We start from the raw sequence: 70,188 nt of genomic DNA on the forward strand, positions 1-70,188 counted from the left end.
GGAGATTTCCCAGAATTACAATTAAGGTTGCCGGGTCTGTGTTGGAAAATACCTGGAGATTTCGGGGGTGGATCCAGGAGAGGGCAGGGTTTGTGGAGGGGAGGGGCCTCAGCATGGTCCAATGCCCTCGAGTCCACCCTCCAAAGCAGCCACTTTCTCCAAAGGAGCTGATCTCTACCAGCCAGAGATCAGTTGTAAAAGCAGGAGATCTCCAGGCCCCACCCGGAGGCTGGCAACCCTACACCCCAGGGCCTCCTTGTGTGGCTCAGGAGCGCATGGCCAAACAACGGTCTGCAGTTGGTATCTGGACTGCAACTCAACACTACATAAGAGAAGCCATGTTGGATCAGACCAGTGGCCCATCCAATCCAACACTCTGTGTCACAGAAGAACATAAGAGAAGCCATGTTGGGTCAGGCCAGTGGCCCATCCAGTCCAACACTCTGTGTCACATAAGAACATAAGAGAAGCCATGTTGGATCAGGCCAGTGGCCCATCCAGTCCAACACTCTGTGTCACATAAGAACATAAGAGAAGCCATGTTGGATCAGGCCAGTGGCCCATCCAGTCCAACACTCTGTGTCACATAAGAACATAAGAGAAGCCATGTTGGATCAGGCCAGTGGCCCCTCCAGTCCAACACTCTGTGTCACATAAGAACATAAGAGAAGCCATGTTGGATCAGACCAGTGGCCCATCCAATCCAACACTCTGTGTTACATAAGAACATAAGAGAAGCCATGTTGGATCAGACCAGTGGCCCATCCAATCCAACACTCTGTGTTACACAGTGGCCAAAAAACCAGGTGCCATCAGGAGGTCCACCAGAGGGGCCAGAACTCCAGAAGCCCTCCCACTGTGTCCACCTCGCCCCCAAGCACCAAGAATACAGAGCATCACTTGCCCCAGACAGAGAGTTCCAACAATATGCTGTGGCTAATAGCCATTGATGGACCTCTGCTCCAGATGTTCATCCAATGCCCTCTTGAAGCTGGCTATGCTTGCAGCCGCCGCCACCTCCTGTGGCAGTGAATTCCACGTGTTAATCACCCTTTGGGTGAAGAAGGACTTCCTTTGATCCGTTCTAACCCGACTGCTCAGCAATTTCACGGCGTGCCCGCGAGTTCTCGTATTGTGAGAAAAGAAGAAAGGGACTTCTTTCTCTGCCTTCTAGACCTTCCACAATATCAATCACAATGCGTTAAAAAAAAAAAAAAAGACACAACCCACAAGAGTAGCCCCATTGATTTTGCTCCTTGTCTTTTTGTGCAAGGAGTTTGGCTTTTTCAAACAGCTTTTTACCCGTGCTACATTAGCCTCAGCCAACAGCTCCTTGGAGGTTTTGGCCACAGGGATAGCCTCTCTCCAAGAGACAGTTACCCTTAGAAACCAAAGCCAGGCGTCTTCATCCGGGCAATGGCTGTGTTGGTGGGGTTACCATACCAACCTGGCCAGGAACTACACCTGAGCAGAGGCTGGTGGAGCCGCTCCTCCTTTGGTTCCCCAGGAGCTTGCCTTCTTGCTGCCGCAGTCGTCTTTCTGAAGACGGGTCCCCCCCTGCAAACATGAATCTCATCCTCTCCAGGTAAAAGGGGAGGCTTTACTGGCTCACTTCCAGGTGACGATTTTTCATTTTTACAGGAGGGATTGAAGCCCAGCCATTGAGTAGGGTTGCCAAACTCCAGGTGGGGGCAGGAGATCCCCTGGTTTGGAGGCCCTCCCCCCGCTTCAGGGTCATCAGAAACTGGGGGGGAGGGAGGGAAATGTCTGCTGGGCACTCCATTATTCGCTATGGAGACTGATTCCCATAGAGTATAATGGAGAATTGATACACAGGTATCTGGGGCTGGGGGGGGGGGCTGTTTTTTTTTTAGGTAAGAGGCACCAAAGTTTCAGCATAGCATCCAGCGCCTCTCCTCAAAACATCCTCCAAGTTTCAAAAAGGTTGGACGAGGGGCTCCAATTCTATGAGTCCCCAAAAGAAGGTGCCCCTATTCATTATTTCCAAGGGAAGGCATTTAAAAGAAGTGCGGTCCCTTGAAATGTGATGGCCAGAACTCCCTTTGGAGTTCAATGATGCTTGTCACAACCTTGCTTCTGGTTCCACCGCAATGTCTCCTGGCTCCACCCCCAAAGTCTCCTGGCTCCACCCCCAAAGTCCCCAGGTATTTCTTGAATTTGACCCGGCAACCCTACCCTTGAGAGATATTTCCATTCAGGAATGTGGCAGGGAGAGGAGGAACAAGTAACGATAAAAACATTTAAAACCATAACTATAGATAAACAAACAGTGTCTAGTATCAGTATTGGATAGATCCGGGGGGGCGTCCATGTTGGTCTGAAGCAAGAGAACAAAACGAGTCCAGTGGCACCGTTAAGACCAACAAAGTTTTATTCAAAGTGTGAACTTCCGTGTGCCGAACACATTTCCTCAGAATTGTATCAGCAGCTGAAACACTGTGTCACGAGCTGGGGCCAGGCCAGGCGAAGTCCAGAGGCAGTCCAAGGTCTGTAACCGGTGAGCAAGAGTGTCCAAGGTGCCAAAGCCAAATCGTTGTCCAGGTATCGTAGGTCAGAGGTTCAGAAGCCGTAGTCAGGGGGTCCAGAAGTCAAGCCAAGGTCAGGAGGTCCAAAGTCAAAAGCCGAAGTGGATGCTAGGACGTCAGGTAGATGACTAGTTGCTTCCACAAAGCCTCCTCCCAAAGCCTACAGCTATATAGCCCTCTGCTGGCTGTTGCCCGTTTGGGCTAATTGCTGGCTCAGAGAGGCAGCCAGGATCCTGTTGCAACTCAAGCATCCTTGCTCTTAAAAGGGCCAGAATCCTCTCAAAACTCAGGGCTCAGGGAGCGTCTTGCTTGTGAGCGTGCCGCCCTCCTCCGATCCCTGAGGTCCTGACGGAGGCGGTCACGCACACGCGCCACCCGAGAGGGCGAGGCAGGGGGGCTGGGATCTTCTCCAGCAGGAGGCAGGGGCACTGGTGCAGGTGGCAGGGGCACAGTTTCTGCTGCAGGCTCAACTTCCTCTACAGGGTCCCCAGCACCCATGACACTATCCCCCCCCCCAGGGCCCCCCTCCGTCGAGGGGCCTGGGAGGTCGGGGTGGTCGTTGTGGAACCGTTGCACCAAGTCTGGGGCATGAAGATTGTCCACGGGCTCCCAAGACTGGTCTTCTGGGCCGTATCCCTCCCAGTCCACAAGGTACTGGAGGCCTCCACGATGGTACCGGGAGTCCAGGATCTGCCGCACCTCGTATTCTTCTTCATCATCCACCAACACTGGTGGTGGTGGCGGTGGAGAAGGAGGCCGAGCTGGGTCAGGGCGTGCAGCTGGAACAAGGAGGGAGCGATGGAACACGGGGTGAATGCGGAGGTGGGGTGGCAACTGGAGCCTGAAGGCGACGGGGTTTATTTGTTCTAAGACAGGGTAGGGTCCAATGAACCGCGCATCCAGCTTGTGAGACCGACCAGGCCGGCGCAGGTAGCGAGTTGAGAGCCACACCTGATCCCCCGGCTGGATTGGGGGGCCTTCCTGCCTCTTCCGGTCCGCAGCTAGTTTATAGGCTTCCTTGGCCCGCTGTAGCTGCTCTCGGAGCAAGTCTTGGCTGGCGCGGAGTTCTTGCAGGTAGGCCTCAACGGCGGGGACATTCGTGGGTGGCAGGATCGCCGGGAAGAACCGAGGGTGGTACCCGTAGGTTGCAGCAAACGGGGTCATTTGGGTGGAGGAATGGACCGCGTTGTTGTATGCAAATTCCGCTAGAGGCAACAGAGTGGTCCAGTCGTCCTGCTGGTAGCAGGTGTAACAGCGGAGATATTGCTCTAGCGTGGCATTGGTGCGCTCTGTCTGACCATCTGTCTGTGGGTGGTAAGCTGAGGACAGGTGCACTCGAGTCCCCAGGCTGGAATGGAGGGCTTGCCAGAACCGAGAGGAGAACTGGGGGCCCCGGTCTGAGATCAGGTGGGCTGGGAGTCCGTGCAGACGAAAGATGTGTTGCAGGTAGAGCTGGGCTGTCTCCTGAGCTGTGGGAAGTTTCGGGCACGGAATGAAGTGGGCCATCTTGGTAAATAGGTCGACGACCACCAAGATGCACGTCTGCCCCTTGGATCGTGGAAGTTCCGTGATGAAGTCCATCGAGATGGTATCCCAGGGTCCTGAGGGTGTGGGCAAGGGCTGTAACAACCCCGAGGGTTTGGCTGGGACGTCTTTGGCCCGTCGGCAGACGTCACAGGAGCTGACATAACGGGCAACATCGGAGCGAACTCGTGGCCACCAGAATTCCCGTGTCAGCAAGTGGGTGGTCTTATGTTGTCCAAAGTGCCCAGCGGGTAACGCGTCGTGGGTCATGCGTAGTACTTCTGCCCGCAAGGGCCCGGGCGGCACATAGAGGCGTTCGTGGTGTAGCAAGAGGCCGCCTCGAGTCGTGAACTCGCCTGTTGAGCCATCTTGGAGTGCCTGGAGGTGTTGCTGGACCCAGGGATCATTGGCCTGGCTAGCACGAATGTCCTCCACGAGTGCTGGTGAAGTGGAGGTGGCTGCAAACACTGAGGGTGGCAGGATGGGAGCAGCAGGCACGGTCTCAGTCGAAACAGGAGCGTATTCCGGTTTCCGCGAGAGCGCATCGGCTTTCCGGTTCTGGGTATGGGGGATGTAGGTGATCTTGAAGTCAAAGCGGGAGAAGAATAGGGACCACCGGATCTGGCGCTGGTTGAGACGGCGGGTGGTCTGGAGATGCTCCAAGTTCCGGTGGTCGGTGAGCACTTGGACAGGGTGGCGAGCCCCTTCAAGGTAATGTCTCCAAACCTCAAAAGCCACCTTGATCGCGAGCAACTCCCTCTCCCAGATGGTGTAGTTCCTCTCTGCCGCAGTGAGCTGGCGTGAGTAATAGGCGCAGGGCTGGAGTGGCTGGGACGGCTCCTCGCGCTGGGACAGCACTGCTCCCAGGGCCACGTTGGAGGCATCAGCTTCCACCGTAAAGGGAAGCTGGGGGTCGGGGTATCTCAGGAGTGGCCCGGTGGCGAAGCGGGTCTTCAGGGTGGAGAAAGCGTTATCGGCCTCTGGGGACCAGTGGAAAGGTTCTTTGGGGCGGAGTAGTTGAGTCAGGGGTGTTGTCAGAGATGCATAGGCTGGGATGAATTGCCGATAGTAGTTGGCAAAACCAAGGAACCGCTGCAGGTCTTTGCGATTCTGAGGGGCCTGCCAGGTCAGGACCGCTTCCACCTTTTTCGGGTCCATGAGGACTCCCTGTGGTGACACAATGTGACCAAGGAACTCGACGGAGCGCAGGTCAAAGTCGCACTTCTCCAGCTTGGCGTAGAGGCCATGGGCTCGTAGGCGCTGTAGGACCTGGCGGACGTGCTCGGCATGCTGGGCAGGATTGCGGGAGTAAATTAGAATGTCATCCAGGTATATGATCGCGAAGCGGTCGAGCAGGTCCCGGAATACATCATTCATGAACCTCTGGAAGACAGCGGGGGCGTTGGTCAATCCGAAGGGCATCACCAGGTGCTCGTACTGCCCGTATCGGGTCCCAAATGCGGTCTTCCATTCGTCTCCGGGCCGTATGCGCACCAAATTGTACGCTCCGCGGAGGTCCAGCTTGGTGTAGATTTGGGCCCCCTTTAAACGATCCAAGAGTTCAGGGATCAGTGGTAGAGGGTACCGGTCGCGGATGGTGATCTTGTTCAGGGCCCGGTAGTCATTGCACAGCCGGAGCTCCCCGCTTTTCTTCTTCACGAAGAGGACTGGAGCAGACAGGGGAGAAGTTGAGGGTCGGATGAATCCGCGCTTCAGGTTCTTGTCCAGGTAGTCTCGCAAAGCTGCCAACTCAGGCTCCGACATTGGGTACAGACGCCCCACCGGGAGTTGTGCCCCAGGTACCAAATCAATGGCACAGTCATAGGGTCGGTGAGGGGGAAGCTGATCTGCTCCTGTCTCTTCAAAGACATCGGCGAAATCTGCATACTTCTGAGGGAGCTGAGGACCACCACTCGGGATGCCGGCTGCTAGAGTGGTGGGAGGAGTCAGATGGGGGCATGGGTCTCGGAAGCGTAGTTCTTGCTGAGCCCAGTCCACGATGGGGTTGTGCAGCTTCAGCCAGGAAAGGCCTAGAATCAGCGGGAAGCGAGGCATGCGGGCGACATCAAACTGCAGCTGTTCTTGGTGCTGCTGGACGTGGAAGGTGATGGGACAGGTCTCCTGGGTGACGGGGCCAGAACGGAGGAGGCGCCCGTCAATAGCCTCCACCAGCGTCGGAATCTCTTTTGGCTGCACTGGGATCTGGTGCTGCTTTACAAAGGCGGCATCTACGAAACAGTGGGCCGCTCCCGAGTCCAGCATGGCATACACGAACAGCCAGCGTCCATCGGGCAGATGGAGTTTGACTGGTAGCAGGAACGGGCCCGGGGTATCAGCCTGTTGTTCGGAGGACCCAGCTAGTCGCCCCAGGCTGGAGGGTCCACTTACGCCTGGGGCTGGCCTTTTGGCGGCGGTGGCAATGTAGGTCTGGGTATTCGATGTTTAGCAGGGCAGCCAGAGGCATAGTGGCCTGCCGTGCCGCAGTAGAGGCACAGGTTCTGCGTGCGGCGTCTGGCCTTTTCTTCTGGAGTCAGGCGGGGTCGAGCAGCTCCAAGCTGCATAGGCACACCCTCGTCTCTGGTACTAGCTGGGGATGGGAGAGGAGCCAAGTGGCATGGCGCAGGGAGCTGGCGCCCTCGGGTCTTGGCTTGGCGGCGACTTTCCAGGCGGCCATCGATGCGGAGGCAGAGGGTGATAATTTCCTGGAGCGTGGGGGGCCGCTCCACCCTGGCCAGTTCGTCCAGGACTTCCTCTGCCAACCCCTCGGTAAACTGGTCCATCTGCGCAGCCTCATTCCACGCCAAGTCTTGGGCCAGGAGCTTGAATTCGGTGGCATACTGAGCCACCGAGGACTGGCCTTGTTTCAGGGCCCTGATTTTCCGGTTGGCTGTGGCTGCTTGGACTGGGTTGGAGAAGGCAGCAGACAGGTGGGCCTCAAACCCCTGGTAATCAGTCAGTAGGGGAGAGGACCCAACCAGTAGGGGTGTGGCCCACTTGGCCGCCTGCCCCTTTAACAGACTAATGATAAAACACACCTTCGTCTTGTCATTGGGGAAGTCCCGTGCTCTTAGTTCAAAGTACAGCTGACACTGTGCCAGGAACGCAGGAAATTCTTCCACAGCACCCCCAAATCTGTCAGGTGGGGGAACTGGGCACTTGGCTGGAGCACTGGCTGCAGGCTGTTGCTGCAAGTGCACTACTGCCTGTGTCAGCTGCTGTACCTGGGCTTGGAGGGCAGCCAGTAGTCCTGCGGTTCCACTTGCTTCAGCATCCATCCTGTGGAATGGGTGTTTGTGTGGGTGGAAGCAATCTGTCACGAGCTGGGGCCAGGCCAGGCGAAGTCCAGAGGCATTCCAAGGTCTGTAACCGGTGAGCAAGAGTGTCCAAGGTGCCAAAGCCAAATCGTTTTCCAGGTATCGTAGGTCAGAGGTTCAGAAGCCGTAGTCAGGGGGTCCAGAAGTCAAGCCAAGGTCAGGAGGTCCAAAGTCAAAAGCCGAAGTGGATGCTAGGACGTCAGGTAGATGACTAGTTGCTTCCACAAAGCCTCCTCCCAAAGCCTACAGCTATATAGCCCTCTGCTGGCTGTTGCCCATTTGGGCTAATTGCTGGCTCAGAGAGGCAGCCAGGATCCTGTTGCAACTCAAGCATCCTTGCTCTTAGAAGGGCCAGAATCCTCTCAAAACTCAGGGCTCAGGGAGCGTCTTGCTTGTGAGCGTGCCGCCCTCCTCCGATCCCTGAGGTCCTGACGGAGGCGGTCACGCACACGCGCCACCCGAGAGGGCGAGGCAGGGGGGCTGGGATCTTCTCCAGCAGGAGGCAGGGGCACTGGTGCAGGTGGCAGGGGCACAGTTTCTGCTGCAGGCTCAACTTCCTCTACAGGGTCCCCAGCACCCATGACACACTGGAACGGGTTAATACACCTCCCCCAGAAGGTGTATTAAGAAACTAATGCCCTCATTTTAAACCCAGAGCTAATATTACAAAAGACTCCTATTTATGGCACTTCACACCTAATGACATAGACATCGATCTGCCATTCTGACTTATATTGCCCCCTCGTTGGTGCAGCCCAGTTAACATAAACTAACAATCACCAGACCCCAAATTGTGCTTCTTTTCATCTGCTAACAAACATCTCCACGATTTTGCATACTAATTCACTGCCAGCTTTCTCTGCATTTAGGGCTGCTTGCCATTTCACCCTGTTGTCTGATGGAAGGGTGCTTCTAGCACACGAAAGCTTCCGTTCTGAATAAAACGTTGTTGGTCTTAAAGGCGCAACTTGACGCCAACTTTGTTTCCCAAGAAGGGGTTTTGCATCCAGTGCAGCAGTAGATGTTAAAAATGACACAGAGGGGTGGGATGAACGGGCAAGGACTTGCAATCTTTTCGAAAAAAGGGTGTCCCAAAGTAGGTTTCGGAAAGTTCACAGCAAAGCAGGGGAAAGGCAAAGTGGTGCAGGAGTGAACAGTGATGCTGGATAGACGCTGGGGGGTGGGGCGGGGGAAGCCTGTCCGTTTTGGGAGCCATGGAGAAGCGTCCCGTAGGGGTGAAAGCAGTGCACAATAGCTTCAGCAAAGCCGCTGTATGTATTTATTTATTTTATTCGATTTATATCCCGCCCTACCCCACCGAGGTGGGCTCAGGGCGGCTTACAACACTAAAAGCTAACAAGGATCAGTTTAAAATACGTTAATAATTATACAATAAAATACGTTAATAATTATACAATAAAATACATAAAATACATAAAAATACATAAAACTCACATCAATATGCACTATGCTACCTTTCCCTTAATCAATCCTTCAAAAAATTTTCCAGTATTCAATAATCTGATGTTCGAGATTTAATATTCAGGCATTCCGATCACAATTAATTATATGCCAACCGGAAGAGGGCTGTTTTACAGGCCCTGCGGAACTGTTCAAGGTTCCGCAGGGCCCTCACCTCCTCCGGGAGCTGGTTCCACCAACAGGGGGCTGCAATCGAAAAGGCCCTGTCTCTGGTTGCTTTCAGACGGGCCTCCTTTGGCCCAGGGATTGTAAGGAGGTTCTGAGATCTGTAGAATCTTGCTTTCGGGCAACCATAGCCCAAGACGGCAATCTAGTAGAAGCAACAAAAGATAAAGAGTCCCTGCCCCGAGGAGTTTACAGTCTCAGACTCGACACAGAGGCTTTGCTGGGAGGGGAACTCAAAGGCTGCCGAGAAAGGGAGAGACTGAAGAAGGAATTCGAAGGGAGAGGGAGAGGTGAGCATCAAAGAAGAACAGCATTTCTTGCCAGGAGATGCTGAAGATAAAGTGCTGCCCTCTGCACCCCACCCCCCTTGGGATTCTTTGCAGCTTTGATTCATTATTTCCTGTACGAGGGTGTGTGGAGGCAACCGAAAGGGCTGGAGATCACAGGGAGAGAGAGAGAACCGGGATTGTTTGCAAAGCTTCACACAGTGGAGGGAGGGACTGTGGCAGAGCAACTGCTCGGTAAGCAGAAGGTCCCAGGTTCAATCCTCGGCATCTCCAACTAAAACGGCTCCAGGTAAGCAGGTTCCTCCGTTCCTGAGGACTGGAAGGTAGCAAATGTCACCCCCATCTTTAAAAAGGGTTCCAGAGGAGATCCGGGAAATTACAGGCCAGTCAGTCTGACTTCAATACCGGGAAAGTTGGTAGAAACCATTATCAAGGACAGAATGAGTAGGCACATTGATGAACACGGGTTATTGAGGAAGACTCAGCATGGGTTCTGCAAGGGAAGATCTTGCCTCACTAACCTGTTACATTTCTTTGAGGGGGTGAACAAACATGTGGACAAAGGAGACCCGATAGATGTTGTTTACCTTGACTTCCAGAAAGCTTTTGATAAAGTTCCTCATCAAAGGCTCCTTAGAAAGCTTGAGAGTCATGGAGTAAAAGGACAGGTCCTCTTGTGGATCAAAAACTGGCTGAGTAATAGGAAGCAGAGAGTGAGTATAAATGGGCAGTCTTCGCAGTGGAGGACGGTAAGCAGTGGGGTGCCGCAGGGCTCGGTACTGGGTCCCATCCTCTTTAACTTGTTCATAAATGATTTAGAATTGGGAGTGAGCAGTGAAGTGGCCAAATTTGCGGATGACACTAAATTGTTCAGGGTGGTGAGAACCAGAGAGGATTGTGAGGAACTCCAAAGGGATCTGTTGAGGCTGGGTGAGTGGGCGTCAACGTGGCAGATGCGGTTCAATGTGGCCAAGTGCAAAGTAATGCACATTGGGGCCAAGAATCCCAGCTACAAATACAAGTTGATGGGGTGTGAACTGGCAGAGACAGACCAAGAGAGAGATCTTGGGGTCATGGTAGATAATTCACTGAAAATGTCAAGACAGTGTGCGTTTGCAATAAAAAAGGCCAACGCCATGCTGGGAATTATTAGGAAGGGAATTGATAACAAATCAGCCAGTATCATAATGCCTCTGTATAAATCGATGGTGCGGTCTCATTTGGAGTACTGTGTGCAGTTCTGGTCGCCGCACCTCAAAAAGGATATTATAGCATTGGAGAAAGTTCAGAAAAGGGCAACTAAAATGATTAAAGGGCTGGAACACCTTCCCTATGAAGAAAGGTTGAAACACTTAGAGCTCTTTAGCTTGGAGAAACGTCGACTGAGGGGTGACATGATAGAAGTTTACAAGATAATGCATGGGATGGAGAAAGTAGAGAAAGAAGTACTTTTCTCCCTTTCTCACAATACAAGAACTCGTGGGCATTCGATGAAATTGCTGAGCAGACAGGTTAAAACGGATAAAAGGAAGTACTTCTTCACCCAAAGGGTGATTAACATGTGGAATTCACTGCCACAGGAGGTGGTGGCGTCCACAAGCATAGCCACCTTCAAGAAGGGGTTAGATAAAAATATGGAGCAGAGGTCCATCAGTGGCTATTAGCCACAGTGTGTGTGTGTGTGTGTGTGTGTGTGTGTGTATATATATATATATATATATATATATATATATATATATATATAGCCGCTGTGTGACACAGAATGTTGGACTGGATGGGCCATTGGCCTGATCTAACATGGCTTCTCTTATGTTCTTATGTTCTTATGTGTGAAAAACCTCAGCTTAAGACCCTGGAGAGCCACTGCCAGTCTGAGTAGCAGGCCTCAGATTCAGCAGGAGCTCACAGGAGCACAGCTCCTGGACCTTTCTGCGGGTTCCCCCTCTTCCTCCCCACCTACCTTGTCCGTTGAATAGTAGGTGCAGCTGCACAACAATCCCTGGATTAGGAGAGCGGGCAGCCAGCCAGCCACCAGGAGCTTTGCCACACCCCCAGTAGCCCTTCTTAACCCCTGGAGAAGCCCCTGCCACCCTTTCTCCACTTCTTATGTGATTTTGGGTGGCCTGCTGGCCTTTTGACGGGGCGGGGGTGGCCAAGGAGAGCCCCAGGCGAGCGAGGCCTGCTTGGGCTGGTTGGATCTTTAGCCAGTCCAAGCAGGCCTACTTCACCCAGGGCTCTCTTTTCTTGCATCAGGTTGGCTTTGGGCTGGCGGGGCAGCGGCATATGCTAATGAGTTATGCTAATGAGCTCCCCCACCTATTTTTCTACAAAACGACCCCTGCTGAGTAGACAATACTGACTTTGATGGACCCAGGGTCTGATTCAGTATAAGGCAGCTTCATATGTTCATATGTCGGAAGTACAGGCATGTTTAGGAAAGGGCGGTGAGAACTGCAGGCCTGAATGGCCGCAAAGTGTCCCAGAATACCAGGAAAATATTTCGCCGAAAGCCCTTGGCAGCCTTCTAACGGCGCTAGAACAGATAGATCCAAGCGGGCAGCCGTGTTGGTTTGAAGCAGTTGAACAAAGCAGGAGTCAAGTTTCACCTTTAAGACCAACCAAGTTTTATTCAGAACGTAAGCTTTCGTGTGCTCTCTAAGCGCACTTCATCAGATTAGGGGATCGGGTAGTGTGGGCTGAAACGCATGCTGTTTGTTGATTAAGAGGGCAAACTGACTGTGATCACATGGTAAAACAGTGTGGCTTGGCCATTTGGTCTGGATAGCCATAAAAGGTAATAAAGTCCTCTGGCAATGGGCGTTTCTGTAAATCTAGGTGAATCACAAAAGGACGTGCATTTCTTAGTTGTAGTCCACCTAATTTACTTATCAACATCAATCTATACATTATAAGCAGTACAGTACAGTGCAGGCACTCAAACAGTACAGGAGTTCTAGAAAACAACACTTTCGGTCCTCTTACTCCTCCTGGCAAAGTTGCGAGCCAGCAAGGAGAGCGTGACGCCTCTCTCGTCTGAAGAGGAAATACCCCAGAGAGAGCCAAGTAACATCCTCCCAGGTACTCACTCCCCACACATGTCCGAAGCAGCAAAGGCCGCTTTGGGAAACTCAGCAGCTGCTGGAGACATTTACACCCATGACGGCCATCCAGAGAGGTAGATCAAATCCAGATGTGCAACCAGCTGTTTTTTGTTCCTCCTGCGGCAGCCAGAACGCAAGACGGTGAAGCTTTCCCTGTCACTCTATTGAAGGAAAAGCTTCGCTTTCTGGACTGGAAGGGCGGCTTGGCCTTGCAGGGGGAAAGCTTCATGCCGTGTCCATCGTCTGTTGTGTGCCACCCAGGTTTATTTCGAAAGGACGGGAGGAGTCAGGAAGGAGTCGTCTAGAAGTTGGAGTTCAATAGGAGGAAATCCGTCAAAAGAAGACACTGTCGGACAGAGGACAGTGGGGCCAGAGTAAACCCGAGATATGGCAAAAGCCAACCTTCGCTTGGGCGAGATTATTCATTTAACTAAACCATTTATTAGGTGGCTTTCTTCCTTATGTAACTCAAGGTAGCTTAGAACATCAGTAAAGCACACAAAATAAGAAACATGCAAAACATAAAAACTAAACTCAAAAGTCACAACTCAGAACTCCGAGAAAACCTAACCAAATGTATAAATAAATAAATGCATAACCTTTAAAAAAACCATCCTGAAAATCAATGGTTAGGAGGCCAGGAACACCTCCCTGGGCAGGTTGTTCCAAAATCGTGGGACTACCACTGAAAAGGCCCTGTCTCCTATACTCACCACATGAGCCCTTCCCTGCAGTCTTCATTCCCAGGCAGGAACTTGTGGGAGAAGACAGTCCCACTGTCTTCTCACCAATCTCATCTTACTTTTGGGTTGCTATATTTCGGGGTGGCCAGACTGTGGCTCTTTCACACATACTGTGTGGCTTTTGAAGCCCCCACCAACCCAGCAGCCGGCTTGGAGAAGGTACTTCTCTCTTTAAATCACTTACCCAAGCCAAGCTAGCCAGCAGCTTGGAAAATGCATTTAAAGTTGCTTTCTTTCCACCTCTTCCCCCCCATCTATTTTCCTTCCTTCCTGTCTTGCGGCTCTCAAACATCTGACGTTCATGTCTTGCGGCTCTCAAACATCTGACATTTATTCTATGTGGCTCTTATGTTAAGCAAGTTTGGCCACCCCTGGTATTTATTGACACACAGGTTCTCTTAGTGGAATGGAAGCCATATGGTCCTATACCATCTGAAGGGCTGCAAAAGCATTCTGCTGGTTTCTACCTCCTGATCTTGGCCACAAGGATCACATGATGTGGCCCTCTTGGTGAAGCTGAGAGAGCTACTTTGGTGTAGTGGTTAAGTGCGCGGACTCTAATCCGGCAGAACTGAGTTTGATTCCCCACTTCTCCTCCACATGCAGCCAGCTGGGTGGAACAGGCTTCCTCCCTGGGAGGTGGTGGGCTCTCCTTCCTTGGAGGTTCTGAAACAGAGGCTAGATGGCCATCTGACAGCAATGAAGATCCTGTGAATTTAGGGGGAGGCGTTTGTGAGTTTCCTGCACTATGCAGGGGGTTGGACTAGATGGCCTTGGAGGTCCCTTCCAACTCTAGGATTCTATGATTTTAGGTCAGGGCTCAGAATCTGCCACTCTCAACCACCACACCACAATATCTCTCTGAGAAAAGCTGCTGGCCCCAGCAGTTGTGTAAGACTTGTTTTCGCCACAGATGACCATAAAAGTTTCCAGGAAGGGGAGAGACAATTCCTCAAAATTAAAACAAAGCTTACTCTCCCCCGCTGCAGGGACGGCCAGGTGAAGATGATGGAGAACGTGGTCACCAACGCCGAGGCGTACTTCGGCAAGTTCTGCACGCTGATGGCCTCTTACACCCGCAAGTCGGCCAAGTTGCGGGACAAGTCCGACCAGCTGGTCAAGCAGCTGATCGACTACAGCAACACGGAGAACCCCGAGCTGCGGACGGCGGTGAGGAACTTTGCCGAAGAGCTGGCCAAAGTCCAGGACTACAGGCAAGCGGAGGTAAACAGCCCAGCTCGAGCGACCCACGATCGGCACCGGCCCGAGGGCGCACGGAGCCCTAGGCGACAGGGCCGTAGCCAGGATTTTAAAAGTCAGGGGACCTTTTCCATCCGTTGCGGGGCTTGCCGCTTCTCGGGGTAGGGGCGAAAGCTGGAGGCTGTGAAAGTGGTCACGTCGAGGCAGTCGACCCTAAAACTTTGGAGTCAAGAAAGGCCTGCACTTTGCGTGAAAAAAGGGGGCGTTCCATCCACCTCCCTCTCCCATACCTGGGCACTTTGCAGCCAGCAGCTCCATCTGTCCCCCCCTCCCCTGCCCGTCCCACGTGGCTTCCTCCACTTCCCACTACTCCACCTCTGTCCTCTCCACTTGCTGCTTTTGCTGCTCAGCTTCCCCGGCTCCGGCTGCCGCTACTGACACTTTAGCAGCTCAGCCATGGCGAGAGAGGCAGAGAGCGCGAGAGAAAAGCAGGGTGCTCCCTGGAGGTCAGGGTGCCTTGTCTGGAAGTTAGGGGGCAGTGCCCCCTAGGCAGACTGATGGCCTACCAGCCCCCTCCACAGCGCCCCCTGCGCCTCCTTCCCCCTGCGCCTCCTCCTCCCTCCCTTCCCCAACCCAGGTCTATTTCAACGTCCGGAAGGGTGATCAAACGCCGCTCCGGGCTGTGGAAAGGTGGTCCCCCTGTGTAGGGATTAGCAAGCCGGCAACACTTCAGTAATTATAGAGTTAAGCTAGTTATTGTTAGTCAACTGGAAGTGACATGTGTTTACCGTAACCTCTCTGTTAGCTAGAGAGAAAGCCCCGGAAAGTCTGTAGGAGGTCTTAGTTAAATAACCAGTAATTGAGTGCTGTGATTGGAAATCAATGTATTGCCTATTCTGCATTTTATGGCATCTCTTCCTCCCTTTGTCTAAGTTTGGAGAAGAGAAGCCATTCCTAGCTTTGTACTCAAGAAGTAAACATGTAGGACTTAGCATTTGTTATTTTACTCCCAGTTTACCCTCCCTTGTAGTTTTAAGTAAAGCAATCGTATTCTTTTAAACACACAAACGATCTCTGCGTATTCTCTGCTTACTCATGCCTAACTCTACTAAACAATATTTTTCTCTAAGTATACCCAATACCCCTGCCAGTCAGCTGATCGACAGGTAAAACCATGCTACTTGCTCACTCAGCGCCCGGGCAGGCAAGCAAGAGCTCGAACGAACCGCATCCGGAAAGGGCGCCGTGGCTGCTCCCCACTTCCTGGAAGGGGAGGAAGTGGGGAGAAGAAGACTGCAGATTTATACCCCGCCCTTCTTTCTGAATCAGAGATTCAGAGCGGCTCACAATCTCCTTTCCCTTCCTCCCCCACAACAGAAACCCTGTGAGGTAGATGAAGATATTGGATTTATATCCCGCCCTCCACTCCCAAGAGTCTCAGAGTGGCTCACAATCTCCTTTCCCTTCCTCCCCCATAACAGACACCCTGTGAGGTGGGCGGGGCTGGAGAGGGCTCTCACAGCAGCTGCCCTTTCAAGGACAACCTCTGCCAGAGCTATGGCTGACCCAAGGCCATTCCAGCAGCTGCAAGTGGAGGAGTGGGGAATCAAACCCGGTTCTCCCAGATAAGAGTCCGCACACTTAACCACTACACCAAACTGGCTCTCCGCACTCTTATAGAGCCTGACGGTCATTGTAGTTCCCTCCCTCTCCAACAGACCTATCCTTGCTGCTTGGCAGGCAAATCTATACGTAAACAGTGAACAAATGGATCAGCCGGTGATTATCATAGAATCATAGAGTTGGAAGGGACCTCCAGGGTCATCTAGTCCAACACCTTGCACAATGCAGGAAACTCACAAATACCTCTCCCACACCCACATAAGGAATAAGAAGATAGAAGATATTGGATTTATACCCGGTCCTCCACTATGAATATCAGAGTTTCAGAGTGGCCTAAAATCTCCTTTACCTTCCTCCCCTACAACAGACACCCTGTGAAGTGGGTGGGTCTGAGAGAGCTCTCACAGAAGCTGCCCTTTCAAGGACAACCTCTGCCAGAGCTCTGGCTGACCCAAGGTCGTTCCAACAGGTGCAAGTGGAGGAGTGGGGAATCAAACCCGGTTCTCCCAGATAAGAGTCTGCACACTTAACCACTACACCAAACTCCCTCAGGAGAAGGGAGCAGTCGTGGCGGCCTTTCGGGAACCAGTTTGTTCGAGCTGCCGCTGGCCTGCCTGGACGCTGAGTGAGCTCACAGCGCTGTTTTACCCGCCTGGCGCCCTAGACAACCACCTAGTGGGTGAGCCGGTCCTGCCGACAATGAAAAGAAGAACAGCCCTATGAGAAGTAGAAGGTTTACTGGTCAGGCCTGGCCGTGCTACGCTCAGAGGTGGCTTTTATCTCATTTGGAGGGGAGAAGCCCAGCAGTTTAAGAGCAAAACTTTCTCTAGCATGACAATTTCCATGATACGATCTAGACATACAGTTTCATCCCAGTGCTAGGGCTGCCACCTCCAGCTTGGGAAATTCCTGGAGCGGGGTGCCAGGAGAGGGCGGATTTGGGAGACAGATGGGAACTCAGCACAGATGTGATGTCGTGGAGCCCACCCTCTGAAGCCTCCATTTCCTCCGGGGAAACTGATCTCTGTAGTCTTGAGGTCTGCTGCAAATAGCGTAGGCATTTGGGCAAATCCTCACCAGTGCTCAGTCGAGAGGACTGGGGTGGCGGGAGAGGACAATGCAGCACAACACAGCGACATGACTTCCTTTCAAAGCCCTGGAAGTGAGATCACGGCGTTGAGCAACTCTCTAGGAGTTCTCCACTCGATATGGTCTTTACCACAGAGATCTGGAAAATTCCTAGAATGCCATGTGACAGCGTGAGGTCCCAGGAGTCGCCTGGAAATGATGTTCCCATGTTGTGTGACATTTCTCCCTCCCCGTGACCCGCCCCTCTATTGTCAGGGAAGGCTTGTTAACCCTGGTTTTTAATTCTGGGAGAACTCTTCCCCTTAAAGCATGGTTTCCCCGTTCCTTTTTCTCTCACAATTAATTAAATTGTTGAATTGTATTCTACTGTTAAATATTGTATAATGTAAATTATTGACTTGTGTTGTTAGCCGCCCTGAGCCTGCCTCGGCAGGGAAGGCGGGATACAAATAAAAATTGATTGACAACAGCCTTGAAAGGAAACTTAGGCTGAGAGAGAGCAACTGCCCTAAGATCACTCAGAGGACTTCATGATCAAGTGGGGATTCGAATCCAAGTCTCCCAAATCCTAGGGTGGCACCCTGACCACCATGGAGGGACAGTGGCTCAGTGGTAGAGCATCTGCTTGGGAAGCAGAAGGTCCCAGGTTCAATCCCTGGCATCTCCAAAAAAAGGGTCCAGGCAAATAGTTGTGAAACACCTCAGCTTGAGACCCTGGAGAGCCGTTGCCAGTCTGAGAAGACAATACTGACTTTGATGGACCAAAGGTCTGATTCAGTATAAGGCAGCTTCATATGTTCATATGTTCATGCACACTGCCACTCAGTGGGGGAGACTGTTCCCTTATCCCCTGTTACACTTTTGTTAATGCGTGTGAACCCTGACAGATCTAAGATGGCAAGCCAATGTAGACACTTTTACTGTCCTTCACCCCATACGCCAGGTGATCCTTCAGGGAGCCGCGCAGATACCTGCTGCCATCTTCTCTGGAAGGAGGTCTCTGCACCATGTCTGCCCACATAGCTTAGCACAGGGGTGGTCAAACTTCGTTAATGTAAGAGCCACCTAGATTGTTTGGGGCTGATGGGAGTTGTAGGCAAAAAACATCTGGAGAGTTTCTGTTGGCCACCCCTGACTTAGAATAAACATCAGATGTTTGAGAGCCACAAGACATGAACATCAGATGTTTGAGAGTCACAAGATGGCAGGAAGGAAGGAAGGAAGGAAGGAAGGAAGGAAGGAAGGAAGGAAGGAAGGAAGGAAGGAAGGAAGGAAGGAAGGAAGGAAGGAAGGAAGGAAGGAAGATGGGGAGGGAGGGAGGGAGAGGTGGAAAACAGCAACTTTAAATGCATTCTCCAAGCAGCTGGCTGTCTTGGAGAAATGATTTAAAGAGAGAAATGCCTTCTCCAAGTCAGCTGAATGGGTGAGGGGTAGGATTTTGAGGACCACACCATATGTGTGAAAGAGCCACGTGCGGTTCCCCAGCCGCAATTTAGCTACCCCTGGCTTAGCACATCTCTTTTTACAGCACTCAACACGCTTTCTGCTTTAGGTGGAGAGGCTGGAAATGAAAGTCGTTCAACCCCTGAAGGTGTACGGCCCTCTCATCAAACAAACCCGGGTGAGTGAGGAATTTAAAAGCCAGTCCCCCACCAGGTTCCCCACATTTTTATCCTGTCCTTCCCTAAAGGAGGTTGTTTCCCCTTCTCCACACAACCCCCCAGTGAAGTAGAGGGAGTTAAAAGTGACTTGCCAGAGATCACAGTGAGTTTTATGGTGGAGTTTGAACCTGAGTCTTTTCAGCCTGGTCCAACATTCTTAACAACCATACAGCACCTTGAATTCTGTACCCAGCATATATTTTCTGGATTCTCATGGGGCAATGGTCCTGCACCCCACTAGGGTTAGAATCCTAGAATTCCAGAGTTGGAAGGGGCCGTAGAGGCCATCTAGTCCAACCCCCTGCCCAATGCAGGATCAACCTAAAGCATCCCTGACAAATGCCCTTCCAGCCACTGCTTAAAGACTGTCAGTAATTGGGAGCTCGCCACCTTCCTCAGTAGCCCATTCCACAGTTGAACTACTCTTATGGCATCTCTTAAGCCTTCCCACCCTTTATGTAGACCCTTTAGTGGGAGTCCTCTCCTCTGCCGCCAACAAGAACAGCTCCCTGCCCTCCTCTAAGGGACAGCCCATCACATACTTCAAGGGGAGGGACGGTGGCTCAGTGGCAGAGCATCTGTTTGGTAAGCAGAAGGTCCCAGGTTCAATCCCTGGCATCTCCAAAAAAGGGTCCAGGCAAATAGGTGTGAAAAGCCTCTGCTTGAGGTCCTGGAGAGCCGCTGCCAATCAGGGGAGGGACGGTGGCTCAGTGGCAGAGCATCTGCTTGGTAAGCAGAAGGTCCCAGGTTCAATCCCCGGCATCTCCAACTAAAAAGGGTCCAGGCAAATAGGTGTGAAAAACCTCAGCTTGAGACCCTGGAGAGCCGCTGCCAGTCTGAGTAGACAATACTGACTTTGATGGACCGAGGGTCTGATTCAGTAGAAGGCAGCTTCATATGTTCAAGAGTAGGGCTGCAAAGGCCCCAGTCTGGGCGGGGGTTCCCCAACCCACCAGCCCACATTGGGCCAGCGGGGGAACCTCCTCCGACATCACCGGCACGATGACATCACCCAGAAGTGACATCATCGTGGCATCGGCGGCATGCAGCAGCAGCCACTCTAGGCGTTTCTGGGAAAGCTCTATGGTTTTCCCGGACGCTCTAGCCACTTGGGAAGGGAAACTCTACGGTACCATAGAGCTTTCCCCTCCCAAATGGCTAGAGCGTCCAGGAAAACCATAGAGTTTTCCCGGAAATGCCTAGAGTGGCCGCCGTGCGACATCACCAGTGTGATGACGTCACTCCTGGGCGACATCATCACGCCACTGTTCCAATTGAAGACAGTCCCCCACTGGAGGCTGCAAGGGACTTGGCAACCCTATTCAAGAGAGCGATCCCGTCGCCCCTCAGGCTCCTCTTCAACAGACTGAACCTTCCCAATTCCTTAGCCTTTGCTCGCAGGGCCTGGGCTTGGTTGCCAGCTCTGAGTGGGGAAATAGCTGGAGGTTTTGGGGGTGGAGCCTGGAGAAGGCGGGGTTTGGGGAGGGGAGAAGCTCAGCAGGAATCATTGCTATAAGCAGCCATTTTCTCTGGGTGAATCGACCTCTGTCGTCGGGAGATCAACTCTAATACCGGAAGATCCCCAGGCCCCGCCTGCAGCTTGAGAACCCTAACCCCAACGATTTAAACTTCTCAAATTCTACCATGCAAGACTGGGACGATGGAGAATGAGCAGGGAGACAAGCATTTTGTTCCTGGCCTGTTCCCACCTTTTTTGAGTCCAGCCGCACTTTTAAGACTAACAAAAGTTGGTCCTAAAGGTGCCACTGGACTCAAAATCTGTCCCGCTGCTCCAGACCAACACAGCTGCCCACCTGGATCTGTCCACCTTTTTCGGTTAGCAAATTCTGTACAAAACAGAAGAGTGCCGGATTAAACCCTGCGGAGGCCCTCAGGCAGTCGAAATCTTGGGGGTCCCCTCGCAAATTAGCTCAGAGTCGGAGCGCCCGCCCCACCGCCCCCACTGCAGCCTGCAGGCCCCTTCTCAAAAGCCCCTTTGACGAAGCTGCGGAGGAGAGGCAGAGAGTGGCAAACTTGGCGACAGCACCAGCAGCAGCCGCACCAGGCAAGTCGGGCAAAGAGCAGCTCAGTTGCTGGCTGCACGGGCAGGCTGGGAGGGCTGCAAGCAGGGGGGAAACTGTGTGTGGGGGGGAGCTGGCCTGGGGCCCCTAAAGGCATGGGGACCCATAGGGCAAGTGCCTACTTGGCCTAATTGTTAATCTGGCTCTGAAGCAGAATGCTTTTGTTCCAATTGACAGGCGGAGATCAAGAAGTTCAACAGCGCCCAAAACAATGAGATAAAACAACTGGAGAAGCTCGAAAAACTCCGGCAGAAGTCACCGTCCGACCGACACATGATTGTATCCTTTCCAGGGGGCCTTCATGTCGCTTCTAACTCTTCCCTACCGCAAAGGCACTCCGGCAACGATTTCTCACTAGCCGTACTTCCGTCGGATTTCACACTATCTGTCCCAGAGCTGTGACCTGCTCCGCCTCTTTTGCGCAGCAAACAAGATCCTCTAAAACCCAGTTTCTGTCTGCTGCGCGGAAGACGCAGAGCGAGTTACAGCCCTGGGGCAGAGAGAGTGAAATCCGATGGAAGGCGGAGGAGAGTGAGATTGGCATAAGGCTAGAGGGAAATCAGTCTGCGTTTCCCAGGATTGCAGACCGAGCTCTGCTTTCCAGAAGGCTGTCCGCTTGGGAAGGCAGAATTATTGAGCCCTCTGCCAAGGGAGGTTTGTGTTTCAAACGAGGCTTCCTCTGGAGCTTCCTGCAGAGCTGTGGAATCCAAGGAAGCCTACTGGAAACAGGCATGCTCAGGGAAAACTGTCTTCTTGCATCAACAAGGAAAGGTAAACAGATCCTTGCAGGCCGGCAGCTCGCCACTTGTGAGCTAGCAGGGGCTCAGAGAAATGGGATGAAAACCATATGAATGTGACAAGTTTAAAATAAGAACATAAGAGAAGCCATGTTGGATCAGGCCAATGCCCCATCCAGTCCAACACTCTGTCACATAAGAACATAAGAGAAGCCCTGTTGGATCAGGCCAATGGCCCATCCAGTCCAACACTCTGTGTCACACAGTGGCCAAAAAAAAAAAATTACACACACACACGCACACACTGTGGCTAATAGCCATGATGGACCTCTGCTCCATATTTTTATTTAACACCCTCTTGAAGCTGTCTATGCTTGTAGCCGCCGCCACCTCCTGTGGCAGTGAATTCCACATGTTAATCACCCTTTGGGTGAAGAAGTACTTCCTTTTATCCGTTTTAACCTGACTGCTCAGCAATTTCATCGAATGTCCGTGAGTTCTTGTTTTGTGAGAAAGGGAGAAAAGTACTTTCTCTACTTTCTCCATCCCATGCATTATCTTGTAAACCTCTATAGGGTTTACTAAGCTGCAGGGGAGAGGCAGAGAGTGGCAAACTTGGCAACAGCACCAGCTTGTAAACCTCTATAGGGTTGCCAAGTCCAATTCAAGAAATATCTGGGGACTTTGGGGGTGGAGCCAGGAGACACTGAGGGTGGAGCCAGGAGCACAATTGAATTCCAAGGGGAGTTCTGGCCATCACATTTGAAGGGAACACACACCTCTATTGGAAATAATGGACAGGGGCACCTTCTTTGGGGGCTAATGGAATTGGACCCCCAGTCCACTCCTTTTGAAACTTAGGGAGAGTCATTGGATGCTAAACTACAAATTTGGTGCCACTACCTCAAAAAACAGGGCCCCCCGCAGAGCCCCAGATACCCGCGGATCAATTCTCCATTACACCCTATGGGAATCAGTCTCCATAGGGAATAATGGAGTGCCCAGCAGACATGTCCCTCCCCTCCCATGCTTTCTGATGACCCTGAAGCAGGAAGACGGCTTCCAAACCGGGGGATCCCCTGCCCCCGCCTGGGGATTGGCAACCCTAGTTTAAAAGGAAAACCCTCAGACTATATTCTCCTTTCAGGAAGTACAAAAGTGAACAGGCAGATTAGAAAACCCACCCTGGAGGCATTTTAACCCAGGAATTGCCAGCAGGGTGCCTGTAGGTTCCATAGTGCCCACCAAGTGGTTTTAGAAACTGGATGGGGTCAGGGGGAGTTTTTGCCCTTAAAGCTTCTGATGTAGGGTTGCCACCCTCCAGGTGGGGCCTGGAGATCTCCCTCTTTTACCACTGATCTCCAGCAGGCAGAGATCAGCGCCCCCCCCCCCCCCCCGGAGAAAATGGCAGATTTGAAGGGGCGACTCTATGGCACTGGACCATGCTGAGGACCCTCCCCTCCCCAGACCCCACCCTCTCCTGGCTCCACCCCCAAAACCTCTAGATATTGTCCAACCCAGACATGGCAACCCTACTGATTGGCCATCGGAGATCCGATTGGCAGTGCAGGCTTTTAAGAAATGTTGCTTTACCTGCAGCTGCCCTCATAGCACAAGGATCTTCACTAGATGAGGGGCAGTAAGCTGCAGCAGCCATTGCATGGTTGACTCCACCTCCTGGGGCAGCCATTAAGAACATAAGAGAAGCCATGTTGGATCAAGGCCAGTGGCCCATCCAGTCCAACACTCTGTGTCACAGAAGAACATAAGAGAAGCCATGTTGGGTCAGGCCAGTGGCCCATCCAGTCCAACACTCTGTGTCACATAAGAACATAAGAGAAGCCATGTTGGATCAGGCCAATGGCCCATCCAGTCCAACACTCTGTGTCACAGAAGAACATAAGAGAAGCCATGTTGGGTCAGGCCAGTGGCCCATCCAGTCCAACACTCTGTGTCACATAAGAACGTAAGAGAAGCCATGTAGGATCAGGCCAATGGCCCATCCAGTCCAACACTCTGTGTCACAGAAGAACATAAGAGAAGCCATGTTGGATCAGGCCAATGGCCCATCCAGTCCAACACTCTGGCGTTTTCGCACACGGCTTACCCCGGAGTGACGTCCCTCTTCACTGCGCAGCATCTGCGCGGATTTCGCACCAACTGCTCCGCAGAACCCGGAAGAGCCGCAAAGAGCCGCGGCTTTTGCGTTGCAAATGTAAAGTTGTTTTTTGGCGGTTTACATTTGCGACGCAAAAGCCGCGGCACTACGCGGCTCTTCCGGGTTCTGCGGAGCAGTTGGTGTGAAATCCACGCAGACACTGCGCAGTGAAGAGGGACGTCGCTTCGGGGTAAGCCCTGTGCGAAAACGCCCATCTGTGTCACACAGTGGCCAAAAAACCCAGGTGCCATCAGGAGGTCCATCAGTGGGGCCAGGACACTAGAAGCCCTCCCACTGTGCCCCCCCCAAGCACCAAGAATACAGAGCATCACTGCCTCAGACATAAGAACATAAGAGAAGCCATGTTGGATCAGGCCAAGGGCCCATCCAGTCCAACACTGTGTCACTCAGTGGCCAAAAAACCCAGGTGCCATCAGGAGGTCCACCAGTGGGGCCAGGACACTAGAAGCCTCCCATTGTTACCCCCCTCCCCAGCACTATTCTGTGGTTTCTTCTGCCCCACTGTGTCAGAAGGCAAAGGCTCAAAAAAGGTAGGGGACCTTTCATTTAGCCAAACATGCCAGAGGCACAACCTATCTGCTATTCCAAGTCTCAGCGCAGGCATTGAATTTAAGAAGACAAGAGTGCCACTGTACATGTGCAGAATACTTCTCACCATTGAGTCTAGGCAGGGCAGGGCTGGCCAAACATGCTTAATGTAGGAGCCACATCAAATAACATCAGATGTTTGAGAGCCACAAGAAAGGAAGGAAGGGAGGGAGATGGGGAGGGAGGGAGAGGTGGAAAGAAAGCAGCTTTAGCTTTAAATACATTTTCCCAGCCACCAACTAGCTTGGCTTGGATAAGTGATTAAAGAGAGAAATGCCTTCTCCAAGATGCTGAGGTGGTGCTGGGGGCTTCAAGAGCCACACCATGTGTGTGAAAAAGCCACAGTTTGGCCACCCCTGGCTTAGGGGCATGGCTCCCAGAAACCCTTCATCCTCCTCCTTTTGTTTTAGAAATGTAACATTACCTCAAAACCAACCCCAAAGCTGCATCCAAAATATCCCTGTGCCGAGCTAACATGCACGAACTGCATTCTTTGCAGACGAGAGAAACCAAGAAAGTGGCGATTCCAGCCCAGCTTTGTGCAGATGTCTCCCAAAACAGCAGCCTAGCTTAGAAGCAAAAAAAGCAGCTCAAACTACACCAAGCATGCATTTGCCATTCGTTTCCTTCGGGTCCCAGGTTCTACATTTCCCCATAGCTTCCTGGTACCCGCAAGTTTAAAATATCCTAAAGAAGCAGGGGCTCTTTCCCTTCACAAGACGTTTATCCTAATTGGGGGGGGGGGGGGGAGATACCTGTTGGGAAACGAGGCACTGCAGGGTAATCCAGAAGGCTCAGCTAAGATTTCCGTCTCCCCCCCACCCCACCCCACCCCGCAAAAGATATTTTAATCAGAAGTTCCTTCCGAACTAAACCCTTTTTCCAAAGGGAGATGCTTGCAGCGGAAAAATCTCCAGGCGAGATTCTCGAGGGGGAGAGAGGTGCTTTGACAGTCTCTTAATCTCTCCAGTACGCAGCTCCTCGGCTGCTGAGAGATCAGCAGAAAGGCAGGAAGCGGCCCAAGGCAGCAGCCGTGAGACCTTCCAGGAGATGAATTCTGCCCCCCCCCCCCGGCCCCAGGTACACAGGGGGCCTTCATTTCTCCTTCAGCTGCAGCCAAAACCATTCATCTCCTTGGAAAGTACTAGGTTTGAAGCATGAGGATGCTCAGGAGATGGTGAATTCAGCTCTTTATTCAGTGATTACAGCCGGCGCAATCCCAAGGGCGCATGGCGGCCAAGGCAGGCGCCCCCCTCGCCGTGCTCCACTTGCACCCCCATTTACACCCCCCCGCCCCCGCTTGCCACAAGGACGCTGAGCCATACCTGCTTCCTGGAAAGGAGAGGAAGAAACTTTCTCCAGAAGTCTCTTCAAAACACATGCAGATGCCGAAGCTGGTATGGCTCGGGGTCCTCGTGGCTGGGGGGGAGCTGGCTGCGGTGATGGCGGCAGGGTGAGCTTCGGGGTGTGGGGGGGTGGGAGCTGGCGGCAGGAGGGTGAGCTTCAGGGGGGTGGGATGGAGCTGGCTGCGTCGGCGGCAGGGCGAGCTTCTGGGGGGGCTGGCAGGAGCGCAGCAGTGGGGAGGGAGCTGGCAGCAGAGGGGGGCAGGGAGGCAAACTAGGCGGTTGTCTTGGCCACCAGGGGGGAAGCCCAATTCGGCGACCCTCCCTCCCAGCACCCTAGGCAACCACCTAGTTTGCCTAGTGGGCGAGCCGGGCCTGATTACAGCACAGTGATAGGAAGACTGAACTGGCTCGCAGGGCTAAAGATCCTGCTTATAAGCATGCAAATAACCCATCACACACAACTACAGGTGCAGTGTGACTGGCCTACAGACCCCTAATTGGCCCCCTCCCAAGCTCTGCCAAGTCTCTGATTGGCCCTAAGGCCAAGGTCCAGTTTTAAGACATACCACCCCTGCATTTAAAACAGTTTTAGAATGCAGCCCTCTAGGTCGGCTGTAGAAGAAGAAGAAGAGTTGGTTTTATACCCCCCTCTTCACTATCCGAAGGAATCTCAGAGCGGCTTAACAATCGCCTTCCGTTCCTCTCCCCACAACAGACACCCAGGGCCGGCGTGTGGGAGTAGGTGAGGTAGGTGGCTGCCCAGGGCGCCACCTCGCCGCAGGGGCTCAAAGCAAAGTTTGCTCGGAGCGAAGAAAGCCCCTACCCACCTCCCTCTGAAGCAGGAGAGGGGACTAGGCAAGGGGCAGGGCTGCGTGTTCTTTCAGGGCTGAGAAAGAACACTTGCACAAAGCGCGTTGTTGCGATGACGTCCCTTCTGGGTGACGTCATCGTGCCCCGCGTGCTTTGCATGCGCAATTAGAGTCCTGGGGAGGCGGGGTTCTGCCTGGAGTGGCAGAACACCTAGCACTGGGGCTGCAGACACCCTACGAGGCAGGTGAGGCTAAGAGAGCTCTGAGAAAGCTGGGACTGGCCCAGGACTTGTGTCTCAAAGCGCCGAATAACCATCGTCCCTCCCTCCCCCCACAGCAGACACCCTGCGAGGTAGGTGGGGCTGAGAGAGCTCTGAGAAAACTGGGACTGGCCCAAAGTCACCCAGCTGGCTGCACATGGAGGAGGAGTGGGGAATCAAACCCAGTTGCTGCTCTTAACCACTACCCCGCTTTTCTCTACCTTAAGGAGTCCCCAAGCGGCTTATGGCTGCCTTCCCTTCCTCTCCCCACGACAGACACCCTGTAATTGAGGCTGAGAGAACTCTGACTGGCCCAAGGTCTCCCCAGCAGGCCTCAGTTGTCCAGATTAGAGTTCACGGCTCTTAACCTCTATACCACACTGGCTCTAGAGCAGTTAGGTTTGAGACTGTTGACACCTTAGAGACTGACAGATTTAAAATGACACATGCACACCGTTGAAAAACAACCACCACCAATGGTCCACTCTTGCAAGAATGAATCACGGCCCCTTAACCGAACATTTTAGACAACCTTGCTAGACCGTTTGCAAGATCCTGAACCATGCAGACTTTTGGCCTAGAACCATTCGAATGCCCACGAGTTCTTGTATTGCGAGAAAGGGAGAAAAGGACTCCTTTCTCTACTTTCAAGAACTCGTGGGCATTCGATGAAATTGCTGAGCAGTCGGGTTAGAACGGATAAAAGGAAGTCCTTCTTCACCCAAAGGGTGATTCACGTGTGGGATTCACTGCCACAGGAGGTGGTGGCGGCTGCAAGCATAGCCAGCTTCAAGAGGGGATTGGATAAAAATATGGAGCAGAGGACCATCAGTGGCTATTAGCCACAGTGTGTATATATATGTGTGTGTACATAATTCTTTTGGCCACTGTGTGACACAGAGTGTTGGACTGGATGGGCATTGGCCTGATCCAACATGGCTTCTCTTACATTCTTATCCCAATCTTAAGAGATGGGAGAAAATAGCCCTCATAAACAATGTTCCCTCTAGGTGGTATCCTATTTTAGTATTGTATATTTATTTCACCTTTTATTGGTTATGAATTGGACTTTTATGAATTGTTTGCTGGCCTATGACTGTTATAAATACATTCATTCATTCCCTCTAAGCTGCAGAGTCTTGTGGGCAAAAGTTCTACTTTGTGAGCTCCTGGCATTCAAAGTTGTGAGCTACTGAATCAGTTGTTATGCTCTAGGGCAGAGGTGGCCAAACTGAGGCTCATATTGTGCGGCTCTTGAAGCCCCCACCACCCCACCGGCAGGCTTGGAGAAGGCATTTGGCTCTTCTCCAAGTCAAGCCAGCCTGCAGCTTGGAGAATGCATTTAAAGTTAAGAGTTGTTTTCTTTCCACCTCTCCCTCCCTCCCCCATCTGCCTGTCTTGGAGCTCTCAAACTTCTGATGTTCTTACAGCTCTCAAGCATCTAACATTTATTCTATGTGGCTCTAACATTAAGTAAGTCCGGCCACCCCTGCTCCGGGGTCATTTTTCCAGAGCTAAGACAAAAATACGTGAGCTGGAGGCTAAAAATCTGTGAGCTAGCTCACGCTAGCTCAGCTTAGAGAGAACACTGCTCCAATGTACCCTGGTTCAAGGCCATTTTAAGAGCCCCGTGACGTAGAGTGTTAAAGCTGCAGTGCTGCAGTCCTAAGCTCTGCTCACAACCTTTCGATCCCCGGTGGAAGCTGGGTTTTCAGGTAGCCGGCTCAAGGTTGACTCAGCCTTCTATCCTTCCGAGGTCAGTCAAATGAGTCCCCAGCTTGCTGGGGGGAAAGTGTAGATGACTGGGGAAGGCAATGGCAAACCACCCCGTAAAAAGTCTGCTGTGAAAATGTTGTGAAAGCAACATCACCCCAGAGTCGGAAACAACTGGTGCTTGCACAGGGGACCTTTCCTTTCAAGGCCATTTAGAGCTTTAAAGTAATCATCAGCACTTTGAATCGGGCCCAGAAGTCATGGAAAGCCGGTGGAAGCTGTTCTAAGCACCGGGGAGACGTGGTCTCAGTATCAAGAGCCAGCCAGCCAATCGGCTGCAGAATTCTGCACCAGCTGAAGCTCCCAAACCAGCTCCAAAGTCAGACTTGCGTAGAACGGGCTATGCCAGTTGGAAGAAAGCGTTTTCTTCCCACCTGCTTTTGCAACAGTGTCAAGCTGGCTGGCTGCAGAGTACCTTTTGGGATGCCAGCCACAGGGGCTGACGTGTAATCTTCCAATTTCTGCAAGAAGGGCCATACTGGCAGAGAAACAAGGTCAAGGCGCCTTTCTGTCTAGAGATGAGCCCTTCGTGGGGCCTCCCGCCAACCGCTCCTGTCTCCTGGAATCCTCCTTCATCCTCCCACACTTCTCCCCACTCAAGTTTTCTTAAACCAGTCCAGAGGCAGAGCGTTTGCAGATGGAGAGATACCAAATCTCTCCCCCTCGCCCCCCCCCACTGCGCTGCAGTTTTCAGGTCTATAAAAGCACTTGGCTGCCCTCTGCTGTCGGATGTGCGCACACAATGCGCCCGTGGAATTGATGTTCTCCCTGCAAACCACCAGCAACGTTTGCTTATCCAAAGAATGCAATTTGCTTTCATGCACCAAAGCCATTTAGTTAAGGTCACAGGGAGAATTATAACTGGACGCCGACTCTCTACAGCCAGTTTGGTGTAGTGGTTAAGCATGCAGACTGTTATCTGGGAGAACCGGGTTTGATTCCCCACTCCTCCACTTGCAGCTGCTGGAATGGCCTTGGGTCAGCCAGAGCTCTGGCAGAGGTTGTCCTTGAAAGGGCAGCTTCTGGGAGAACTCTCTCAGCCCAACAAACCTCACAGGGTTTCTGTTGTGGGGGAGGAAGATAAAGGAGTTTGTGGGTCCCTCTGAGATGCAGAGTGGAGGGTGGGATATAAATCCAATATCATCATCATCTTCATCATCATCTTCTTCTTCTTCTCCTTCTCTTCCTCCTCCTCTCTCTCTCTGTTGCAGTTGACTTATGACAACCCCAGGAAGTTGTAAAGACCAAAGACTTTCAGAGGTGGTTTGCCATTGCCTGCCTCTGCATACCAGTCTGGGTATTCCTCCCATTCAAGTGCTAACCAGGGCAAACTGGAGTCTAGTGGCAATTTAAAGACAAAGCTTATTCCAGCATGAGCTTTCATGCATTAGAGCACACTTCATCGGATGCATGACATAAGCCACCACATCGCTTTAGATACACCACAGAAAAGTGGAGGGACATGACAAACAGAGAGTAGTGAGACATTTAGTTCCTTCAAGCATCTCTATCTTTCCTCCTCTCTTTCCCTGGGCCAAACACCTCCAATCTGCAAGTTTTCCAGCCTCTCCCTGTTCAAAGAGTCCTTCTCTCAGGTTCCTTCTCTCTTCCTTCCATCTCTGGACCATAAATCTTTCTGCTGAAAGCTCTCCATTAGACAACCAGGCTAGCAAGAACTTCAGAGCATGTATCTATGCACCATCAAGTCATTCCATTCCATTCCATTTAATTTACTTTTTAGATTTATACCCCGCCCTATCCCGCAAGCGGGCTCAGGGTGGCTCACAACAATAAAACAACAGAGTTAAAGGAAAAAGGAAAAGTCCCCTGTGCAAGCACCAGTAATTTCCAACTCTGGGGTGGCATTGCTCTCACAACATTTTCACGGCAGACTTTTTACGGGGTGGTTTGCCATTGCCTTCCCCAGTCATCTACACTTCCCCTCCCCCAGCAAACTGGGGACTCATTTGACCGACCTCGGAAGGATGGAAGGCTGAGTCAACCTCGAGCCGGCTACCTGAAAAACCCAGCTTCCGCCGGGGATCGAACTCAGGTCATGAGCAGAGCTTAGGACTGCAGCTTTAACACTCAGCGCCATGGGGCTCTTACACAGAGTTAAAACAATACCATAAAAACAGACCTTACAGAACAGGAACAGCACAGTAAACAATCTTACAGGCACAGGCAGTAAACAGCATGCGGCTGATGGCTAGTAGCATAATATAACACCACAATGGTGAAATGCTGGCGGAAGTGATGACTTTCAGAAGATGCCTGCTGGGTTAATCAAAATCCTGGCGGAAGAGCTCCGTCTTACAGGCGCCGTGAAACCTTGATAAGTCTCGCAGGGCCCGGATCTCCAGCGGGAGCTCATTCCACCAGGTAGGGGCCCTGACCGAAAAGGCCCTGGCCGTCGTTGAAGCCAACTGGGCATCCTTAGGACCAGGGACTATGAGAAGATGCTGAGCACCAGACCTCAGAGCCTGGGAGGGGTGGGGGAGGGTTCCATATGGGGAGAGGCGGTCCCGAAGCTATGCAGGCTTCTGGCCGTAAAGGGCTTACTCATAACCGACTGATGGTGACCCCTGCAAGGAGTTTTCAAGGCCAGTGAGACGCAGAAGGGGTTTGCCCTGGCCTTCCTCTGCAGAGCCTTCCCTGGTGGGCTCCCATCCAGGTACTGACCTCAGCAAGGGGCTTTCAGGGCAAGTGAGAAGCAGAGGTGGCTATTAGCCACAGTGTATGTGTGTATATAACATTTTTTGCCACTGTGTGACACAGAGTGTTGGACTTGATGGGCCATTGGCCTGATCCAACATGGCTTCTCTTATGTTCTTATGTTCTTAGGTGGTTTGCCATTGCCTTCCTCTGTAAACCCTTCCTCGGTGGTCTCCCTTCCATGTACCGAAACGGCTTAGCTTCTGAGATCAGGCTATATCAGGGTTGGCCAATGGTAGCTCTCCAGATGTTTTTTGCCTACAACTCCCATCAGCCCCAGCCAGCATGGCCAAAGGCTGGGGCTGATGGGAGTTGTAGGCAAAAAACATCTGGAGAGCTACCGTTGGCCACCCCTGGGATATATCATACCAATCCACATCTCCGAGAAGAACTAAAACTGAAGGAAAACAGATGCAGTGTTTTGGCAACGGCTTGGTCAGGCAGGCAGCTTCCACTCGAATTGTTCTTTACCCTTTACCTTTAAAAAAAACAAAACCCTTGACTCCAATTTCTCAGTCACAGGTAAGAGTTTACGGCCTCTCTTCCCTCCCCCAGAAGAGACGAGCACTCTGATGCAGAGCAATGTATGCGCTCAAAACAGGTGAGCAGCTCAGGGTGGTCCGTTCATTTTGCAATTACTTCAGAAAGGACTGCTCACTAAGTAAGATGCGTAAGACGGGGTATGCTCACAGTATCCATTTAGCACTGCTTTGATCAGTTCCTCCTGGTACCGGGTGGGAGAAATGCAGGGCTTTCTTGGTAGCAGGAACTCCTTTGCATATTAGGCCACACACCCTTGATGTAGCCATTTCTCCAAGACAGGAGTCCCCAACCCTGGGGCCACGGACCGGTCCCAGTCTGTGGCCTTGTTAGCAGCCGGGCCACACAGCCCCACTGCTGCAGCACCACCACACAGCCTCGCCCCCCCCCGTCCCCCCCCCCATGGTGCTTCCTCTTCAATTTGCACAAGTTTAAGGCTGAGGAAGGGGCGGTAAAGCTCCTCCCCGGCTCTTTAATGGCCGACCCCTCCCTGCCAATCAGCTGATCGACGGGGGAAACCCCGGCAGCAGCACAAGAGAGCCTGAAAAAGCCGCACTGCCCTTGCTTCCTCCCCACACCCAGGAAGGAAGAAGGGAGGAGGCAAGGGCGGCACCACTTCTTCACTCGTGGGGCTGCCGTGGTTTCCCCCACCAATCAGCTGTTCGACGAGGAGGGGTCGGTCTTTAAAGAGCTGGGGAGGCGCTTCACTGCCTTTTCCATGGCCTTAAACTTGTGCAAAGGGAGAAGAAGATGATGATATTGGATTAATATCCCGCCCTCCACTCCGAATCTCCGAGCGGCTCACAATCTCCTTTCCCTTCTTCCCCCACAACAGACACCCTGTGAGGTGGGTGGGGCTGAGAGGGCTCTCACAGCAGCTGCCATTTCAAGGACAGTCTCAGAGCGGCCTACAATCTCCTTTCCCTTCCTCCCCACAACAGACACCCTGTGAGGTGGATGGGGCTGAGAGAGCTCTCACAGAAACTGCCTTTTCAAGAGCTATGGCTAACCCAAGGCCATTCCAGCAGGTGCAAGTGGAGGAGTGGGGAATCAAACCCGGTTCTCCCAGATAAGAGTCTGTGCACTTAGCCACTACACCAAACTGTCTTCCTGGAGGGAGGAGGAGGAGGCGAGGGGGCAAATTTGGTGCCCCACCCTGCTGGGCTTGGGACCAATCCCTGGGGCCAAAAAAGGTGGGGGCCACTGCTCCAAGAGCTTACAGGGCTCTTCGTACAGGGCCTACTGGAAGCTCCAGGAAGATTGGCTGCATTGGGGGGTGGGGCCTAATATGCCAAGGAGGTCCTGCTAGAATTCCTTACAGGGCTCTTCGTACAGGGCCTACTGGAAGCTCCAGGAGGATTGGCTACATCAGTGGGGTGGGGCCTAATATGCAAAGGAGGTCCTGCAAGAATTCCTTACAGGGCTCTTCGTACAGGGCCTACTGGAAGCTCCAGGAGGATTGGCTACATCAGGGGGGTGGGGCCTAATATGCCAAGGAGGTCCTGCTAGAATTCCTTACAGGGCTCTTCGTACAGGGCCTACTGTAAGCTTCAGGTGGATTGGCTACATCAGAGGGTTTGGCCTAATATGAAAAGGAGTTCCTGCAAAAAACGCCCCGGGGAGTTGGATCACAGGCTTATTTCCTTCATATGTATCCCGCCTTTCTCCCCTGTCATTCTCCTTTTCTCCATTTTATTCTCACCACAACCTTGTGAGGTAGATTCGGAGGAGTTAGCCATGTTAGTTCATTGCTGCAAAATAGTAAGTAGTCTGGTAGCACCTCCAAGATTTTATTGTAGCATAAGCGTTCGTGAAACACTGCTCTCTTCGGCTGATGCGTGAAGGATCCGTAGAAACTGGCCAGAGATATGCAGGTGGGTAAGGGGAGGGAAGAGTGGATGCAGGAAGTGAGGGCCATATAATGCAAAGCAGTTGCAAAAGTCATGAAAAAAGGTAGAATGCTCACTCTAGGCTGGCTGTGACCACTTCCTTCTAGTGATGAATCTACCTGTGAGATACGCTAGGCCAGGGGTGTCGAACTCATTTCTTATGGGGGCCGGATCTGACATAAACTAAACCTCGTTGGGCCGGGCCATGTCGGGTTGGGCCGAGTCATATTGGGCCAGGCCGTGTGTGTACCTATTTAAGATTCGGTAGCAGAGATATAAATTTTATAAAGAACACAGACAAACACAAATATATCATTGAAAAAACTTAAAACGTTAGCAGCCATTGGTCTTCAAGGTGCTTTCTTTGTATCTCTCCCATGGGATCCAGGGAACTGGGCAAAAGGAAGCGCTGGCTCTTTCCTTCTTTCCCTAGGGGACCAGGAGGGGGAGGAGCCTCAGCCAATAGAAGGAAGACTTGTCTCAGTAGCTCTGCTGTGCAATTGAGAGAGCCTGGCAAAGCAAGCTATTTCTCCCCCCTTCCTCCCCAAGGGAGGAGTCTCAGCCAATGGAAATAGAGGTTTTGCTCTGTAGCTCCTGTGCGATTGAGCAAGCCTTGCAAAGGAAGCTGTGCTGCAGAAGGAAGCAAGAGAGAGGGAGAAGGACGCAGATGGCAGCCAGTTGCTCAGGGGCCTGATAGGAGACCTCTGAGGGCCTGATTTGGTAAGGTAAGGTAAGGTAAGGTAAGGTAAGGTAAGGTAAGGTAAGTTTTATTCTTATATCCCGCCCTCCCCCGCCAAAGGCGGGCTCAGGGCGGCTCACAGACATGGCCCTTGAACTGCATGTTTGACACCCCTGGGTTAGGCTGAGAGAGCGAGACTGGCCCACGGTTACCCAGCAAGCTTCCAAGGCATGATTGGGATTCGAACCCAGGTCCTCCCAGACACTGGCCTGCCGCTCCTAACCACTGCGCTGCATTGGCTTCAAGCTGTCCATTTGGAAGTAACTGCATTGATTTCTGCGGCAAGAAGAACGGATGTGCTCTGACTTCCGGGTCAACGGCTCCCACAAGGAAAAAGAACACACACTGGTGTTGATTCAGGGCTAGGTGCATGCAAAAAGGCCCACGCAGCGAGCAGCGGCTCTAGAGGGGCATGTGCATCTGCCTTGAAAGAAAAGCATCCGGGCAGCTCAGCAGCTTTTGCCGCAGCCAGCCCTTTTGACTGCTGCATAATGCGTTTAATGGGGGAGAATGAAGGCTCAGGAGCGAGGCATTTCTGCATCACAATCTTAAGCACTGTGGAGCATTCTTAGTTTTTACTGCTGTCATCCTTACAAAATACTGCAGAGAGGGGAGAGAGAGAGAGAGAGAGAGAGACTTACCTAAAGCTACTCGGTCAGTTCTAGGCAGAGGTAAGGTTGCCAATCTCCAGGTGGGGCTTGGAGATCTGCAATAACAATTACAGACTGTAGAGATCAGTTCCCTTCGGGAGGGGGGAAAGGGCTCCTTTGGAGGGATGGCTCTAAGGCATGATGCCTTTCCCTCCCCAAACCCTGCCATACATGGGTAGCGTCCTCAAATTTCCAGAAATTTCCCACTTCATAGTTGGCAACCCTAGACAGAGATGCCCTTTGAATTCGTAATTTATTGACTTACATTTCCGCTGTGAACTAGCATAAGAACATAAGAACAGCCATGTTGGATCAGGCCAGTGGCCCATCCAGTTCAATACTCTGTGTCACACAGTGGTCAGAAAAACCAAGTGCCATCAGGAGCTCCACCAGTGGGACCAGGACACTAGAAGCCCTCCCACTGTGCCCCTCCAAGCACCAAGAATACAGAGCATCACTGCCCCAGACAGAGAGTTCCATCTATAAGCTGTGGCTAATAGCCACAGATGGATCTCTACTCCATATGCTTATCCATTCCTTGAAGCTGTCTAGGCTTGTAGCCGCTGCCACCTCCTGTGGCAGTGAATTCCATATGTTAATCACCCTTTGGGTGAAGAAAGACTCTCTTTTATCCGTTCTAACCCAACTGCTCAGCAATTGAGAAAGGGAGAAAAGTACTTCTTTCTCTACTTTCTCCATCCCATGCATTATCTTGTAAACCTCTATCATGTCACCCCGCAGTCCACGTTTCTCCAAGCTAAAGAGCCCCAAGCGTTTTAACCTTTCTTCACAGGGAAAGTGTTCCAGCCCTTTAATCATTCTAGTTGCCCTTTTCTGCACTTTCCCCAATGCTATAATATCCTTTTTGAGGTGCGGTGACCAGAATTGTACACAGTACTCTAAATAAGGCCGCACCTTCGGTTTATACAGGGGCACTAGCGATTTATGCAGCATGCGTTCAGTGCCCGTTCTAACCAGTCAGGATCAGTGCCACCCAAATTGGGGTTGAGCAGTCCTCACCTCCATGCCAACAGCAGGCAAGAGACACTCCAGAGAGGGTCTTGTGACCCGTGCCATAGTATAAATCGCATCCCTATATTTATATCCTGCCGTAATCAGCCAAGCAGGCCCTAAAATTACGCTCTGCTGAAACCAGCAAAGCAGTGCATTTGCAGTGGGAGGTTTTAAGTACCAAGGTCAAATGCTTCCTCTCGCCTTCTCCTCCCCCCTCCACACACACCCCCGGGCTTTTGCGGGGGGAGGGGGGGCAAAAAGAGAGAGAAAGGGAATGACTAAGCCCCTGCACAGCTCCGAGGGAATTGGCTGCTTGCAATTTAATGCACAGAACTGTGCAGGGGAAGGCGAGAGCTCAGCTTTGTCCCTTGTTGCAGAGAGCTCTCTTGATGTATCTGCCCTAAGCCAGGCAAGGCTGAAGTTACAGCTGCTTTTCCGATAAGCACCCTGACTCAGTGCCGTTTGCTGGTCCAGAAGTCACGCACTTGTTTACGACGAGGACCTGAAATAGCCCTTTCTTGCACTGCCCCCCTTGGAATTCTTGCATTCATCCTTCCGCTCCCAGTCAAGCGGTGATGAGAAGAAGGCGATTCGGCTCGTAAACAACCTGGGCCATTTGCACCTAACACAGCTGGGACTCCTCGGGGGTCAGTGCTTCATAGATGTCTCAGGTCTGGCCTTACCGTAGAGAGGTGTGTCAAACATGCAGCCCAGGGGCCAAAATCAGGCCCCCGAGCAACTGGCTGTCATCTGCTTCCTTCTCCCTCTCTCTTCCTTCCTTCTGCATAACAGCTTGCTTTGCCAGGCTTGCTCAATCGCACAGGAGCTACAGAGCAAAGCTTCTGTTTTCTCCATTGGCTGAGGCTCCTCCCTTGGGGAGGAAGGGGGGAAGGCAGCGCTTGTTTTCCCGAACTCTGTCAATTGCACAGCAAAGCCTCTCCTCCCCCAGTCCTCTGGGGAAGGAAAGAAAAAGCCACAGCTTCCTTTGCCCCCTTCCCTGAATCCCATGAGAGAAATACAGAAAGCGCCTTGAAGACCAACAAGTGCTAATGTTTTAAGCCGTTTTTTTTTTAAATTGTGTTTGTGTCCTTTATAAAGTTTATATCTTCTACCTAATCTTAAACATGGCCTGGCCCAGGGGTGACCAAACTTCCTTAACGTAAGAGCCACACAGCATTAATGTCAGATGTTTGAGAGCCACAAGGAAGGAAGATTAGGAAGAGAGGTGGAAAGAAAGCAGCTTTAAATGCATTCTCCAAACTGCTGGCTGGCTTGGCTTAGTGATTTTTTCGAGTATAAACAATTTTTATTAGTAACATATGGTAGTAGAACTATATCTACAACTTATAAAAAGCTTAAGATTAAAAAAAAAAATCATTCTACCCCACATCTTACTTTTCTCCCACCCCTCCCCCCAATAATTGACCCCCGCCAGTGTTATTTTTTTTTAAAAAAAACAGATATTAAAGGTACCTTTAACTATCAAGAAAAAACAAAAATTGATTAAGAAAAAGATCCCCCCTTCAAAAGTTATATTCTTGTCTTAAAGGTCTTAATCTTCAAAAATTGTCCAATGTCCTTTTATTTTCCACTCTTTTTCTACATATCTTCTGAATTTCTTCCACTCCTGATTAAAAAGTTCTAAATCGCAGTCTCTTAGTTTTCTTGTTAGCTTGTCCATTTCACTCCATGACATAACTTTTATAGTCCAGTCCCATTTTTCTGGTATTTTTTCTTGCTTCCACAACTGCGCATACAATGTCCTAGCAGCTGAGAGCAAGTACCATATTAAAGTTCTATCTTCTTTCGGAAATTTTTCCATTTGTAATCCCAGCAGAAAAGTCTCTGCTTCTTTGTTAAATTCATATCCTAGGATCTTAGATATCTCTTGTTGAATCATCTGCCAAAACATTTTAGCTCTTTCACAAGTCCACCACATATGGTAGAAAGAACCTTCATGCTTTTTACATTTCCAACACCTATCTGGCATCTTATTGTTCATCTTTGCTAATTTTTTTGGAGTCATATACCATCTATACATCATCTTAAAACAGTTCTCTTTAATACTATGACATGTTGCGAGTTTCATAGAGGTTTTCCGGCTTGGCTTAGTGATTTAAAGAGACAAATAACTTCTCCAAGCCAGCCAATGGGATGGTGGTGCTTCAAGAGCCACACAATGCATGTGAAAGAGCCACACGTGGCTCCCGAGCCACAGTTTGGCCACCCCTGGCCTGGCCCGACAAGGTCTCATTTATGTCAGATCCGGCCCTCATAACATATGAACATATGAAGCTGCCTTATACTGAATCAGACCCTTGGTCCATCAAAGTCAGTACTGTCTTCTCAGACTGGCAGCGGCTCTCCAGGGTCTCAAGCGGAGGTTTTCCACGCCTCTTTGCCTGGACCCTTTTTTGGAGATGCCAGGGATTGAACCTGGGACCTTCTGCTTCCCAAGCAGATGCTCTACCACTGAGCCACCGTCCCTCCCCTATAACAAATGAGTTCAACTCCCCAGCCACAGAGCAATAACGCTTCGTTGCTCTTAAAGGTGTCCCTGGACTCCCGACTTCGTTCTGCTGTTTCAGGCCAACGCGGCAGCGGCTACGCACACACAGACACCCCGCCACATCCATAAAACAACTTGAAAGAGATTCCAGAGAGCCAGCTTCCTTCCTTCCTTCTCTCTGCTTATAAAACCCAATAAGTCAGCGCATTCGCTGCCTTGCAGATCCACCCTGCGCAGGGAAAAACTGGGACAGAAGGAAAGCATTTCGGCAGACCGTGAAAGGGAGAGCGGGGAGGGGTGAGCCAGTGTTTGGGTCTTGTGGCCTTTTCGTCTATGCCCAGGGTAATGCCGCCAGGAAAGAATTTTCCTCCAGGCCCGACCGACCCAGAGCTTCTCAGAGCATTCCTCGTTCCCATCCCTTCAGGCACATAAACAAGGGACTCGTTCCCCTCCCCTGCATGTGCGTAACGTGTTCCCTGAGGCTGTTAAGCTTGGCTGCCTGCAAAATCCTCATACGGCTGCCAAGTCTGACTCAAGAAATATCTGGGAACTTTTGGGGTGGAGCCAGGAGACATTGGGGGTGGAGCCAGGAGCAAAGGTGCTAAGAGCACGATTTAAAGGGAGGGCTGGCAATCACATTTAAGGGGACCGTACACCTTTTAAATGCTTTCTCTCCACTGGAAATAATGAAGGGTAGGGGCGCCTTCTTTTGGGGCTCATAGAATTGGACCCCCTCGTCCAATCTTTTTGAAACTTGGAGGGTCTTTTGAGGAGAGTCTCCAAATGCTATTCTGAAAATTTGGTGCCTCTATCTTAAAACAACCCCCCCAAAAAACAGTTCCCCGACAGCCTCAGATACCCGCAGATCAATTTTCCATTATATCCTATGGCAGGGGTGGCCAACGGTAGCTCTCCAGATGTTTTCTGCCTACAACTCCCATCAGCCCCAGCCAGCATGGCCAATGGCTGGGGCAGATGGGAGTTGTAGGCAAAAAAAAAACTTCTGGAGAGCTACTGTTGGCCACCCTTGCCCTATGGGAATCCGTCTCCATAGGGTATAACGGAGTGCCAACAGACATTTCTCTCCCCTCCACTTTCTGATATCCCTAAAGCAGGGGGGAGGCCTCTAAACCAGGGCATCCCCTGCCCCCACCTGGCGATTGGCAACCCTAGATCCTGAACAAGAGCATTTTAACCCACATTGGAGCAGTGAGAAATCTAGGCCAAGCAAAAGGGAGGAAGTCATTTCAAGCCATCTCCCCTGAGCAGGGCAAAGGGACAGGCAGCTAGGATGAAAAGCTGCACGCCACAACCAAAGCATCACAACCTGAGGCAAAACACTGTCAGCCCCAGCCTCACTTCCTTCAGCCACATCTTCCCCATTTCCCTCTGAGTTAAGGGGGGGACCGCAACACCCCCTCCCCGGAGCCTTTAGTTCAGCCGCTAACTGCAATTTTGCCCTCTTGGCCTAGGCAGAGTCCAATGTGCACAAGGCCTCCGTCGATGCCAGCAGAACCACCCACCAGCTGGAAGAGACCATCGACGAGTTTCAGAAGCAGAAACTGAAAGATATCCAGGTAATCTGGATTGCTGGGTGGGAGGGCCTTTACCCAACCCTCTCTGGGCCATTCGGGGGAACACGACAAACTGCGGTTTGTGGAGCAGACTCTGGTGAGTCTACCACACCAGAGTATACCATGCATAACCACACGATGCAAGCCCAAATCGCCTCTTTCAAGGGGAATCTGGACTCAGCAGACCGTAGTTTGTGAATTCAGATATCACAACAGACCGTCGCAACTAATGCAAACTACAAACCCTAGTCTGAAGTCCCAGATTGGTGGCGAGTGGAGGGCGGGATATAAATCCAATCACCTGTATCTGGACATCGCACCTAACTGAGTTTTGATCAAGCCACACCTTATTGTGATGTCTATCTGCAGCCAATGAGGACTTCCAAAGTTTCAAGTCCTACGCGCAGCCATGGAAAGGAAGTTCCCTCAATGCTGTTGCAACTTATTTGTTGCAACAATGTTGTTGCCAGTTTGGTGTAGCGGTTAAGTGCGTGGACTCTTATCTGGGAGAACCGGGTTTGATTCCCCACTCCTCCACTTGCAGCTGCTGGAATGGCCTTGGGTTAGCCATAGCTCTGGCAGAGGTTGTCCTTGAAAGGGCTGCTTCTGTCAGAGCTCTCAGCCCCACCCACTTCACAGGATGTCTGTTATTGAGGGGGAAGGTAAAGGAGATTGTGACCACTCTGAGACTCAGAGTATAGGGTGGGGCATAAATCCAATGTCGTTGCCTCCTCCTCCTCCTTTTTAAGAGAGCCAGTTTGGTGTAGTGGTGAAGTGTGCGGACTCTTATCTTGGAGAACCGGGTTTGATTCCCCACTCCTTCACTTGCACCTGCTGGAATGGCCTTGGGTCAGCCATAGCTCTGGCAGAGGTTGTCCTTGAAAGGGCAGCTGCTGTGAGAAGCCCTCTCAGCCCCACCCACCTCACAGGGTGTCAGTTGTGGGGGGAGAAGACATGGGAGATTGTAAGCCGCTCTGAGTCTCTGATTCAGAGTGAAGGGCGGGGTATAAATCTAGAATTCTTCTTCTTCTTACTCCCAAATAAATGTGCAGGGAATCGTGATGCAATCCGTTAACCCCAGCATTCCAGAAATCGAGTTGGGGGAGCCAAAACGAAGAGGCAATGTCACATTTCAATGTCCCCTCTCTCTGCAGAAGATCTTCTCGGATTTTGTCACCATCGAGATGGTTTTTCACGCGAAAGCTCTCGAGGTTTATTCCAACGCATTCCAAAATCTTGAAAGCTACGATCTTGAGAAAGATCTGGAGGTAAAGGTAGCATCTGAAAAGCAAGGTTTATTCACCGCCTTTCTTTGTCCTTTCGGAATGTGCCCCCAAACTGGGAAAGCGAAAGTTTTCTCCTTTGTTTCAATGGGACAAATGACTCTGGGTTAGGGTTGGCAGGTCCCCCTGGCCCCCCCGCAGGGGATGCGGGGGCAAGGTTGCCAGATCCAGGCAGGAAAATTCCTGGAGACACAACCCAGGGAAGACCTTTGGCTTGCTGTCAAGATATCCCATAGGGACCTTCAGGCCTCTTCTACAGGGCTTCTTTGATGGGTATATCCAGACTTCACTTCCGTTGATGGGGTAGCTGTCTTTCACCTCCCACTCATGAAGCCTTCCTGCTAGCATCTGTTAACAGGCTGGGCCAAGTTCAACCACACTCAGCTCTCAAGCAGGAATCGGGGATCCTGGTTTGCAGTGGAGTTTAATAGTTCAAATATTGCGCAAAATCTCAGTTTAATTAGATGAACTATGACTAATGCAATGTCACCCTCTGGCTGTGGGTTTCCGAGCTACAATCTTCACTCAGACATCCGTTCTCAGGTGCATTCAGCAGAGACAAGCGGGCTCTGAACGTCAGCCATTCGTTGGCAAGGGGACAACTCCAACCACCAACAACTTCAGCAAACATACAAAGCTAGAAACTGAAATAAAAGCTCCACCCAATAGGACAAAACCAAATCACAGAGATATCAGGAGGAAGAGAAGATTTATACCTCACCTTTTCAAGGATAACTCTGCAAGAGCTCTGGCTGACCCAAGGCCATTCCAGCAGCTGCAAGTGGAGGAGCGGGGAATCAAACACGGTTCTCCCAGATGAGAGTCTGCACACTTAACCACTACACCAAACGGTTCCATCAAAAAGGTAAAGGTAGTCCCCTGTGCAAGCACCAGTCGTTTCCGACTCTGGGATGACGCTGCTTTCACATTTCCACGGCAGACTTTTTATGGGGTGGTTTGCCATTGCCTTCCCCAGTCATCTACGCTTTCCCCCCAGCAAGCTGGGAACTCATTTGACTGAGCTCGGAAGGATGGAAGGCTGAGTCACCCTGGAGCTGGCTACCTGAATCCGCTTCCGCCGGGATCGAACTCAGGTCGCGAGCAGAGGGCTCTGACTGCAGTACTGCAGCTTTACCACTCTGCGCCTCGGGGCTCTTAACTGTCCCATTACATACAGACACAATAAATATACCATAGTTAGAGTGACTGAACGGGAGATTCAAGCAGGTCTCCATGTTGATCTGAAGCAACAGAACCAACTTCACTAGCACTGCAGTGCCCAGTAGATCCTCTAGCCACCTCCCAGCTCCTTGTGAGGAGGCCAGTCTAGGGACTTCCTACCAGGGCACTTTAAATCTAATATCAAGGGGGAGGCAAAGCTCTTCCCCCTAAGGCTGCTGCCACCCTACTGGTATTTTTTACAGGGCCCAATCCACCCTGGTTCCCCTGAGGGATCAACAACCTCCAAATAACCAAAGAGATGCTTACGGCCTTCACACCTCCTTCTGAGTAGGGCTGACACGCACTGGTCCCTTTGCAAGCCATTGACACCGAACAAAAGGTTAACAGAAATTTATTCTTAACAGCACAGGTATTTCCCCAACACCATAGCACAAAACAATAAAAAGCTTTAGCAGCTGTGTAGTTACCTTGGCGCAGAGTGGTAAAGCTGCAGTACTGCAGTCGTAGCCCTCTGCTCACGACCTGAGTTCGATCCCGGCAGAAGCTGGTTCAGGTAGCCGGCTTCAGGTTGACTCAGCCTTCCATCCTTCCGAGGTTGGTAAAACGAGTATCCAGCTTGCTGGGAGGAAAGCGTAGCGGACGGGGGAAGGCAATGGCAAACCACCCCGTAAAAAGTCTGCCGTGAAAATGATGTGAGAGCAACGTCACCACAGAGTTGGTAAAACGAGTCTCCAGCTTGCTGGGAGGAAAGCGTAGCGGACTGGGGAAGGCAATGGCAAACCACCCCGTAAAAAGTCTGCTGTGAAAACGATGTGAGAGTAACGTCACCCCAGAGTGGGAAACGACCGGTGCTTGCACAGGGGACTACTTTTACTTTTAGTTACCTTGACCCTGAGGCCAATTGTAGAGTTAAAAAGGTTCAGAGTTCCACAGGCACTCCCTTCTGGGCCGGTCTGGCCAAATCCACCAGGGTTCCAAGTATACTCTTACTGACCCTCCGGTCACCACAGCTCCTTGCCTAAGCAAGCTGCCAGAAGACTAAAACTAGGAGGAAAATCCTCTTTTACCAGTTCACCAGCTTCTCATTGGCAATCAAGGCCTGATGCCTTGCAGCTGGTGGCTCCACCTGGGGCTTACACCAGAAGGCGAGAGGAATCCTGTAGAATTTCGGTCAACTTAAAGCTGAACTCTGGCACTACAAGCACCTTGAAGACCAACAAAGTTTAATGACGGCCCAAGAGGTGGCTAGTGGGGTCCAAGAACCCAGGAAATGAACTTGGTTAATTAACCGTATTTAGTCTTAACTAAGTTTTGTGCGACATGAGGAGCGCTGCCCCTGCCGCTAGGCAAACTAGGCAATTCCCTACAGAACTGGCCTTCTGGGGGCACCAGATTGGGTATGTGACTCGGTTATGTCATCAGTCCCGGGGGCAGGGCAGGGACCAAAAATTAGCCTCGCCTGGGGTGCCAGACAGTCTAGAGCCGGCCCTGCATCTGAGGGAAGGAGGAGGAGGAATTTGATTTATATCCTACCCTCCACTCCAAATCTCAGAGTGGCTCACAATCTCCTTTATCTTCCTCCCCGATAGGGTTGCCAATCCCCAGGTGGGAGCAGGGGATCCTCCGGTTTGGAGGCCCTCCCCCCGCTTCAGGGTCGTCAGAAAGCAGGGGGAGGGGAGGGAAATGTCTGCTGGGAACTCTGTTACTCCCTATGGAGATTTATTCCCATAGAAAATAATGGAGAATTGATCTGCGGGTATCTGGGGCGGCTGTTTTTTGAGGTAGAGGCACCAAATTTTCAATACTTCATCTAGTGCCCCTCCCCAAAATATCCCCCAAGTTTCAAAACGATTGGACCAGGGGGTCCAATTCTATGAGCCCCAAAAGAAGGTGCCCCATCCTTCATTATTTCCTATGGAAGGAAGGAATTGAAAAGGTGTGCCGTCTCTTTAAATGTGATGGCCAGAACTCCCTTTGGAGTTCAATGATGCTTGTCACAGCCTTGATCTTGGCTCCACCCCTAATGTCTCCTGGCTCCACCCCCAAAGTCCCCAGATATTTCTTAAATTGGACTTGGCAACCCTACTCCCCGACAATAAACACCCTGCGAGGTGGGTGGGGCTGAGAGAGCTCTCCCAGAAGCTGCTGTTTCAAGGACAACCTCTGCCAGAGCTATGGCTGACCCAAGGCCATCCCAGCAGTTGTAAGTGGAGGAGTGGGGAATCAAACCCGAGATGAGAGTCTGCGCATTTAACCACTACACCAAACTGGCTCTCAGCATGAAACTCTGGAGAGCCACTACAGGTGAGAATAGACAGTACTGGCCTTGATGGATGAAGTGAAAAGCAGTTCCACGTGCTCATGCGTCCCCTGTGGATTTAACGTGCTTACTTGATTCTACAGTCTGAGCTCTCTGCTCACGACCTGAGTTCGATCCCGGCGCAAGCTGGGTTCAGGTAGCCGACTCAAGGCTGACTCAGCCTCCAACCTTCCGGGGTTGGTAAAATGAGTACCCAGCTGGCTGGAGGGAAAGTGTAGATGACGGGGGAAGGCAATGGCAAACCACCCCGTTAAAAAAGTCTGCCGTGAAAACATTGTGATGCAATGGCAACCCAGAGTCAGAAACGACTGGTGCTTGCACAGGGGACCACCTTTACCTTGTTTCTACGTATGGGAGGGGCCATGGTTCAAATGGCAGAGCATCTGCTTGGCTTTCAGAAGGTCCCAGGTTCAATCCTCAGCATCTCTAATTAAAAAGGACAGTGTAGTAGGCGATGTGAAAGACCTCTGCATGGGATTCCTGGGAAACAGGATGCTGGACTAGGTGGATATTTGTTCCCACCCTGCAGGGTCCTTCTTATGCTCTTAGAATGCTCGGGACAAGTGTGAGGTAACAAGTCAGGGGCAGCACTGACCGGCAAATTATGTCTTCTTGTTAGGATTTCAGAAGTAAAATCCATATTGGTTCTGGAACCATCAATGAGGCCCGGCCAGTCCCTGCCACCAACCTGTCCTCCAGCCTCCCATGGTCCACAAGCATCCAGGTGAGAAAGGGACCTTCATGAGGTAAATAAAAACATACAAGGAGCGGTCTCTGAGGGAAATTCTTGAGGGAGGTCACTTCTCACCACTGGATAGGGTTGCCAAGTCGGATTCAAGGAATATCTGGGAACTTTGGGGGTGGAGCCAGGAGACTTTGGGGGTGGAGCCAGGAGCAAGGTTGTGACAAGCCTAATTGAACTCCAAAGGGAGTTCTGGCCATCACATTTCAAGGGATTGCACTCCTTTTAAATGTCTTCCCTCCATTGGAAATAATGAAGGATAGGGGCGCCTTGGAGAGCCAGTTTGGTGTAGTGGTTAAGTGTGCGGACTCTTATCTGGGAGAACCGGGTTTGATTCCCCACTTGCACCTGCTAGCATGGCCTTGGGTCAGCCATAGCTCTGGCAGAGGTTGTCCTTGAAAGGGTGGCTGAAAGAGCCAGTTTGGTATAGTGGTTAAGTGTTTGGACTCTTATCTGGGAGAACCGGGTTTGATTCCCCACTCCTCCACTTGCAGCTGCTAGCATGGCCTTGGGCCAGTCATAGCTCTGGCAGAGGTTGTCCTTGAAAGGGCAGCTGCTGTGAGAGCCCTCTCCAGCCCCACCCACCTCACAGGGGGAGGAAGGTAAAGGAGATTGTGAGCTGCTCTGAGATTCTTCGGAGTGGAGGGCGGGATATAAATCCAATATCTTCATCTACCTCACAGGGTGTCTGTTGTGGGGGAGGAAGGGAAAGGCGATTGTGAGCCGCTCTGAGACTCTTCGGAGTGGAGGGCGGGATATAAATCCAATATCTTCATCTACCTCACAGGGTGTCTGTTGTGGGGGAGGAAAGGAAAGGAGATTGTGAGCCGCTCTGAGACTCTTCGGAGTGGAGGGCGGGATATAAATCCAATATCATCTTCTTCTTTTGGGGCTCATAGAATTGGACCCCCTGGTCGAATCTTTTTGGAACTTGGAGTGTGTTTTGAAGAGAGGCACCAGATACTATGCTGAAACGTTGGTGCCTCTACCTCAAAAATCAGCCACCCCAGATACCCACGGCTCAATTTTCCATTATACCCTATGGGAATCGGTCTCTATGGGAAATAATGGAGAGCCCAGCAGACATTTCCCTTCCCACCCCCACTGTTTTCTGATGGCCCTGAAGTGGGGGGAGGGCCTCCAAACCGGGGGATCCCCTGCCCCCACCTGGGGATTGGCAACCGTACCACTGGAGAAAGCCACTGGGTACAGACATTTTCAGAAGTCAGGAAGTCACACAACCTCACACATTTGTGAAAAATAATCTTACCATTCTATGTAAAAAATGCCTTTTGCCATAGCAAGCAAAGCACTGGCCACGCAGGATAACTGCACTGGGTTGCCAACTCAGCTTTGGGAAATTCTTGGTGACGTAGGGATGGAGGACGGTGTTTGGGGGAGGGACTCAGTGGGCCATAATGTTGTAGACTCCGCCCTCCAAAGCAGCCATCTCCTCCCAGGGAACTGACCTCTGCAGCCAGAAGCACAGTTATAATTCTGGGTGATCTCCAGGCTCCACCTAGAAGTTGGCAACACTTATTAACCAAAGTTCTCCGCCTATTTATTTATCTCCAGAGCGTTCAAAGCACGCTTCAGAAGCTGACGCTGGTGGAGAGCGATGAAGAATCTGAAGAGAACCAGTTGGAAGATGTCAGAAGCCGCAGATACACTCACACCCAGCAGGGAACCAGAAGAACCCGATGAAAGCCAGCCCAAGAAACGTGAGACTGGGTTGTATTTAGTAGAAAAAAGTCCAGCAGCACCGTAAAAACTAACAAAATGTGCGGCCGGGGAGGATCTTTCATGAGCTTACTTCTTCAGATATTTATTTATGTCTCTCTTTCCCCCCTCGAGCTGTTCATTTCATTTCATTTCATTTCCATTTTATCAAGCTTTTCATTTCCTGTGCAGGGCTTCCGCTGGGTTATCACAGTCTCTGTTTACATTAGATTTTTTTTTTAAACCCCAAAAAATAAAATGCAATTTGAGCTTTCCGTTTGTTCTCTTTTTTAAAACTTCGGAAGGATGAAGGCTCAAGAGAGGAGGATACCGCTGCTAGGCCTGCTTCAGTTTGGTGTAGTGGTTAAGTGTGCGGACTCTTATCTGGGAGAACCGGGTTTGATTCCCCACTCCTCCACTTGCACCTGCTAGCATGGCCTTGGGTCAGTCAAAGCTCTGGCAGAGGTTGCCCTTGAAAGGGTGGTTGAAAGAGCCAGTTTGGTGTAGTGGTTAAGTGTGCGGACTCTTATCTGGGAGAACCGGGTTTGATTCCCCACTCCTCCACTTGCACCTGCTGGAATGGCCTTGGGTCAGCCATAGCTCTGGCGGAGCTGTCCTTGTGAGAGCCAGTTTGGTGTAGTGGTTAAGTGTGTGGACTCTTATCTGGGAGAACCGGGTTTGATTCCCCACTCCTCCACTTGCACCTGCTGGAATGGCCTTGGGTCAGCCATAGCTCTGGCAGAGGTTGTCCTTGAAAGGGCAGCTTCTGGGAGAACTCTTTCAGCCCCACCCACCTCACAGGGTGTCTGTTGTGGAGGGAGAAGATATAGGAGATTGTAAGCCACTCTGAGTCTGATTCAGAGAGAAGGGCAGGGTATAAATCTGCAATTCTTCTTCTTAAGCTTCTTTTTCACCCAGTGGATCAGAAACATATATTAGTACAGAGGCCCGTATCAGCTGGAGCACACGCCATCCCTGCCTATCGGGTGTAGTGTTTGGTGTAGTGGTTAAGTGCCCGGACTCTTATCTGGGAGAACCAGGTTTGATTCCCCACTCCTCCGCTTGCAGCTGCTGGAATGGCCTTGGGTCAGCCATAGCCCTCTCACAGAGATTGTCCTTGAAAGGGCAGCTGCTGGGAGAGCTCTCTCAGCCCCACCCATGTCACAGGCTGTCTGTTGTGTGGGAGGAAGATAGAGATTGTGAGCCATTCTGAGATGCTGAGATTCAAAGTGAAGAGCAGGATATAAATCCAATATCATTGTCATCCTTCTTCTTCAGCAAAACTGGTATGTGTGTGTCTGGTTGTCATCTGTGTTGTTGAACTTTGCCTCCTCCAATGATTGGACAATTTCAAACAATTTTGCTGTTCGTTCTAGGGTACCCTGTATATACATGCTATTTTCCACAGCCATTTGCAGAGCACAAACTACCTTTAGGAACGCAGAGAACATTTCCAAACAGTCCCAGCTCTGCAAGGCCAGACTTCCTAACAGTTGTACAGATTGTCTTCCTCTAACTCATCCCTTCTTTAAAGTGCCACCTTTGATAATGAACATTGCCTCATCCTGTTGCAATGAGTTCCACAGGCTCACGTGTGATTTCGCAGGTTATATGATTCTTCCACCACCACTTCCAAAACATTTCATTAATCCCTGCCTATCTTTAGTGCTTAGAAAAAGGGCACCATTTCTCCGTAGTCACACTCTCCACACCAAATTCCCAAACATATCCAACACTTATCTGTAATGCAGTAAGCAGCAGGGCATCCAGTTCACCAGTGGCTTGGGATAATAATAATAAAAAAGTCTTTGCCCCAAAGGGCTCCTATTGGGCCCCTGAGCAACTGGCTGTCATCTGCTTCCTTCTCCCTCTCTCACTTCCGTCTGCATCGCAGTTTGTTTTGCCAAGCTTGTTCAATTGCACAGGAGCTACAGAGCGAAGCCTCCATTTTCTCCATTGGCTGACCAGTACATGAAACAACTTATGTACAAAATGCCCAGCCGTTTCATGTTTTCTCCTGCATCTTAGGCTCAAAACATTAACCATGAGATTCCTGTAATGAATGAATCAAAAGCAGGTTTGCAACTTACAGACACACACCTGAACACCACCTGAACAGCCTGTTCAAGACTGCTACAGCACAGACACTGTCTCCGGATTTTGATGCAGCAATTCACAGCAAGAGGGGTCAGTTATCAGAAACGGTGAAACAAAGAAAATATTGCAAGATTGCTAATCTTTTAAGCATGTTTTAAAGTTGTTGTTTTTTTTAAATCTTTAATTGTGTGTGTTTGTGTCCTCTATAAAGTTTGTATCTACACTACCTGGCATTACATTTTTGATACACATGGCCCAGCCCAGCGAGGTCTCATTTAGGTCAGATCTGGCCTCATGATTGAGTTTGACACCCCTGAATGGACTTCGTTGTTCATAACCAGCAGTTTGAGCTGTGCCAGGGAATCGATCGGTGGTCAACATAGATCTTTTAAAATTGAAGAAATATTATTCTCTGTAGCTTGTATCCCACTGCTGCATCTTAAACCAGATGATCTTCCAGACAGCCTTCAAAGGCAGGACAACCCTCCCCTTAGAGCCAGTCGCAGCAGTCTATCTCTGAGCTGTTTCTGAATGAAAAACTGCTGTAAAGAGAGCTGAGCTGCCTCACGTGGCTGAATCCGGAGACGAGAAATCTAGTTTATGGCAACACAGACTTTAAAATCCACTTTCTTATGAGACTCAGCAGTAGCCCATGGTTGATAGAGCCATCTTTCTACTCTTAAGAGCAGTTAAAAGCGTGCCATTCATTCTGCAGGCGGTGGCTTTTGTCGATACCGCAGTAGCGGCAGAATTATTGCAGAAGACAGAGGGAGATTAATTCCATCTTCAGCCAAGACCGTTCTTTAATCTCTTGTGAAAGTCGGCAGAAATTCCACAGAGCGATCCAATAAATTGCCATTGTTATTTATGATCTGGGCTAATCCAAGGAAGTAGCAAGGTTTCTTCTTTTGATACACTCTGCTAGCAATGGAATGTGTGTGTGTGTGTGAAGTGCCGTCAACTCACAACTGACTTCAGGCGACCCCAGCAAGGGGCTGTCAGGCCAAGTGAGAAGAAGAGGCAGTTTGCCCATTGCCTTCCTCTGCACAGTCTTCCTTGGTGGTCTTCCTTCCAAGTACCGACCGTGCTTAGCTGCCGAGATTGGGCTAGAACAGGGATGGCCAAACTGTGGCTTTCACACATATCGTGTGGCTCTCGAAGCTCCCACTATCCCTTCGGTTAGCTTGGAGAAGGCATTTCTCTCTTTAAATCACTTCTCCAAGCCAAGCCAGTCAGCAGCTTGGAGAAGGCATATAAAGTTAAAGTTGCTTTCTTTCCACCTCTCCCTGCCTCCCACCCCCTCCCTATCTATTGGCCCTCCTTCCTTCCTTCCTTCCTTCCTTCCTTCCTTCCTTCCTTCCTTCCTTCCTTCCTTCCTTCCCTCCCTCCTTCCCTCCTGTCTTCTGGCTCTCAAACATGAAGAGTCCCTGCTACAAAAAAGCCCTGGAGATGGATATTCAGGGCGCTGGCCTAGCACAACAAGCTGGACAGGGGGGTGACTGTGGCAAAATTGGTGGCAGAAAGCAAAATAAATCAAGGCAAACAAGATTTATCTGGTTAACTAATTTTCTCTCCCTCCACCCTGACTCTTCTCCTAAACTGGGGATAGGTTGGCCCTGTTACAGATTTAAAAATGTAGACTTACACTTGCCTTGAGACAGTTAACTGAGACGGCTAAATTTACGGCTTTGCTGAGAGAGAAGACATTTATCTACATTTATAGCAAACTGGAAACCCTTTATTGACTTTTTGCAAGGAACGGAAAGAAATGAACTGGCGACTTATGGTTTTGAAGGCTAAGAGGGGGGAAGGGTTACAGAGAAAAATGAGAAGTTTTAGTCTGATGACAATAGAACAATTGTGAATTCTGTACTTTATGCCAATATTTGTTGTGAAGGAAATCGAAAACTTTTCCTATATATTGCTTTTTGATTTTTAAAAATCATTCAATAAAATATGTTTTTAAAATAGACAGGGGTTTGGGCTTTTTTTTTTTTTTGTATATTTGAGTGTGTCTGCGCCTGGAAGTCATGGCAACCCCTACTGGAGGCCTGGAGGATATTCAGCAAGGTGGCTGAATAAAGCCTGCCCCTGCCCTCCAGACTGGGTATTTCCAGGAAGTCTCGCATCCAAGAACTTGCCAGAGATGACCCTGCTTAGCTTCAGTGCAAAAACCCCCCAAACAGACAGTTTTAAGTTCTGCTTGTTAGAAAAATTCTTGGCGGCAGGGCTTTTTTTGAGCAGGAACGCACAGTTGGCTGGCCTGCACCACGGGGTGTGGCCTAATATGCAAATGAGTTCATGCTGGTCTTTTTCTACAAAAAAGCCCTGCATGAAACAATCGTGACATCCGGAGGTGTGGCCTAATAGGCAAATGAGTTCCTGTTGACTTTTTTTCTATTAAAAAAGCCCTGCCTGGAGGTATGCAATCTTTTATTTTTTTACATTTTCATCCCATCCTTTGCACCCAGAGTCCAGCAGTCATGGACTTCTCAGCCGCTGCTCCCTATTGGTGGAACCATCTGCTGGAGGAGATCTGAGCCCCGAGGGACCTCACCCAGTTCTGCAAGACAACGCTAGCCTTTAATTAAATTGCTGATACAGTAATACAAAAGGATACCTAAGAGCATGAAACGCCATCGAAAATCAATTTGACACGAGCGCCAAACTGTTTTATTGTTTTATATTGTTTTAATTGTTGGAATTGTTGAATTGATGCTTTATTGTAATTTATCGTTTTCGTTGCGGTGAGCCACCCTGAGCTTGCTTCGGCGGGGAGGGCGGGATATAAATCTAATTAATTGAATCTAATCATGGCTACATTTTATCCCCATAACAGCCCTGCAAGGCAGTTTAGATGCCGAGATGATTGTCTTCCAGTGGTCAGCCAATGAATATCACTGCAGAGCCAAGAATCCAGGTCTCCACCAAACAGTCTCCAAATCTGTGCAGACCAAAGCCAAATTCCTCCCCGTTGAGTGCACTGGAGAGGAAACCTTTAGCTCCAATACCGGTCCAAAGAGATGACAGGGTTTCATGTCATTTAATCACAAGCATGTGAAAGCTGGGTCCTGCCATTCATCCCTACTTTGGGGGACATACTTGGCACATGCTCAGAGGCACTTAAGTGTCAACGACTTCATGTACTTAAGAGCTGGGGTTGGGCCGTTTCTTGGGCTACGTCTGGGCCACTGTCATGATCCCGGGCCTAGTGAGGCCTGCAGGCCACAGATAAGCCTGCTTAGGAGTTACAAAAGAGCCTACATTTCCCAGGATCCCCCCTGTCTCTCTGATTGGGTAGCAAGGTTTTTGGAGGGAAACTGGCCCAGAGAGGGGTGGGGCCTGGGAGGAGAACATAAAAGGGCCTAGCCCAGGCAGGGGGTGTTCTTTTCCTGGAAGGCTGAGCTGGAGGCAGGCTATAGCTTGGAGAGCTTGCAGCAAGGGGAAGATCCCTCATCCAAGGCAAGGGGTGAGTGTTGGTTAGTAGAGTAGGGACTATGTAGTTAAATGCGTCACGGCTTTTGTTTCTTTGCACCAACCTTTACTGTTTTCATATTACCTTTAGCACTAAATCTTTATCCCCCACTTATTATTTGAGCACTGTAAATAAATGGTTGTTGTTATACTCCTTGGGTCCTCATGTCTCCTTGGTCACAGTTAGGAGGTATTATTAATAAGGAAGACAAGGGTGTTATCAAAGATTTCAGGTTTTCACGGCTGGTAACATCATTAGGGTTTGTAGAATCTTTCGGGCTCAAGTGCCGTGTTCTACTGGAGAAAGTTTTCCTTCCAGACGTTTCGTTCTCAGCTGCGGAGAACATCCTCAGTGGCGTTGCAGCTGGAGCAGGCGCTCTGACCTTCTTGGCTGCTGTGCACTGAGTGGGGCCAGGGCTGCTGGAGAGCTGCTATTTCTAGGCTGGAGAGGGTGTGATGAAAGGGCAATTGGTTTGTGGATGTGCCCATTGTTTGGTGGGGCTTCCTGGAAGGGTAGTGATAAGGAAACTGGATGTTGAATGTGACCATTGTTCTGTGTTAATTGCTGGGAGGGTTGGAAGGGGTGTGAAGATAAGGAAGATGGTTGTTGACTGTGCTGATTGTTCTGTGGAATGTGCTGGTTCTTCTGAGACTTTCTGCAATTTATAGGGTGTTTTGCAGAGCTGGGTACCAAGATTGGTGGATGAAAATGCCTTCTTCCTTTCTGTTAAAATTGTGCTGGTGTTTGTAAATCTCAATAGCTTCTCTGTTCAGGCGGGTATGATAATGTGAGGCCTTAGAAAGGACTTCAGTTCTTTCAAAGTGGATGATGTGGTCTCCTTCTTGAAGTGCATGTTCAGCTATAGCTGATTTTTCTGGCTGAAACAAGCGACAGTGTCTCTTGTGTTCTGTGAGACGGGTGTTGATACTGCGTTGGGTAGTGCCAATGTAGACTGCACCACAGGAGCAGGGTATTTTGTAGACTCCAGGGGTTGCAAGTGGATCTCTCATATCTTTGGCTGAGCGCAGCATGTGGCGGATCTGTTGTGTGGACTTGAAGACTGTGTCAACATTGTGGCGTTTGAGAATTTTGCCAATGCGGTCGGTGACAGATTTTATGTAGGGCAGGAAGGCTGTACCCACATTTGTGTGTGGCTTGGGATTTGGTGTGGATGGTCTCCTGGGATGGAGGGCTCTTCTAATTTCTTGTTGGGAGTATCCATTGGCCTGCAGTGACTATTTGAGGTGGTGTAGTTCCTGTTGGAGTTGGCTTGGTTCACAGATGCGTGATGCACGGTGGATGAGGGTTTTCACAACTGTACGTTTTTGGTGAGGATGATGATTGGAATTCTTATTTAGATAGCGATCGGTGTGTGTGGGTTTCCTGAATATTCACATCCACAAACCAATTGCCCTTTCATCACACCCCCTCCAGCCTAGAAATAGCAGCTCTCCAGCAGCCCTGGCCCCACTCAATGCACAGCAGCCAAGAAGGTCTGAGCGCCTGCTCCGGCTGCAACGCCACTGAGGATGTTCTCCGCAGCTGAGAACGAAACGTCTGGAAGGAAAACTTTCTCCAGTAGAACATGGCACTTGAGCCCGAAAGATTCTACAAACCCTAAAGACAAGGGTGGTTGGGTGCTCTGAGCCCTTCCGTACAGACCCTTACCAAAGTGGTGGCAGCCAGCAGAAGGCCCTGCTAGGCCTGGCTGTGTGGAAAGGAAAAAAGGAAAGGTCCCCTGTGCAAGCAGCAGTTGTTTCCGACTCTGGGGTGATGTTGCTTTCACAACATTTTCACAGCAGACTTTTTACGGGGTGGTTTGCCATTGCCTTCCCCAGTCATACACTTTACCCCCAGCAAGCTGGGTACTCATTTTACCAACCTCGGAAGGATGGAAGGCTGAGTCAACCTCGAGCCGGCTATCTGAAAACCCAGCTTCCACCGGGGATCAAACTCAGGTCGTGAGCAGAGCTTAGGACTGCAGTACTGCAGCTTTAACACTCTGCGCCACGGCTGTGTGACAATTACCTAAAAAGGCATACATGCCACAGTCAAAGGGAGGAAAAGATTTGAAGTCTTCAGTTGCTCACAACATCTCCAGCGACACAGTTCAGCTCCAATGCACCTGCATGCCTTTTGGCTCTAGATCAAGAACTGATTTTCCACCAGGGTCTTCTCAGCCAGGTTTCTCTTTCCCAGAGCCTCGCGTAAAATTTGTACCAGCTGAAAAGTTCAAAACAAAGTCTGTTATTAGGGTTTGTAGAAGTCTGTTAGGTGAGCAGTGTTAGTCAACAGTCTTCCTCCCGCCTTGGCAAGACCTGTCCTCCCCACAAAGGCAGAAATGGTTTTTAAAAGTCCTTTGGAATGACACAGAGATTTAGAAATAACTCCTTTGGCCCTGACCCTGGATAGCCCAGGCTAGCCTGATCTCATCAAATCTTGCTTTCTTTCCACCTCTCTCTCCCCCCCGCTCCCCCATCTATTTTCCTGCCTACCTTACAGCTCTCAAACATCTTGACATTCATGTCTTGCGGCTCTCAAACATCTGATATTTGTTCTATTGGCTCTTACATTAAGCAAGTTTGGCCACCTCGGTCTAGTGCATATATAAAACATATTCACAAATGCTTTCATTCTCAACTTCCCTTATTACAGTTTTTGACAAAACGTTTATAGTTGCAGCTACATCCAAAAAAAAGGGGGAGAGAAAAACATTAAATGAAAATCAAAGCTATTTCGATTCTGTTTCAGATTCCACATACACTACACAACCTATATAAACAAAGATTGATAGATTAAATCTGACTATTTAACAAACCTCAAATAATGTTTATGAAAAGGTGATAACTTAATTTTGCATAAACATGAACTCTATTTTCCTCTAGAAAATAGAGTTTGGTGTAGTGGTTAAATGTGCAGACTCTTATTTGGGAGAACCGGGTTTGATTCCCCACTCCTCCACTTGCAGCTGCTGGAATGGCCTTGGGTCAGCCATAGCTCTGGCAGAGGTTGTCCTTGAAAGGGCAGCTGCTTTGAGAGCCCTCTCAACCCCACCCACCTCACAGGGTGTTTGTTGTGGGGGAGGAAGATAAAGGAGATTGTGAGCTGCTCTGAGACTCTGAGTGGAGGGCGGGATATAAATCCAACATCGTCGTCTTCTTCTATATTGAGCCCTATGAATTCTTTGATAGTTTAAAATAATATCTTAGATACATACATTGAAAGATAAGTGTATCCCCCCACACTTCCACACTTTTAAATTGCGTCAAATAGATCAAACAATGTATTAATTTATACATAACATTGTCAATAACTGGTATCTTCTCTCTTCCTGCCAGCCCCCTTTCGATAGTTTTGCAGCAGTGACTGAGGGCCAAATTCCAGGCTTGTCTGAAATCCGCGCATGACACCTGCCAATCTTGGATCGAGCCGATAAATTAAACGCCTAAGAACTCTGCAGGATTTCACAGCTCCCACAAGCAATCTGTTTGCACAACAAGTGTCACATGGGAGCAGAGAACTCGCACAACTGAGCAGCTCAGTCGCCGTGAACGGCAAAATCTGTCTTTCAAAAGTCTCTTCCTGGCTTGGATCTGCAGTTGGCGGAAAAAAATTCCCTCTCACGGGCAGAGCACTTGCACGCGCTGTGACGGTCACAGGTAAAAAGCAGTGTCGACATCACCCCGCTTACCTTCTGCACAACAAAGGTGACAATAGTTGCCAGTACAAAATCCTGCACTCCCAGATCCACCGCACAGAAAACAAGGGCTTCAAAGAAGAGCAGCGTGAGCTCGTGGTTGTAGAAAAAGACCCTACCAAACAAAGCACTCTCATCTAGAGGAAGAGGAAAGGAAAATGTGTGTTTGAAAGCCCAGCTTGCTTAAAAAAGGTAAAGGTAGTCCCCTATGCAAGCATCAGTTGTTTCCGACTCTAGGGTGACGTTGCTTTCACAACATTTTCACGGCAGACTTTTTACGGGGTGGTTTGCCACTGCCTTCCCCAGTCAGCTACACTCCCCCCTCCCCCCAGCAAGCTGGGGACTCATTTGACCGACCTCGGAAGGATGGAAGGCTGAGTCAACCTGGAGCCAGCTACCTGAACCAACTTTCGCTGGGATCGAACTCAGGTCATGAGCAGAGGGATCCGACTGCAGTACTGCAGCTTTACCACTCTGTGCCACGGGGCTCTTTACCTGCTCCCAATTTCAAATCCCCGTATCAATCGCTTTGCATCTGAATTGTCTACACCCCAAAGTGGTGTTTGTGTTACAAGCATTGGCAACGAACAAGTTCCTAGAGGAAGGAGGGTAAAAAAAAATACCATTGTACAGCACAGACACGTCTCCCGGTTCTTGGAACTCAACATCCAGGATCCGTTCCAGAAAAAACTTGTCTTTCACCACATAATCCATATCTGTGTACCTCTGGTGGGGAGGGTGAGATAGAGAAAAGAAAAAAGCTATTGGCATGTTCTCAAGACAGGATAAAACACACATGATTGCAGCCATGAGAGAGCCAGTGTGAAATTAACACTCACTTCTTTCAAGGGAATGGGTGTTGGCATTTTGTAGAGAAAGAGGTGCTGGAGCTCATTAGCGCTACTCATTTGCATATGCCACACACACCTGATATCCCCGGAAGGCGTACAAAATTATATCAGCTCAGCATCCACCTTAAAATGCTTTTTGAATTAGAATTGTCATAATAAAAATCTTTACTCCCATCCTACATTTTAAATTATTTCCTCCTATGTGGCCACAGTGGCAGGATGAAGGTTTCCATCTGTCTGCTTTATATGTTTTGGCTATTTCCCCATTTTTTTTGTGGGGGGAAATATTAGACACTTTGCCAGCCACGTTCTCCCAGGGGGTTTGAACGAGGGAGCCCAGAAGCAAGTATTTTGGTGGGGGTGGGGGGGTGGAGGTGAAGAAAGAAAAAGCACAATCAAATTTAGAGATTCTGAAGCTCTACTCCTGTGAGCTCCTGCCCAAAATGAGGCCTAGATGTTGCTGATGAATTAATCGGGGCCAGTGTCAACACACCCTGAGGTGGGGCAACTGTTGGGGCCTAGGGTTTCTGGCAAGGCACACTGGCACACAGCCCCTCAGGCTGCCAGGGAAGGCCCAGTAGTGGTATTGCTGTCTATACACACCACCCAGTGCCAATGGGGATGTTAAGATTCTGAGTCCGCTTGCGGAGAGGGCGGGATATAAGTCGAACGTAATAAATAAATAAGATTCTCTGGTATGCTACAGCCAGGAATCTCGTGTGGTGGGGTGCCCAAGAAATGCTTCCCAGAGCGGTAGCTTGGTGCTATGCATGTGCTAGCGCCAGGACCTAGCAACAGTGATCCATGCAACGGTCACCTCAAGACTGGATTACTGCAATGCCCTCTACATGGGGCTGCCTGTGTGCCGAACCCGGAAGCTGCAGCTGGTGCAGAGCGCTGCAGCTAGGCTATTGTTAGGGCTCCCAAAGTGGGAGCACATACAGCCGGGGCTGCGCAGGCTGCACTGGCTGCCGGTTGCATACCGGGTTCGGTACAAAGTGCTGGTTATTACCTTTAAAGCCCTATATGGTCGAGGGCCTGCCTACCTGAGGGGCTGTCTCTCCCCATACGAACCCCAAAGAGCACTGAGGTCAGCAGGAAAGAACCAGCTGATTATCCATGGGCCGAGAAAGGCCAAATTGAAGAACACTAAGGAACGGGCCTTCTCTACCGCAGCTCCACACTTGTGGAATCAACTTCCGGACGAAGTGCGGGCCCTGCGGAGTCTTGAGCAATTCCGCAGGGCCTGCAAGACCACTCTTTTTAAGATGGCCTTTGCTGAATGCTGAGTTAATGAGAGATTTGCTGCTGTTGTATTCCACCATCAATTCATTAAAAACCTGTAATTTAGCACCATAACTGTTAATTTTAATTGGAATGATGATTTAAATGATGGTTTTATAATGTAGTATTTATTGAACTATGTGATTTTATTGTATTGTATTGAACTAATATGTTGTGTGCCGCCCTGAGCCTGCTTCTGCAGGGAGCGCGGGATATAAATAAAAAGTATTATTTTTATTATTATTATTATTGCAGTGATTCAAAGTCATACTGAGCCAACTGCCAGTTTAAACGAAAGTACCAACGAGGAAAGAAATAGAATCTATTCTATCTAGCCGGATGGATGGGGATGGAGATACATCCATGGTGCCAAAGATGGAGAGCAGCGTGCTCCTCCTTCATGTGTGCAGGGGAGAGAAGTGTTAAACCGGAAGGAAGGAAGTCAAAAAACAGGAAGAAAACGATGCCCTGTGTCCTGACCCCCCCCCATCTATCTAAATCAGGGGTGTCAAACATATGGCCCAAATTAGGCCCCCAAAGGCCTCCTAACAGGCCCCCAAGCAACTGGCTGTCATTTGCTTCCTTCTGCGTCACAGCTTGCTTTGCCAGGCTTGCTCAATCGCACAGGAGCTGCAGAACTAAGCCTCTATTTTCTCCATTGGCTGAGGCTCCTCCCTTGGGGAGGAGGGGGGGGAGGGATAGCTTGTTTTGCTAGACTCTCTCCATCACACAGCACAGCTACTGAGCCAAGCCTCTCTCCCTTCTATTGGCTGAGACTCCTCCACCTCCGGGACCCCTGGGGAAGGAAGGAAAGAGCCAGAGCTTCCTAGTTCCCTGGATTACATAGGAGAGATACAAAGAAAGCACCTTTAAGACCAATGAGTGCTAATGTTTTAAGCATGTTTTATTTTCAGGGTTTTTTTTTTTTTAAAAAATATTTAATTGTGTTTGTGTGCTTGATAAAAGTTTATATCTCTGCTAACTGGCATTATATTTTATGACACACATGAACTCTATTTTCCTCTATATTTTCCTATGAATTCTTTGATATCAAAGATTTCAGGTTTTCACGGCTGGTAACATCATTAGGGTTTGTAGAGTCTTTTGGGATCAAGTGCCGTGTTCTAATGGAAAACTTTCTCCAGTAGAACACGGCACTTGATCCCGAAAGACTCTACAAACCCTAATTCTTTGATAGTTTAAAATAATATCTTAGATACATACACTGAAAGAGAAGTTTATCCCCCCCACACACACACCTCCACACTTTTAAATTGCGTCAAATAGATCCAACAAGACCCAACAAGGCTTCATTTATGTCAGTTCCGGCCCACATTTTGGAATTTGGAATTTGAACAGTTCCGCAGGGCCTGCAAGACCCCACTGTTTCGATTGGCCTTCACCAACTAAGGGAAACTGCTAGTGAAACCTATACAATAGCACCAGTATATTAATTTTAATGATTTTATTAATTTTAGAGTTTTAGTAGGATTTTAATTAATGTGTTAATTAGTTATGTTTAAATACCTTGTAAAACTAATTATTGATTATGTTGTTAGCCGCCCTGAGCCTGCTTCGGCGGGGAGGGCGGGATACAAATAAAAATTGATTGATTGATTGACATCACCAATGAATTTGACGCCCCTGATCTAAATCTAGCCTCTTGTACCTGAGCCGGCACCATTCTTGTTATGCCTGCCGTCCTGTGTGACGGAGTCCACCGGAGATACCACCCCCCAACCCCCCCCCCCCCCCCCCCACACACACACGTGTTTCGATCAAGATAGCTCAAGTCTCACGTGCTCCAGAAAGGAGGCCAGGAAGCGGTTCAAGGCATGGTAGCTTCTTAGTTTCTGGTCTCGAACGTTGGACCGGATGCCTGTCCCTCTTGGAGCCTGCCGCAGAAGGAGTTCACAAACATTGTTTTAAAATTAGAAGTTCGGGATACTTCTTGCATAGAGACACAGCGAAGGCAGAGAGCCTGAAAAGTGTGTGTGGATGTTTGCTAGTTCAGATTTTTCACACCAGCTGCAGGGATTTCAGCTCAATTTTCACCTGCTGCTTTGGAGCGCTCTGCTCCACACCCAAAGCGAGTTGTCAATTAGAAAGGGAGATGGGGAGAGAAAGAGAAAGAAAGAAAGAAAGAGCCTAGCAGTCATTATTCCCAGGAGGAACAAAACTAGAGAAAGCTCTGCTACGGTAAAACATTAATGTTTTAATGTTATTAAGTTAATATTTACTGTTTTATATTGTTAAATGTAAAAGTTTTAACCATTGTATGTTTTTATGAAATGTTGTTAACCGCCCTGAGCCTGCCGAGGTGGGGAGGGCGGGATAGAAATAAAATTTATTATTATTATTATTATTACGGTTAGCTTCCATCCAAGGTGCAGAAGTCACCCCTGAAAATGTTTGTGTGGTATGAAGGTCAGGGGAACCCCAATTTTGAGGCAGAATCTGCAAACAATCACCTTTTAAAACTTCTTCTTGTAGCAACCTCTGGATGCCTTTGCAGTGTTTTATGATGCCCCAAGGCCTTGAATCTTGTTGTGACTGCAACTGCACCCTCAATTTCAGGCTCACCACGGGTGGTGGTGGGGGAAGCATTGGCTCCTCCTCTTGTGCGTAACTTCACAAGGACACCTCAGCCACCAGGCAGCAGCCATCGATACCGATACTCCCTTCTAAGTTGCGGAGTCTTGTGAGCAAAGATTCTACTTTGTGAGCTGCTGGCATTCAAGTTTCGCATAGATTGGTTTGCTCTGGGGCCATTTTTCTTGAGCTAAGGTACAAAATGTGTGTGCCGGGGGGCTAAAAAACGGAGCTAGCTCACACTAACTCAGCTTAGAGGGAATTTTGGCCAATACATATCGCCCCTTAAGTAAAACTTTGCCCCTTCAACGGTGCCTCTGTCCGACGATAGAGAAGAGGAAGGCTCCAGGAGCACCTTAAAGGCTAACAAAATTTGTGCCACTGCTCACTTCTTCGCAAAAGTTCCACCCCTACCACACATTTTGTTGGTCTTGAAGGTGCTCCTGGAGCTTTGCTCTCCTCTACTGCTAGACAGACCACCATTGAAGGGCTGCCAAGTTTCTGGGCTCGGCGGGGCTTCTCCCGCCACAGTGGTTCCCAACCCGCCGGCCTGCATTGGTCCAGCGGGAGGGATCCTCCCCTGACGTCGCTAGCGTGATGATGTCACTTGCAGTGACATCATCACATCAGCGACGTTGCGTGCCGGTCACTCTAGGAGCTTCTGGGAAAACTCTATGGTTTCCCTGGACGCTCTAGCAAAGGGGTGTCGTACTCATTTGTTATAAGGGCCAGATCGGACATAAATGAGACCATGTTGGGCCGGGCCATGTGTGTAGCTATTTAAGATTAGGTAGCAGAGATATAAATTTCATAAAGAACACAGACAAACACAACAATATATTTTTTAAAAAAAACCCTTAAAACATGCTTAAAGCATTAGCACTCATTGGTCTTAAAAGTGCTTTCTTTGTAAAAAAAAAATTAAAAAAAAATGAAATATGTAAATTATGGCTTTATATGTTTTATTGGTTTAATTGTATTGACATGATGTGAGCCGCCCTGAGTCCGCTTGCGGAAAGGGCGGGATATAAGTCGAACGTAATAAATAAATATGTTTCCCATGGGATCCCGGGAACTGGGCAAAGGAAGCTCTGGCTCTTTCCTTCCTTCCCCAAGGACTGGGGAGGGAGCCTCATCCAGTAGAAGGAAGAGAGGCTTGGCTCAGTAGCTCTGCTGTGCAACTGAGAGAGCCTGGCAAAGCACGCTGTTATGCAGAAGGAAGCAAGATATAGGGAGAAGGAGGCAGATGACAGCCAGTTGCTCGGGGGCCTGATAGGAGCCTTCTGGGGGCCTGATTCGGCCCCCAAAGTACATGTTTGACACCCCCACTCTAGCAATTTGGGAGGGAAAACTCTATGGTACCTATTGTACCATAGAGTTTTCCCTCCCAAATTGCTAGAGCATCTGGGAAAACCACAGTTTTCCTGGAATCTCCTAGAGCGGCCGGCACGATGACATCACTTGAGAGTGACATCATTGCTCCGCATGCACAAAAACAGTCCCCCACCGGAGGGTGTGGGTGACTTGGCAACCCTATACCACGGTGACCCATTTTGATCTGCTCAACAGTCCAATTACAACAGCAAAGGGTTTCCGCAACCGAACGGGACAGGGCTATGTACCTCCACTAAAGGCTGATTTATCCTGTCGTAGAGAGTTCGGGTTCTGTCGGTGAGAAGCACTTCAAACATCTGGATGTCTGAATTGGCCTCCAGGCCTCGGAGGGGGCAAAGGTTCTCCTGCAGGGACAAAGCAACGACTGGGTTACATTGAAGAACTTGTGTTACTTATTAGATAGTTCATAACACAGAGGGCTCTTTGCTAGCCAAAACTCCTTTGCATATTAGGCCACACACCCCTGATGTAGAAGAAGACTGCAGATTTATACTCCCTGAGATCCACCCTGAGCCCACATGGGAAAGGGCGGAATATAAATCAACCAAATAAAATAAATAAATATCCCGCCCTTCTCTCGGAATCAGAGACTCAGAACGGCTTACAATCTCCTATATCTTCTCCCCCCACAACAGACACCCTGTGAGGTGGATGGGGCTGAGAGAGCTCTCACAGCAGCTGCCCTTTCAAGGACAACCTCTGCCAGTGTGATGGCTGACGCAAGGCCATGCTAGCAGGTGCAAGTGGAGGAGTGGGGAATCAAACCCGGTTCTCCCAGATAGGAGTCCGCACACTTAACCACTACTCCAAACTGGCTCTCCAGTAGCCAATCTTCTTAGTTCAGGAACTACTATAACCTCCAGGAGGACTGACTACATGGGGGCAGGGGGGGAAATAGGCAAAGATGTTCCTGCTACAAAAAAACCTCCTGACAACACATCATTAGCTACCTGAGCCTTTCAACTGGTGATGCCGGGGATTGAACCCGGGACCTTCTGCATGCTAAGCGGAGGCTCTTCCACTGAGCTATGGCCCTTCTCCATGGCTCTCCAGGGTCTCAGGCAGAGGTCTTTCCCATCACAGCCTGGTCCTTTTCAACTGGAGATGCCGGGGATTGAACCTGGGACCTTCTGCATGCCAAACGGATGCTCCACCACTGAGCTATGGCCCTTCTCCATGGCTCTCCAGGATCTCAGGCAGAGGTCTTTCCCATCACCTCCTGCCTGGTCCTTTCAACTGGAGATGCCGGGGATTGAACCTGGGACCTTCTGCATGCCAAACGGATGCTCCACCACTGAGCTATGGCCCTTCTCCATGGCTCTCCAGGATCTCAGGCAGAGGTCTTTCCCATCACAGCCTGGTTCTTTTTAACTGGAGATGCCGGGGATTGAACCTGGGACCTTCTGCATGCCAAACGGATGCTCCACCACTGAGCTATGGCCCTTCTCCATGGCTCTCCAGGATCTCAGGCAGAGGTCTTTCCCATCACAGCCTGGTCCTTTCAACTGGAGATGCCGGGGATTGAACCTGGAACCCTCTGCATGCCAAACGGATGCTCCACCACTGAGCTATGGCCCTTCTCCATGGCTCTCCAGGATCTCAGGCAGAGGTCTTTCCCATCACAGCCTGGTTCTTTTTAACTGGAGATGCCAGGGATTGAACCTGGGACCTTCTGCATGCCAAGCAGAGGCTCTTTCACTGAGCCATGGCCCTTCACTTTCCCCTAAACCTCAAGCCAGCCTCCTGGGTCTCCATTTTATCCTACTACAACCCAGTGACTTGGTAGGCTAAGCTGGGAGGCTTGGGGTCACTCAGGGTTTTTCATGGCAAGCAAGTATGTGGAACCTGGTGTTCTAACCACAATAGAGGGCTGTTCTTAAAACCTGCAGCTGAAATCCTGCCAGACTCATTTGACAAAGGGAAACCCGACAGTGAGAAAGTGTCTACTTTTCAGCAGCGGTTGACACAGACAGGGAGGGTGGAAGGAAGGCTGAGCAAGAATCCCGGATTACCTCTTCCCTCCGGAGGTAAGTGTGCATGGTGTCCATGCTCACGTCTGCATGGCCGTGGACACTTCTTCCGTGGATGTAGAAACCGTAGCATCTGTGCATCAAGATGAACACAGACACCTACAGGTGCAAAGAGGGGCACGTGAGGTGTTAAGAGCACGTGGCAACTAGACAAGGGTGTTTCTGAAGGTCCATGCGACAGTAAGCTTAACCCACGGACAGTAAACACCCACCCGCAACCGGATTCCCCCACTCTTGAGAAACTGAGGAATAGAGGAAAAAATGGTTTCGTAGTGACTTTACTACAGAAATTAGGGGAAATTCCAACAGTTGCCATCCTCCAGACGGAACCTGGAGATCTCCCAGATTAACAAGTGATCTATAGATGACAGTTCCCCTGGAGAAATGGCTGTTTTGAGTAGCCTATGGCAGGGGTGTCAAATCCATGAGGGCCGGATCTGACATAAATGAGACTTTGTTGGGCCAGGCCAAGTCAGGTTGGGCTATGTGTGTACCTATTAGGTAGCAGAGATATAATGTTATAAAGGATACAAACACAATTAAATATTTTTTTTTAAAAAAAGAAAACTTAAAACATTAGCACTTCTTGGTCTTAAAGGCACTTTCTTTCTATTTCTCCCATGCGGTCCAGGGAACTGGGCAAAGGAAGCTCTGGCTCTTTTCTTCCTTCCCCAGGGGACCAGGAGGGGGTGGAGCCTCAGCCAATGGAAGGAAGAGAGGCTTGGCTCAGTAGCTCCACTGTGCGATTGAGAGAACCTGGAAAAACAAGCTCTGCCTTCCCCCCTCTTCCCCCCCAAGGAAGGAGCCTCCGCCAATGGAGAAAACAGAGGCTTTGCTCTATAGCTCCTGTGCGATTGAGCAAGCCTGGCAAAGCAAGCTGTGAAGCAGCAGGAAGCAAGAGAGAGGGAGAAGGAAGCAGATGACAGCCAGTTGCTGGGGGAGGGGGCTGATAGGAGCCCTCCAGGGGCCTGATTCAGCCCCCAGGGCTGCATATTTAACACCTCTGACCTACAGAACGCCATGTTTGCCCACAGGGCAATGGGACAGATGATGAGAGGTCTCATAGCCCTCCAAGACAACCTTGCCCATGGAGGATTACCAGACCTTTTCCTCTGCGCTGCAGAGACACGACTCACGTTGCTCAAGGAACAAAGATCGGTGAACTGCTGGATCTTGTCCTCCACAAACCGCTCATAGAGTGCAACAGAAATCACCACCTGCAAGGAAAGGGTGTCATGAGAGAGGGCACACAAAGCACACCCCAAGGTTTCTTCCATCTCCCTATGGCTGTGTTCCTAGCTGTCAAATAACCTGGCCCCAGAACTAGGGGTGTGCATTTGGATCTACTTGCTGCCCCAGAGCCTGACTTTGTCAGAGAGCCAGTTTGGTGTAGTGGCTAAGTGTGCAGACTCTTATCTGGGAGAACCGGGTTTGATTCCCCACTCCTAAACTTGCACCTGCTGGAATGGCCTTGGGTCAGCCATAGCTCTCGTAGGAGTTGTCCCTGAAAGGGAAGCTTCTGTCAGAGCTCTCTCAACCCCACCCACCTCACAGGGTGTCTGTGGGGGGGAGGGAGGGAAAGGAGATTGTGACCGCTCTGGTACTCTGAGATTCAGAGTGGAGGGCAGGATATAAATCCAATATCTTCTTCTTCCGCAATCTAGGCTGCCTGAGTCTCTCCTGAAGCCTTAAGATGGCCGGCAGAGGCGTTACACCCTGCCCAGAAGGATCCTGTGGTATCTTCCGAGATCAGCTGACAGAAAGGGACCAATGAGGGCAGCCTTGGGGGTATAAAAGCTGCTACCAGCAGGCTGGGCCCTTTAATCTAGACAGGTCAACTGGTCATGTAAAGACCGCCATTGCTGCAAGATCCTGGGACCCGGATTGTCCTGAACACTAAGCCATTTATAGGAAACAATGACATCGGCTCCCTGTATTCCAGGGGTGGCCAAACTGTGGCTCGGAAGCCACATGTGGCTGTTACACACATATCGTGTGGCTCTTGAAGCCCCCACCATCCTGTCAGCTGGCTTGGAAAAGGCATTGGTCTCTTTAAATCACTTCTTCAAGTCAAGCCAGCCAGATAATGCATTTAAAGTTAAAGTTGCTTTCTTTCCACCTCCGCCTCCCTCTATCTTCCTTCCTTCCTTCCTTCCTTCCTTCCTTCCTTCCTTCCTTCCTTCCTTCCTTCCTTCCTTCCTTCCTTCCTTCCTTCCTTCCTTCCTTCTGTTTTGCTGCTCATGAATATCTGACATTCATGGCTTGTTGCTCTTGGACATCTCGCTTTTATTCAGTGTGGCTTGTATATTAAGCAAGTCTGGCCACCCCTGCTGTATTCCTTAAGACAACAAAACATCTCTCTGAAGATACCCAATCCTGCACCAGACCCTGTCTGTTCTCTTCCTTGCATCACACAGCCCAGACCCTGTTCCAGAACCCACTTTGCCTATGGCTATTTGGCCTCATCCAGAAAGTCCGAGAGTGAAAAAGGACCTGCGCGATCCCCACAGCCAGCCAAATGGAAGCGGCGATCCCAAAGCGGAGGATGGGGCTCCACGCAGCCAGATGGACACCTGAGCCTGGTTGGAGATTCACATTCAGGTCTCTCGAGGCGAGGTTCTTCAGTCCCACCACCTAGGAAGAAAAAGCAGCCAGGGTGGTCTCCCCCCGTTCGATAGGGCACAGCTCTCCTCCTGCCTAAGAGGCACAGGTTCAAATCCTGTGACCCAGCTGTGGGTATCCCCGGGCAAGGCATTATTCATCCACTCCTGCCTTCTTGGTAAAATTAGATTCAGGATTTATTGTTGCAAGGGTAGCTGAGGTACATTATCCAATCATGGGAGAGGATCAGGTAGACTTTACCTGGCCAAAGCTGGACACCATCATTATGGCCTGGTCTATTTATGGCATTTCGATAAAATAAAAGTTTTTCTGTCCCATGAAAACACATAAACGTGAAGTTGTCTTATAGTGTCTCAGGGGTGCCAAACTCATTTGTTATGGGGTCTGGATAACCTTGTCAGTCTGGGTCATGTGTGTTATAAAATGTAATGCCAGGTAGCAGAGATATAAACTTTATAAAGGACACAGACAATCATAAAGATTTTTTTAAAAGCATAAAATAAAACATACTTAAAACATTCGCACTCGTTGGTCTTAAAGGTGCTCTGCCATGCAATCCTGGGAACTGGGCAAAGGAAGCTCTGGCTCTTTCCTTCCTTTCCCAGGGGACCAGGAGGGGGAGGAGCCTCAGCCAACAGAAGGAAGAGAGGCTTGGCTCAGTAACTCTGCTGTGCAATTGAGGGAGCCTGGCAAAGCAAACTCTCCCTCCCCCCCTCTTCTCCCCATGGGAGGAGCCTCAGCCAATAGAGAAAACAGAGCATAAGAACATAAGAGAAACCATGTTGGATCAGGCTAATGGCCCATCCAGTCCAACACTCTGTGTCACACAGTGGCAAAAAAATTTTATACACACACACACACACACACACACTGTGGCTAATAGCCACTGACGGACCTCTGTTCCATATTGTTATCTAATCCCCTCTTGAAGCTGGCTATGCTTGTAGCCGCCACCTCCTGTGGCAGTGAATTCCACATGTTAATCACCCTCTGGGTGAAGATTTTGATCTGTAGCTCCTGTGCGATTAAGCAAGCCTGGCAAAGCAACCTGTGATGCAGAAGGAAGCAAGAGGGAGAAGGAAGCAGACAGCCAGTTGCTCAAGGGCCTGATAGGAGCCCTCCAGGGGCCTCATTCGGCCCCTGGGTCGCATGTTTGAGAAAGGCGCTACTGGACTCCTAGTTTGTTTTACTGCTTCAGACCAACACGGCTGCCCACCCGGATCAAGTCTAGGTTTGTTAATTTCAGTATTTTGCAATTGGATTCTAACTTCGTAAAAAAAAGGGTAAAGAAAGGTCCCCTGTGCAAGCACCAGTCGTTTCCGACTCTGGGGTGACGTCGCATCACGACGTTTTCATGGCAGACTTTTTTACGGGGTGGTTTGCCATTGCCTTCCCCAGTCCTCTACGCTTTCCCCCCAGCAAGCTGGGGACTCATTTTACCGACCTCGGAAGGATGGAAGGCTGAGTCAACCTGGAGCTGGCGACCTGAACCCAGCTTCCGCCGGGATCGAACTCAGGTTGTGAGCGGAGAGCTCGGACTGCGGTACTGCAGCTTTACCACTCTGCGCCCATGGGGCTTCTTCTAACTTTGTACCATTCCGAATAAAACTTTGGTCTTAAAAGGTGATACTGGGCTCCTGCTTTGTTCTATTGCTTCAGATCAACACAGCGGCCCACCAGGCTCTCTTTCCCAAGGTCGCAGACAAAGAGATTATTTGGAGAGCGTTGGGATTTTCTATCTAACCACAGCGGCCAACTCTTGCCTTCCCTTCGCCTCTGGCTCGCTCACCTCCAGGAGCAGCAAGGTGGCGAACAGCTGAAGCGGAGGGTGGACTTTCCGGTGGGTCTGCAGCTCATTCCACTCGTTAGCTATCAGGAAAGTTCTCCAGGCGCTCACCGAAGGAGCAGCATTCAGATCTCCTCCTCCTGGAAGAAGAAGACGATAATATTGGATTTATATCCCGCCCTCCACTCCAAGGAGTCCCAGAGCGGCTCACAATCTCCTTTACCCTCCTCCCCCACAACAGACACCCTGTGAGGTAGATGAAGATATTGGATTTATATCCCGCCCTCCACTCCGAAGAGTCTCAGAGTGGCTCACAATCTCCTTTCCCTTCCCCCCAACAACAAACACCCTGTGAGGTAGATGAAGATATTGGATTTATATCCCGCCCTCCACTCCGAAGAGTCTCAGAGTGGCTTACAATCTCCTTTACCTTCCCCCCCACAACAGACACCCTGTGAGGTAGATGAAGATATTGGATTTATATCCCGCCCTCCACTCCGAAGAGTCTCAGAGCGGCTCACAATCTCCTTTACCCTCCTCTCCCACAAAAGACACCCTGTGAGGTAGATGAAGATATTGGATTTATATCCCGCCCTCCACTCCAAAGAGTCTCAGAGTGGCTCACAATCTCCTTTCCCTTCCTCCCCCACAACAGACACCCTGTGAGGTAGGTGGGACTGAGAGAGCTCTCACAGCAGCTGCCCTTTCAAGGAAAACCTCTGCCAGAGCTATGGCTGACCCACGGCCATTCCAGCAGGTGCAAGTGGAGGAGTGGGGAATCAAACCCGGTGCTCCCAGATAAGCGTCCACACACTTCACCACTACACCAAACTGGCTTTCTTTACCTTCTGCCTCCCCCCCACAACAGACACCCTGTGAGGTAGGTGGGGCTGAGAGAGCTCTCACAGCAGCTGCCCTTTCAAGGACAACCTCTGCCAGAGCTATGGCTGACCCAAGGCCATGCTAGCAGGTGCA

General features: G+C 50.3%; 2 protein-coding genes across 2 annotated transcripts in view; one reads left to right on the plus strand and one right to left on the minus strand.

Annotated features, from left to right (window-relative positions):
• The first annotated feature begins 1,516 nt into the window (after positions 1 to 1,516).
• Positions 1,517 to 47,645, plus strand: CIBAR2 (CBY1 interacting BAR domain containing 2). The gene is made up of 9 exons (XM_060254179.1): positions 1,517 to 1,585; positions 14,152 to 14,386; positions 18,627 to 18,695; positions 20,994 to 21,095; positions 31,740 to 31,745; positions 40,037 to 40,141; positions 41,293 to 41,406; positions 45,543 to 45,647; positions 47,241 to 47,645. Exons 1-9 carry the CDS (start codon positions 1,566 to 1,568, stop codon positions 47,367 to 47,369), a joined length of 885 nt encoding a protein of 294 aa, XP_060110162.1. The 5' UTR covers positions 1,517 to 1,565; the 3' UTR covers positions 47,370 to 47,645.
• Positions 47,646 to 55,048: 7,403 nt separating this feature from the next.
• The window catches only part of LOC132582323 (meckelin-like), a 55,678-nt gene continuing 40,538 nt past the window's right edge, over positions 55,049 to 70,188 (minus strand). The window contains exons 14-22 of the mRNA XM_060253857.1: positions 69,217 to 69,350; positions 67,299 to 67,439; positions 65,942 to 66,022; positions 64,788 to 64,904; positions 63,003 to 63,119; positions 60,588 to 60,683; positions 57,277 to 57,379; positions 56,648 to 56,790; positions 55,049 to 55,179 (exon numbers count right to left, since the gene is read on the minus strand). Coding sequence (XP_060109840.1) covers positions 55,099 to 55,179; positions 56,648 to 56,790; positions 57,277 to 57,379; positions 60,588 to 60,683; positions 63,003 to 63,119; positions 64,788 to 64,904; positions 65,942 to 66,022; positions 67,299 to 67,439; positions 69,217 to 69,350 — 1,013 coding nt within the window. The 3' untranslated portion in view covers positions 55,049 to 55,098. The remainder of the gene's footprint in view (positions 55,180 to 56,647; positions 56,791 to 57,276; positions 57,380 to 60,587; positions 60,684 to 63,002; positions 63,120 to 64,787; positions 64,905 to 65,941; positions 66,023 to 67,298; positions 67,440 to 69,216; positions 69,351 to 70,188) is intronic.

The sequence above is a fragment of the Heteronotia binoei genome, chromosome 14 (genome assembly GCF_032191835.1).
Source record: "Heteronotia binoei isolate CCM8104 ecotype False Entrance Well chromosome 14, APGP_CSIRO_Hbin_v1, whole genome shotgun sequence".
Taxonomy (NCBI): Eukaryota; Metazoa; Chordata; class Lepidosauria; order Squamata; family Gekkonidae; genus Heteronotia; species Heteronotia binoei.

Excerpts from the sequence above, each read along its gene's own strand:
- CIBAR2 (XM_060254179.1), top strand. The coding sequence starts at position 1,566 with ATGAATCTCATCCTCTCCAG. Across the intron at positions 1,586-14,151 it reads ATGAATCTCATCCTCTCCAG|GGACGGCCAGGTGAAGATGA; the intron begins GTAAAAGGGGAG and ends CCCCCGCTGCAG. Across the intron at positions 14,387-18,626 it reads AGGACTACAGGCAAGCGGAG|GTGGAGAGGCTGGAAATGAA; the intron begins GTAAACAGCCCA and ends TTTCTGCTTTAG.